Source organism: Cynocephalus volans, chromosome 4 (assembly GCF_027409185.1).
Source record: "Cynocephalus volans isolate mCynVol1 chromosome 4, mCynVol1.pri, whole genome shotgun sequence".
NCBI lineage: Eukaryota > Metazoa > Chordata > Mammalia > Dermoptera > Cynocephalidae > Cynocephalus > Cynocephalus volans.
Window position 1 is genome coordinate 122,953,911 of NC_084463.1, and position 72,089 is coordinate 123,025,999.

Sequence of the window (72,089 nt, forward strand, 5' to 3'; positions counted from 1 at the left end):
ATGCCACTGCTGGGTTTATACCCAGAGGAATGAAAATCATCATATCAAAGGGACACTTGTACTTTCATGCTTATTGCAGCTCTATTTACAATAGCCAAGAGTTAGAATCAACCAAAATGTCCATCATCAAATGACTAGATAAGGAAAATGTGGTATATTTATATGATGGTATACTGTTCTTCCACAAAAGGAATGAAGTACTGCCATTTGCAGAAATATGGGTGACCGTAGAGAAAATTATGTTAAGTGAAATAACCCAGTCACCAAAAGAGAAATACTTCACTTATATGTGGGAGCTAATAATAAATAAATAAATAAATAAATAAATAGATTAATTAACAAATAAGAAAGAAAAAAACATATAACAATCACAATAACACACTGAAGTTTTAAGAGAAGAAAACAGAACTGAGGTTACCAGAAGTGGGAAAGGGGGAGCAAGAGGGGACAAAGGGAGGAATTGGTTAAGTGTCATGAAAATCTATTACAATGTATAATGAAGAATATACTAATTATCCTCATTTGATTATCACATACTGTGTACAGTTATTGATATTCAATGCTGTACCTCACAGATATGTATCATCAACTATGTTTCAATAACAATAATAAAAATAAAAGTACAGATTTTAGTGTTTGTGGTGATTGTTATGGCGGTTTCTCACTTCTAGGTACATATTTCTTAGATAGTGTTAATTCTCCAAACTGTCTTTCCTGCCTCCACCTGCAACCAAAATAAAATATGATGGTTTAAATAATAGGGAAGTTTATTTCTCCCTCATGCAACTTTCCAGCACTGAGTGGTTCAAGTCCAGGAGGAAGTTCTGCCATTTTCTTTATCCAATAAAATCCAAGCCTCCTCTAGTTGTCATCACTTCCAGCCACTGTATAGGGACAGAAAGTATGGGGTCATGGCTTAGGCTTTAATGAATGATTTATAAACTACTAATTCTGAACAAAAATATTATCTGGGCTCATCAGATCTGATCTGGGAAATTGGAACTGACTCCCTCAGGAAGAACTGGCCAGTTAGTAGCCGAGGCAGAAAAAGATTTCATGAAGTAATGTTGAGCCTAGGTGAAGGCAAGTCTAGTATAATAAATTATAAGCAGAAGAAAATAGTTGGTAGTGGAATAGAAAGAAGCTGCATACAAAATTAGTTGAGTCATATAATTAGAGAATCATAAACATATAGTTCTTGTCATTGAGATCTTAAAGAGCTGCAAAATTTTCAGAGCCACCTAATAGGCATGCCATATCTCCTGTTCTTGAATTTTTATGAATGTATATTAAAATCTTTCTAACTTCTGTTAGCACATCTTCCTTCCCTGACTAGGAAAAAGGTGGTTTCTATTCCTTACCATTTGCTGAACCTAAATAAAAAACCCAAACCAATGAGTTTTGTCTGGCCTTAGAAACTAATGCCACCTTAAGTGACATTACAAGTGGCACCATTATAGGCCCACAAGGGCATATTAACGTGGCAGCCTAAGGCGGCACCAGGAGGAAGTAGGGTGGGAGTGTCTGCGGGAACCTTGCCTTAGCCCTTATTGGCCAAATACGTGCTTCTGCGCTCGTGAACACTGTGTGGTTGCAATAACTAGGCATTAAGACAGGATGCATGCCCTTGACCTTTAAGCTGATAGGATTATGTTAAAACCTCCCCTCCCTATCTGCCTATAAAAGCAAGTGCTTGTGTGATAATAAACGGAACTGCTCGACCACGCCATGTCTGAGTGTCCTTTAAACTGTGCTGGTTGTGGCCGGTGGTGTGCTCACCTCTCTTCATGGCTCTCTTCCCCCGTCTCCTTCCAAAGGGGACAGGAGGGAAAGAGGAATCTGGGCCATTTGCTCACCCACCAAAGAACGAGGCTAGGGCTGTTTGGGTCGGCTGGCGGCGGACCCGACACAGTTTTTGAAGTCAAAATCACATTTATACAGAAGTCGCAGCCTGAGAAGTATCATGTCCATTGTGTTGGTCATACCAACTTTTAAGAAAAATTTTACGTATGAGGATCCTGTCAGTGGCTAGAAATACTTTTGTCATACTCATTGTCCCATCAGTGCAATTTGTCTTATTTAACAAAGTAACCACAAGAAATACTTGGGGCTATTCAATAACTGCACCTGCAAGCAAAGCTCCAGAGATGTATTTCCTTTCAATATCCGAATTTATGTCAACTTCTACCCAAGATTTTTTTATTGCAAGTTTTGCTATACTACAATTTTATATGTCAAAAATTACTTGTATTATAGCTGTGCTTATATTGAAAAAAATACTTATTCACCAACACAAATTATTCTTCCTTAATTGTCATATTACTACTGTTCAGTATAAGGTGTCTTTAATTAACATAACTGCAATTAAAATAGTAATAAAAATATATTACATTGTCAAGATTGTAATCTTTTTTATGTTTAGCAACAACAATAGTACTGTTTCTTTCTTTTTTTTTTTTTTTTTTTGTCGTTTTTTCGTGACCGGCACTCAGCCAGTGAGTGCACCGGTCAGTCCTATATAGGATCCGAACCCGCGGCGGGAGCGTCGCTGCGCTGCCAGCGCAGCACTCTACCAAGTGCGCCACGGGCTCGGCCCAATAGTACTGTTTCTATGAGAATGCAGTACTCAAATATTTAGGTCCTCAAAATTTTCTCAGTACATTTAAATGGACTAGTGTTTTGATAGCTTTGGCTTACAATTATAATGGGTATTATTAACTCCAATAAAAATTAAAGACTCCAAAACAATGTTTATGAAATAATTTTCAAAAACAGATTTTTTTTTTTATGTGTAATAAAGAATCAAACATTTGGTAATAATTTCTTCTTAGTGAGAATCAAATCTTGTAGCCAACTCTTATGTTTAGGCTAAGTATACCTCAGGGCAATTTAAACCATCAAAATCAAGAACAGTAATGAAATACATCAGCAATGCATTATAGGAATCACATCAGTGGTTGTTGTGTATTGTGGGAGGGATAATTGATTTGGAAAGAGAATAGGGATTGTTTTAGCATGAAGGAAATGTTCTCTCTTTTTAGGGCAGTGGTTACATGGTTCTTGTGAAATCTCATTAGACTGTACCCTTAATATGTATTTTTATTGTATGTAAATTATACATTGAAAAAATGTATTTAAAATAAAAGTGAGGACTGAAAAGCTGAAAAAACAATCTTTAATTATTCTGACTACACATCTGACAGTTCATTCTGCTTTTGCAGTCTGTTGTAGTTTTTCATTAAAAATACAGGTTTTAAAACATTTGCCACTTTGTTACTCGCTTATAAGAAAAAAGTGTGAAAGTTTGGGTAAAAAGTATTTTCAAGAATATTAGGTCACTGCTTTTTCTCTTGATTTTTTAAAAATTAGCCTTCTAGAGTTTTCGATCTTTTAACACCATATTCACATTTATAACATTTTACCAAGTACTTACTAAATACTAAGGGGATTTATAACATATTTTGCATAAAATATGCATTTTTTTCTGTGAACACACAGTGATCAGATATATATTTCAGACACCTCTGTGATCTAACATAGGAAACTTAATTATAATTACTTTATCAGAGATAAAATAGAGTCCTGAATCAGTAATTAATTATTACTTTTATAATTAATTATGAAAGTACAGCTATTAAGATTATAAAGTATTACGTGGTCAGTGGAATTTTACTTTTCTCTCAGGTGTCAATGCTCTCCAGCCAATAACTGCAAGGACCCTCAGCAGATGAATGATGGGCAGAAGCCCCGACCACTGCCATGTGAACAACATGGATGGACCTAGAGAGAATTATATTAAGTGAAACAAATCAGGCACGCAAAGAGAAATACCACATGTTCTCACTTATTTGTGGGGGCTAAAAATAAATAATTAAATACACAAATAACCTGGGGGGGGGGGAAGAAGACACAACAATTGTAATTCCTTGAAGTTGATACGACAAGCGAACAGAAAGGACATTGTTGGGAGGGAGAGGGGAGAGGGAGGAGGGAGGGAGGTTTCAGTAATGGGCTGCAATAATCAACCACATTGTATATTGACAAAATAAAATTAAATTAAAAAAAATAAAAAAACAAAGCCCATCAGTATGTTGGCATTTCCGTACCCTCTCAGCCCACTGACTACTTCAGAAATCATTTTCCCCAAAGCAACCCCCTCTCTAGCTCCAGAACTTCCAGTCCCTCTGTTCTTCTCTTTCCTCCTGATCTTTCCCACCCACCTCAAATAGAGAAACCAAAGTTTCAATTTTTTTTTCCAACAATTAGAAAAGTTGAGAGAGGGAGGGAGGGAGGGAGGGAGGGAAGGAGAGAGAGGGAGAGAGAGAGAGAGAGAGAGAGAGAGAGAGAGAGAGAGAGAGAGAGAGAGAGAGAGAGAGAGAGAGAGAGAGAGAGAGAGAGAGAGAGAGAGAGAGAGAGAGAGAGAGAGAGAGAGAGAGAGAGAGAGAGAGAGAGAGAGAGAGAGAGAGAGAGAGAGAGAGAGAGAACAAAACCCAAATGGAAAATGAAGACAATTTTCTTCTTGTTTATTCAGGGCAAAAATTTCTCTTAACTCAAAATCTGTTCCATAGTATATAAAAAAGTAAACACAGGGGGCCGACCCGTGGCGCACTAGGGAAAGTGCAGCACAGCGAGTGCAGCGGCGCTTTCCCACCACGGGTTCGGATCCTATACAGGGATGGCGGGTGCGCTCACTGGCTGAGCGTGGTGCGGTGACACCACGCCAAGGGTTGCGATCCCCTTACTGGTCCCCCCCCCCAATAAAAGTAAACAGCAGCATTATTTTCAGATATACAACTTTATGATTCTGCATCAATAGAAAATAGAGAAATGACCTGAATTGACTAATTCTGTTTATAAAGGAAACAACTGACAGAGTATGTGACTAAAAAGGATCAGAAGGCTTGAGGGTCTTAGCATTAAGTGTTTGCTCAATTTACAGTAACATCCAGTAAAGTACCAAATATGCACTAAAAATAAAACAATATTTTTGGGAATACAATAAAGTAAGCTTGGTTTTTCGGTGAGCAAAAGTTAATATTCCAATAGTCGGAAACTTAATAACGAATTATATCTCCAGCACAAAATCTCAATAACAAGTCTCAAATTAGAAAATAAAGTGTACTAGGTAGGCAAAAATTTTTTTTCTTTAACCCATGATAATCTTTCACTGACCACTGATGGTCAAGATGTCATTAGCAAATAATAGAAATAAGGATTCAGCAAGCTTTTTGGTAGAAACCATATTTGACACCTATCCAGTCCCTTCTCTAATCTGATGCTTCAATTTGAACTATTTACAGCTTTCTTTTTGATCCTATATAAGCCATACCCCATATTTTTAAGCACAAAATATTTTCAAATATTAAATAATAAAGAAGTGACCCAACCCTTTCTTTTTCTGTTTGATTTTGAGACGTTTACAGATCCTAAAGTTAAAATGTTCTCTCTATTGCAATAGTCTTTTCAAACAAATTCTCTCATTACACATGTGAATTTGTTCTATTGGAATAGAACATAAAATAGAGAATATGCCTGTTAATGTTTAAAACAAACATCATGAGTGGTTTTCCCCCCAAGTTTCAAATCAGTAAAACATTTATAATATAAGTGGTATAAGCAAAATTTTTAAATGATAATCTTTTATTGCAGATATAAGAGCAAAAAGTACTAAGTAATATATATGCTTGATTAAAACTGAAGTCAAGTGGGCACTTAAAAATAGATATTTTGGAAGAAGCAAGTAGCATTTATTTGGGAAAAAAACCTCACCTGATTCTTTTGTTTCTAGTGAAGTCAAGCTGAGATATTACTTTTGCCATCTTTTTTAGTCTACTGATGAAAATTATGAAACCCAGAGAGATTATTTTGTCAAAAGACACATGGCTAGCTTTAAGTGTCAGAGCTTTGATTCCCTTTTTTAAGTCTTCTACCTTACTATTTGCTGAAGTCTTTTTACTGACATACGATTTACCTAAGTATTCAAATCCAAATGCGAGAATCACCATATTTTCTGAACAAAAATTTCGAACATTTAGTTTGAAAAAGGTACATAATATTTAAAAGCCTAAGTAGTTATCCTAGAAAATATGGGTTGCACCCAATTTTCTTCTTGTTTCTTTTTTTTTAATTGAAAAATAATTGATTAAACCTATCTGTGAGGTACAGAGTTGAATATCAATAACTGCATACAATGTGTGATGACCAAATCAGGATTTAATACTTATCTTCTTTTCCTATTTTTCTGTTTTTTGTCTATTACATTGCTCATAAGGGGAAGTTGAGTTGCAGAGTTAAGCTACTCACAAAGAATTATTATGAAAAGTATAGAGTTATTATAAAAGTATAAAGATTATAAAAGTATAATAAGTATACTTATTATAAAAGTAAGAGATATGCAGTAAAGTATGCATATACAGGCATGTGTCTCTTAACAATGAGGATAAGTTCTGAGAAATGCGTCGTTAGGCTATTTTATTGTTGTGTGAACATCACAGAGTGTACTTACACAAATCTAAATTATATAACCTACTACACACCTAGGTTATGTGATATAGCCATTAGAATCTTAAGGACTACCAATATACATGGTGCATCATTGTCTGAGACATTGCTGTGAGGCACATACTCACACACGCCCCATACATACATATATGGTTAAAGAAAAAATTATCCTGACACTTGCTAAAATAGTGAGGAAGACTTTATTCAAGACTACTGCAATAAGAATGTAAGAATATTGCAAAAGCGGAGAGAAATTGAGCTCAACTCCAAATACAGCAAAGACAGTTGGGGATTTATAGCTTACAAGCAGTGTGAGGGGGGTCAGTGGATGGAAAATTACTAACAGGAGACATTAAGTGTAGGGGATTCATGATAAACTAACTTAACAGGATTCTCAATGAAGGCAGTTTAAAGACTTATAAGTCTAAGGTGGGAAATGACAAACTTGCTCAGATTATCAAGGGTGTGGAATTCTCAATAAATCCTGACTTAGCAGTATTCCTGTGAAGACTGGGCTTGTCAAGGACAGAAAAAGAAGCCCAAGGTCATAAGCTAGTCAAGAAGAGAGCTCAGAGAACTAGTATGGTCAAGGATAGAGTCTGTCAATATACGAGGGTAGCTCAAGAGGTTGATGGAAAGATTCGCATTACTTTTAATTCTATTTTTCCATGAACTTTTTGAAGTACCCTGGTGTATGCATACATACATACAGACACACACAGACACACACACACCCTTACTGCTCATCATAGTGATTTGTTTAGTGATCGATAAATAAATTTCAGTTATTCCTAAGAGAATAAATTGTAAAATCCATCAGAGTGAGTCCCAGAACTTTTGCAGGAAATACTGGAGATAAAAAGACAGTTTCTTTCTACAGAGGTTGCTAAATTATGAAGACTGTGATTCAGGAACTTTCATCAGGTATTCAACCTTTTCATGAAGAGGGCCTTTTTGCTACTAAACTAATGAAGAGGAAAGACAAAAGATAAGGACACATCGACTAAATCAGCAGGATATCTTTTTAACCTCCTGCAGCAGGATATCTTTTTAACCTCCTGCTTGAAGCTTTCCACACTTGAAGCTTTCCATGCTTGAAGTCCATACATTGTCTTTCCAATAATGAGAAAAAGAATGTTCCCTTTTTCACTTAAGGTGATGTGACCTGGGTTTATTTGCTGCAACTGAAAATCTCTGCCGAGTTCAGTCAGGCTAAAATCAGTGATTAAAGAAGCAAGAGAATCACAGTGGTTTTCCTTTAATGATGCAATCAAACCTGCACTATGAGCTCCTTTAGGGGAGGATTTGTTTTCTATTCAGACCCTGTAGCACACAGTACAGTACTGGCCAGATATTTTACCCTCTGCTGTCCTATTACATGTTTCTCCATAGAACTTCTTCCATTCTGAGGCTTTGCCATTAGTTACCTCTAATTTGGGTGTGACAGACTCTACTTTTAATAGATGCCTTGCAGTTCCTCTTTACACCAACAATTTTTAAATTCTTTTTCACCATCGTTGTCATAGAAATATTTACTGCTTGAAAATTTCTGGAAGGAGTTTGGTTTCTGAGAAGCCACTTCTGTTCTCCTAATTTCATTAGGGATATTTCCAAAGAAATTGCTTATTTTCAAGTGTTCATAAATTCCACGCTGCTATATCTTATATTGCATGTTTTAGACTAAGTCTATTTATCATCTGCTGTGATTTGTTCACTTGTCCCAAGAGTAAAATTGCATACTGAGTGCTTCCTGCCACACACCCGTAGTCTACAAAGTGCCTAATGTCATGCCTTAACTTGGTAGGCACTTAATCAAAACGCTTAATTTTATACATCCAAGCAGCACCTATATAATTTGAGGACCGATATTTCTGTTCATTATGTATAAACAGATATATAAATTCTAAGAAACTCCTCTTTGACAATGTTTGTAATTACAGTAACATTTATATAGTTCTTTCCAATTTTCAAAGCGTGTTTTCATACATGGTCTTATTATTTTCTTTTCTTCATATAAACCTCACAAATACAGTCACTGGGCTCAAGGAGGTTAAATGGCTCATGTGAAGCCTCCGGGCAGATGAACAGTTATGCAAAGCCAGTCTTACCAAGTTGGCTCATGAGCTCTTTGCACCACATTCTGTGGCTCCCCAAGTTCTTCAACAGAATGCTGTTTGTTTGGGGATTTTTAAAAAAGTGCTTCACTGCTTAGTTACTTATTTAGGAATAATACTGAAAAAAATTTGTCTCCCAAACTTTTAGGGGGAGAGATTCTTTTGATAATGAACCTTCTTCCTTATGCATCACTCTACTTTCATTCAAATGTGAATCAGTCTCAGGGAGACCACACTTACAGATGAGCAACAACCTTAGATAACTTCTTTATTTTATACCATTTATTGTATAATGCTAGAAAGGTAATTCATCTCAGAAAAAAACAGACATTTATCATGTTTGAATTTAAACACAGAGACTATATCCAATTGGGTTTTCAACCTCTCACCTACTCACCTATCTTATCATCAGTGACATCACTGAAGATGTTCTTTGTTGGTGGTGTTCTCATTTGGAAACTTTCCTCTTTCTGAAATAACAATTTGTGTATTATTCCTTCTGAAATCTTTGCTTTATTATTTTTGATAAGATTTTTGTTGCTGTTCAAAAAAGCAAGTTGACTTTGCTGGTAAGAATGGTATACGATGGGTAATCTCAGCTTTAGGTAGAAACACAGATTTTTAGAAAATCTTCTGTTGCTGCAGCTTCCTGTCTCCATTTGTGGGCCCCTTCTTTACATCAAGTAATGCACTAATATAAATGTGAACTGCAGAGAAAGGGGCAAATTTGTAATCGCAGGAATACAAATCAGCTCTTTGAAAGTACATTCTCTGGGGATCCTGCCTATCTCTACCCATTTCAATTAACATAATTAAAGCTCTCTTTTTAAGAAGCTTTTAATATGGAAAAAATTTTATAACATTAAAAAAATCAGAATCTAAAATTGGATATGAGATATGATCACAACTTTTCAAACACATGTACAGACAGGAAATTATAATAACTATATCACTCTGCTAACAATTATTTTATGTCAATATTATGAACATTAAAATTATTATTTGTTTTAAATTGTTTTTTCAAACTATTTATTTATCTATCAAATCCAAAAAGTTATTACTTCTCTCGCCATTTGTATGCTAGCTTAATTGCTCATAGAATTTTAGGTACAAAGTAATTTCTGCTTTAAAATCTGATTAGATTAAACCATTGTTTTCCATTTTGCAGTACTGCATTTTGGTGAGTAATTTTAATATGATGATTTTTGAAACTAAACTTGGATTTTAAAAATTTTAATGTATATTTGCTCTAAAATGATATATCTTTACAGGTCATTTACTCCCATTATACTACTCGGCAGTCAATGTGACTTTTAATACTGAAGATTTGGATATTACTAGACTTTAAAAGTTTTAAAATATTTGTAGTTCTTTGATTATTTTATTTCTTTAATTCTTTCAGTTCTCTGTAAAATGTACTATGATGGGTGCTGCAGTTTTGGGATCTCTCTTCCTATATTCTAACTTTTCTATTATAGATCCTGGGTTTTTTTCACTGATTTCTATGGGGAACAAAATCTTGTTCTGGTTCTTTTTTTATATTAAACATTTGTATTAGACTCTTCCCTAGATGAGTTCCTTCTACTACTAAATTTATCTACTTAAATGTTTTTTATTAACACTCATATTACTAATCCCCATAGTCTATAATTGGCTATTTTTCATGAAAAACTTCTTTTTGCTTCATGGATTTGATAGCTTCACATTCCTGAGTCTATTAGTTGAATGTATTTTAAAGATTCATATTTGCCTTATTAACACAGATATTCATGGTTTGGTCCATTGATTTCACTATTTCTCGTGTATGGTGCTATCCACAAATATCTGATATTCTTGGCTCATCAATATCCTTTTAGTTTAAGTTGCCAGTCGCCTCTCTGTGGATGTTGTTTCTGCTTATAATAAACTGCTTCTTGTAGTGGGGAAGGTGTTCAAATTAGTATTGGCATTTGAAGAAGAAAACTAATTTAGTTTCACTACAAGTAGAGTCCATGTCCTTTTCCCTTTGGGGTAGATGTCTACTTTAAGGCATGGCCCTGTATTTCTCTTCATGTTTCTGTGAAATACAGTATTTAAAAAAGTGATGTAATAAACTGGCCATCCTTTGAGATTTGATAATTATTTGAAAATTCAGCATTATGTTTATTGGGCTTAATACTGTTCTCATTTGTTTTATTGTAGTCCAGCTTAAAATTTTAGCCCTTTGATTTTAATAAAGAATGAATAAAACATTGGTTAAAAAATGTAGGCAAGAAACATAGAAATATTCTGAAAGAGTTAATTTATCTTTCAATTTGCAGGCTTGAGTTTCATGATTTTAAAGTTCACTTCTTCCTTTTGTGAAGATCAGAAATGGCACCCTGTATTAGTCAGGGTTCTCCAGAGAAACAAAGCCAATAGGATATGGAAGATTTATATATATATATATATATATATATATATATATATATATATATATATATATATATATATAATATATATCCATATATATATAGTCATATATGTGTAAATGGTAGAAATTGACTCACACATTTATAGAAGCTGAAAGATCCAATGATCTGTCACCTACAAGCTGGAGAACCATGAAAACTGGGTTGTAATGGGTTGTAATTCAGTCTAAGACTGAAGGCCCGAGAATCAGGGGGCTGATGGTATAAGACCCAGTTCAAGACTTAAGGCCCAAGATCCAGATGTCTGAGGGCAGAAGATGGATGTTACAGTTCAAGCAGACTGCAAAATTTTCTTTTGTCCACAGTTTTGTTCTGTCTAGGTCCTTAATAGATTGGATGATGTCCACCCACATTGGTGGGAGTATTCTTCACTCAGTATACCAAATCAAATGTTATTCTCTTCCAGAAACAGCCTCACAGACATATACAGAAATAATGTTTTGCTGGCCATCTGGGCATCTCTTAGCCAGTCTAGCTGACAAATAACATTGACCATCACACACTCCTTCCTTTGGGCAGATGTGATTCCATGCCAAGGTCCACAGCTTGGTGAATAAAGTGAGCTGGAACTTAGCTCCACTTGTTTACTTGCCTAGATACTCTTCTGTAGGGCAAAATCTGCACATAGGCATCCCTAACCACTAAATCATTATTTAGGAACAATGACAAGTTTTAAAGACCAAGATGGATAAATAAATCTCTTAAAAATTTCTTTGGATGTTTTTGTTGAAAACACCGTGCAAGTTAAAAATGTATTTGACATGATTATTTATTTTCAAGCCTTTTTATCATACAATAAAAAATATAGAAAGGATGATGAAGCTCTTATAATAAGAAAGAATATAAGTTTTGTTAAAGATTAATTACCAGCTTTTAGCTTTCTCCTTTTATGTTTTAAGTGTTGAAACCTACGATAAACTTGCAAGAAAACTAAAGTGAATTTGTTAGCACTCTTTATCTCAATCACAAGTTGTTCGTATTTTGCCCTCCTTCTGAAAACACTGTTTTAAATGAGCTCCATTATTGCAATGCCTAAGTACTGAATTATAGAGAAATGGGAACCAAAGTCTTATCGCTTCTAGAATAGAAGCAGATGGACTGTCAACATATGATGAGCTAAGCCTCCAATGCAAAACTGAACATAAAGGTGCCATCAACACCAAAACCTCAAACCCAATGTACTGAAAAGTACAGCTGTGCAACAGAAAGACAAGAGTGGGCAGAAAGGGAAGCAGTTTACTCTGCAGCCTCAGCTGTACAAGGTGACATTTGATCTGAGTATCTGTCTTCAGCTCATTGAAAGGCCCCACAGGATCCCAAGAAAAGATGAAAATGATTTCAAAAAGGCAGCAGGTGTTGAGTGTGCTTCTAGGTTGGCACAGTCTTCATCAAGTTTTATGTAATGTCATATGGCAACAGTCACAAGATTTGCTTCCAAATTAGCAATTACTTGAGACAAAGCAAAGTAGCTCGTACTGCAGTTCTCTCAGTGTTCAGTATTTTAATATGACCTGCAATTGGATGTGGACATGCTGAAGGAACAAGGTAACAAAGCATATTGCATTTATAATATTACTGCACAATTTTTTTCTGAGCCTATCACTCAAATGTGTAAAACAAATTATGTCAAAAACTTATGTTTTAACACATACCATATACATGATTTGGTGAGTGAAATCTAAGTGTGGAAATAATCCCATCCTGGGACTCAAAATTGTATAAAGAACTACAATTTTGCAAAATCACTGCCCTTCACTAACTCAAATATAAACAGCTAGACAAAGAGAGATTACCTGAATAAAAACTGACCCTCCCCCCAAAAATATGCAATAGAAAATGACACATGGGGTTCCAGATATTGACATTTTTGCACATAGATTTGTGTTATTTGGTCACTTCCTAATTGAAGGAACATGTACCCTGAAACTCAATCTATTTTGTCAGGATTATGCAGAAAGTTAAAAACTGGGTTATTAAGCTGCTAGTTTAGGTTAAGAAGGTGACTTTTGAAATTAGAATAGAGTTAATATGCCAAACAGGCTTAAAGTTTCCTTCTAAAATTTCTCTCCTAAAATTAGTAGCTACAATGCCTTAGTCAAATTAAGTTATATTTAAGCTAAAAATGCATTTCTTTAAAATGTTGAATGTTTCAGGCTAAGTGAAGATTAAAAACTTTTTTTCTGTTTAATTTAGAGTTTGTACAAAATCCTACCTAAAAGAGTCACTGCACATTCTTTGTAAAACAAAATACTCTACACTAGGATGTCTTAACCTGAAGTTCATAAATAAAAGCCAGGGAGTCCATGGACTTAAGTGGCAAACTTTACGCCTTTATTTTTCTTAAACTTTAACTTCTAGTTTAATATTTTCTTATGAAGGTATCTAAAAACCTCAGCTGTATTAGAATTGCCTGTGAGTTTCCCAAACAGAAATAACAGAAATTTTTCTGTTACCTTTGCTTGTTGAAGACATTTCTAAATCTTTAACATTTATCACACTTTGAAATGACAACTGTTAGACATACTACTAGCTCTTATTATTTAATGCATCAGAGCACACAAATATTACTGCATAAAAATTTTATTTTTAAAAACTAAGTGAAATCCATATGACCAGTTTTTATTGTATTTATTTTATTAATTAAAAAAATAATTAGGATTAATTATATGGACAAAGTGGTCCATAGCACAAAACAAAGTGTATAAATACTGACCTTAAGGATTCCTCATTCTTTTTGCTGTTGAGTCCACATTATTGGAGTTACCTTGATTCCTGTTTCTTTTATACCTATATTCAATATGTCTGGTCTGCTTTACTTTCAGTATATATTTCAAATCGAACTATTTATCAATACCTCTGCTGTTACTATCCTAGATCAAGCCACCATTATGCCATACCTAAACTATTGAGATAGCTAACTACAAGTTTTGTTTTATTATAGTCTCACCATAAACATTCTTCACCAAATGGTCACAGTAATTTTTAAAATACGTGTGCATGCAATGAAGTTCCAGTCTTGCATAAAATCCTCCATTGGATTCCCATTACATTTAAAAGAAATTTTAATATTTCTCTCTATGTCCTAAAGGGCCTTACGTAACCTGACCTTGCCTAACTCTGTGAATTTATGTCCTTATCCTTTCTGTTTCAACTGTTTTGGCCTTCTATTGGGTCTTAAAGATTCCAAACTCTTTTGTGACTCCAGACATGGGCACTTTTCTCAATCTAGATTCGGCACTAAACTGTTCTAGGTATTTGGCTGATTAATTCCATTCAGGTTTCAAAGATCACCTGCCTTATCTAAACTATTATCTCTATACTGATAACATTTATGTTTGCTTCTGAGGACACTACAAATCTAAGATCACCTTAATTCAATTTCAGAGATTAAACAGTTTTTTTGTAGAGGTTTTAGGCTGTTCGATATATAGGATCATGTCATCTGCAAACAGGGACAGTCTGACTTCATCTTTTCCAATCTGGATGCCCTTTATTTCCTTCTCTTCTCTGATTGCTCTGGCTAGTACTTCCAACACTATGTTGAATAGGAGTGGTGAGAGTGGGCATCCTTGTCTAGTGCCTGTTCTTAAAGGAAAAGCTTTCAGCTTTTCCCCATTCAGGATGATATTGGCAGTGGGTTTGGCATATATGGCTTTAATTATGTTGAGATACTTTCCCTCTATACCTAACTTATAGAGGGTCTTTGTCATGAATGAGTGCTGAACTTTATCAAATGCTTTTTCAGCATCTATAGAGATGATCATATGGTCCTTGTGTTTGAGTTTATTAATATGGTGTATCACATTTATTGATTTGCGTATGTTGAACCAACCTTGCATCCCTGGGATGAATCCCACTTGATCGTGATGAATAATTTTTCGTATGTGTTGCTGTATTCTGTTTGCTAGTATTTTAGTGAGGATTTTTGCATCTATATTCATCAAGGATATCGGCCTGTAGTTTTCTTTTTTGGTTACATCTTTACCTGGTTTTGGTATCAGGATGATGTTTGCTTCATAGAATGAGTTTGGGAGATTTGCGTCCGTTTCAATCTTTTGGAATAGTTTGTAAAGAATCGGTGTCAATTCCTCTTTGAATGTTTGGTAAAATTCTGCTGTGAATCCATCTGGTCCTGGGCTTTTCTTTGTTGGGAGCCTTCTGATAACAGCTTCAATCTCCTTTATTGTTATTGGTCTGTTCAAATTTTCTACGTCTTCACGGTTCAGTTTTGGGAGCTTGTGTGTGTCCAGAAATTTATCCATTTCCTCCAGATTTTCAAATTTGTTGGCGTATAGTTGTTTATAGTAGTCTCGAATGATTCCTTGTATTTCAGATGAATCAGTTGTAATATCGCCTTTTTCATTTCTAATTTTTGTTATTTGAGTCTTCTCTCTTCTTTTTTTTGTTAGCCATGCTAATGGTTTGTCAATTTTATTTATCTTTTCAAAAAACCAACTTTTTGATTCGTTGATCTTTTGAATTGTTTTTTGGTTTTCAATTTCATTCAGTTCTGCTCTGATCTTAATGATTTCTTTCCGTCTGCTAACTTTAGGATTGGATTGTTCTTGTTTTTCTAGTTCTTTAAGGTGAAGTGTTAGGTTGTTCACTTGCCATCTTTCCATTCTTCTGAAGTGAGCATTTAATGCAATAAATTTTCCCCTCAATACTGCTTTTGCAGTATCCCACAGGTTTTGGTATGATGTATCATTGTTTTCATTAGTTTTAATAAACTTTTTGATTTCCTGCTTGATTTCTTCTTGGACCCATATGTCATTAAGTAGAATGCTGTTTAATTTCCATGTGTTTGTATAGTTTCCAGAGTTTCGTTTGTTATTAATTTCTAGTTTTAATCCATTGTGGTCTGAGAAGATACATGGGATAATTGCAATTTTTTTGAATTTATTGAGACTTGATTTGTGACCTAATATGTGATCTATCCTGGAGAATGATCCATGTGCTGATGAGAAGAATGAATATTCTGAGGTTGTTGGGTGGAATGTTCTGTAGATATCTGCCAATTCCAATTGGTCTAGAGTCTTGTTTAGATCTTGTGTTTCTCTACTGATTCTTTGCCTAGATGATCTGTCTAATATTGACAGTGGAGTGTTCAGGTCCCCTGCTATTATGGTATTAGTGTCTATTTCCTTCTTTAGGTCTAATAGAGTTTGTTTTATAAATCTGGCTGCTCCAACATTGGGTGCGTACATATTTATGATTGTTATGTCTTCTTGATGGATCAGTCCTTTTATCATTAAGTAGTGTCCCTCATTGTCTCTTTTTATGGTTTTTAGTTTAAAGTCTATTTTGTCAGATATAAGAATAGCCACTCCAGCTCGTTTTTCTTTTCTGTTTGCATGGTAAATCTTTTTCCATCCTTTCACTCTTAGTCTGTGTGAATCTTTATGGGTGAGGTGGGTCTCTTGTAGGCAGCATATAGTTGGGTCCTGCTTTTTGATCCAGTCAGCCAGTCTGTGTCTTTTAATTGGGGAATTTAAGCCTTTAACATTAAGAGTTGTTATTGAAAGGTGTTGATTTATTCCTAGCATTTTATTGGTTGTTTGGTTGTCTTAGGTGTCTTTTGTTCCTTGCTTTCTGATTTACTGTTTGGTTTCTTTGTTTGTTGGTTCCTTAGGTTGTAGATAGTGTTTTTGATAGCTTGTTTTCTCTTCACGAATGCCATTTTTATTGTACTAGCGGGTTTAGATTTTTCTTAGGTTTTTATGGCAGTGGTAGTTATTTTTCAGGAACCAAACCCAGTACTCCCTTGAGGATTTCTTGTAAGGGTGGTCTTGTGGTAGTGAACTCCCGCAGTTTTTGTTTGTCTGAGAAATATACTATTTGCCCCTCATTTCGGAAGGATAGCCTTGCAGGGTAGAGTATTCTTGGCTGGCAATCTTTGTCTTTTAGTATTTTGAAAATATCATCCCATTCCTTTCTAGCTTTTAGGGTTTGTGATGAAAAGTCTGATGTTAACCTGATTGGGGCTCCCTTATAAAAAAACTCTTGGAATTGATAAATGATTTCAGCACAGTAGCAGGATACAAAATCAACACACAAAAATCAGTAGCATTTCTTTTCTCCAATAGTGAACATGCAGAAGGAGAAATCAAGAAAGCCTGCCCATTTACAATAGCCACCAAAAAAATAAAATACTTAGGAATTGAGTTAACCAAGGAGGTGAAAAATCTCTATAATGAGAACTACAAACCACTGCTGAGAGAAATTAGAGAGGATACAAGAAGATGGAAAGATATTCCATGCTCTTGGATTGGAAGAATCAACATAGTGAAAATGTCCATACTACCCAAAGTGATATACAAATTCAATGCAATCCCCATCAAAATTCCAAAGACATTTTTCTCAGAAATGGAAAAAACTATTCAGACATTTATATGGAACAATAAAAGACCACGAATAACCAAAGCAATGCTCAGCAAAAAAAATAAAGCTGGAGGCATAACACTACCTGACTTTAAGCTATACTACAAAGCTATAATAACCAAAACAGTATGGTACTGGCATAAAAACAGACACACTGACCAATGGAATAGAATAGAGAATCCAGAAATCAACCCACACACTTACTGCCATCTGATCTTTGACAAAGGCACCAAGCCTATTCACTGGGGAAGGGACTGCCTCTTCAGCAAGTGGTGCTGGGATAACTGGATATCGATATGCAGGAGAATGAAACTACATCCATACCTCTCACCGTATACTAAAATCAACTCAAAATGGATTAAGGATTTAAATATACACCCTGAGACAATAAAACTTCTTAAAGAAAACATAGGGGAAACACTTCAGGAAATAGGACTGGGCACAGACTTCATGAATACGACCCCAAAAGCACGGGCAACCAAAGGAAAAATAAACAAATGGGATTATATCAAACTAAAAAGCTTCTGCACAGCAAAAGAAACAATTAAAAGAGTTAAAAGACAACCAACAGAGTGGGAGAAAATATTTGCAAAATATACATCTGACAAAGGATTAATACCCAGAATATATAAGGAACTCAAACAACTTTACAAGAAGAAAACAAGCAACCCAATTAAAAAATGGGCCAAAGAGCTAAGTAGGCATTTCTCTAAGGAAGATATCCAAATGGCCAACAGACATATGAAAAAATGCTCAACATCACTCAGCATCTGGGAAATGCAAATCAAAACCACATTGAGATACCATCTAACCCCAGTTAGGATGGCTAAAATCCAAAAGACTCTGAACGATAAATGCTGGCGAGGCTGCGGAGAAAAAGGAACTCTCATACATTGTTGGTGGGACTGCAAAATGGTGCAGCCTCTATGGAAAATGGTATGGAGGTTCCTTAAACAATTGCACATAGATCTACCATACGACCCAGCCATCCCACTGTTGGGAATATACCCAGAGGAATGGAAATCATCAAGTCGAAGGTATACCTGTTCCCCAATGTTCATCGCAGCACTCTTTACAATAGCCAAGAGTTGGAACCAGCCCAAATGCCCATCATCAGATGAGTGGATACGGAAAATGTGGTACTTCTACACAATGGAATACTACTCAGCTATAAAAACGAATGAAATACTGCCATTTGCAACAACATGGATGGACCTTGAGAGAATTATATTAAGTGAAACAAGTCAGGCACAGAGAGAGAAATACCACATGTTCTCACTTATTGGAGGGAGCTAAAAATTAATATATAAATTCACACACACATACACACATACACACACAAACCGGGGGGGGGGGGGAAGAAGATATAACAACCACAATTATTTGAAGTTGATACAACAAACAAACAGAAAGGACATGGTTGGGGGGGAGAGGGGGAGGGAGAAGGGAGGGAGGTTTTGGTGATGGGGAGCATTAATCAGCTACAATGTATATCGACAAAATAAAATTTAAAAAAAATAAAATAAAATAAAAAAAAAAAAAAAGAAAGGACCTAAAAAAAAAAAAAAAAAAGAGATTAAACAGTTTATGTTTAGTTGAAGGTCCTGAGAGGATCTGTGTTCTCATGGTTTATGGTTGCTCCCAGAGTAAATCCTTTAGAGGCGCAATACGACGAATGTTAGTTTCACCAGGAATCCCCCTTCTAGCTGGACTCCAAACTCTAGTCCCTCTTGAATAGGCCCCACATGGATATCAAAAGCATATCTCAACCTCTTCTGTCGGGCCTTAAAAACTAACGCCACCTTAAGTGACATTACAAGCGGTGCCATTATAGGCCCACAAGGGCATATTAATGTGGCAGCCTAAGACGGCGCCAGGAGGAAGCAGGGTGGGGGTGTCTGTGGGAACCTTGCCTTAGCCCTTATTGGCCAAATACGTGCTTCTGCACTGGTGAACAATGCATGGTTGCAATAGCTAGGCATTGAGACAGGATGCATGCCCTTGACCTTTAAGCTGATTGGATTATGTTAAAACCTCCCCTCCCTATCTGCCTATAAAAGCAAGTGCTTGTGTGATAATAAATGGAACTGCTCGACAGAACCCCCACCGCGTCTGAATGTCCTTTAACCGGGCTGTTTTTGGGGGGCCATTTTTGGGGGGCCGGCAGTGTGCTCACCTCTCTTCACGGCTCTCTTCCCCCGTCTCCTTCCAAAGGGGACAGGAGGGAAAGAGGAATCCCGGGCCGTTCGCTTGCCCACCGAAAGGAACGAGGCTAAGGGCTGTTCGGGTCGGCCGGCAGTGGACCCGACACTCTTCAGCCCCTCTACCATGAGCTAATGTAAAGGAAATTTTATTACCGCTTGCTTGTGACAGGGAACATAATTAGCGCCATTTTAAGTACATCAGCCATTTTAAGTAAGGCAGCTTCTAAGGGGTCATGTAGAGGATAAGCATAGTCAAGGTGGGCCCAGGCACGGTAGATTCCAGGAAGGGAGTAACCACCGAAAGTAAACCCAGTTCCAGGAAGGACTGACCAGTTCCTTATCTAGGGGCCACCGGGTCTGACCCAGAGGGGAAGACGATTAAGCAATACACTGTTCCTTGTTAGTGTGCCAACCAGCCAAAAAGCTACCAATGAATTTAAAGTTCGCCTCAGATGACCAATGAGCTATGTACAACTTATCCTATTGCCAAAGTCTGTCTAAAAACTGTATAAAAAGTGCCTGTGTTAAGGGCTCGGGGCCACTTCTGTCCTGAAGACGGAGCGACCCCAGCATGCTGGAATAAAAAAACCTCTTGCTTGATTGCAACGATCTCTGTCTCCTGGTCTTTGTGAGATGAGCCTTCCCAACAAGTAAGATTTGCACTTTCGAGCCAGTCTTACACTAACATTCCCAGGAAAAAAATTTTTTGACCAAAATATTTAGTCTTGATTGAGATAGAGAAGAGCCTAGAATGATGAGAAGGGGAGGGGCTAGGGAATCCAGTTACAAAAATAATGTATTAATATAGACACTTTCTGTAAAAAGCTTAGAGAGGAAAATTAACCATGACATTAATAAAGAATAGATGTATTTAGATGCAATTCTTTTGAAACAATACACTGACTATTAATAAAGAAATCAAAGCAGATATCTAGGTATTAAGTCTGCATGGCCTGGAGCTTAGTATGGTGAAACCATTAACAGAGAAGATTCTTTCTTATTTTTCTTTTGGCAGGCAAATATCTATTTGTGTGTGTATATGTGTGGGGGGGAGGTGAGTGTGTGTGTGTGTGTATATATAAATATATATACATCATATATATTAAGGCCTCAACAAAGTAGATTACAATCAGAACTAGGAGTCTTTCCACCCTTCAAAGTGTTTGGAGTCTAGTGAAAAAGAGTGAGAGGCAAGCAGACAATTAAAATACAGAATATTAAATGGTAAAAAAGAGTGAATCTAAAATGTTATAGGGAACAAAAACTAGAGGCAATACTTTCAACTTGCAAATGTCACAGAAGGTTTTGAACAGAAAGTTGTTAAGAAAGAAGAGTGAATAGCAGTTGGCAGAGGGACATGTTTAAGGTTGGAGAGAAGAGAATGTTTCAGGCCTAGGAAATGATATGTTGGTGAGATCACGGCATGTTTTTTTGACTAGAAGTAATTCAGTGTTCTGGAGCTATGATCTGAGGGAGATAAGGCTAAAGAAGAAAGCAAGGCAACAATGATACTTGGATATTATTTTGATAGCAACTATGTTTTGAGATATGCATGTACCTAATTAGAGGTTTAAATATCTATGCCCTATAATGTTTGAAAACATTTTAGAAATATTATGTTTATGTTGAAGTTTATGTATTTCAGTTTGAAAACTGAATAGAACCTTAAAATGAATTGAAACAAATTCCTGGGTATATGCCTCATGCCTTAAAACATAAGCATGGGAGTTAGATTTTGACAAACTTGTTCAAATATTAGCTCTGCTACTTTGCTCAAATATAAGAACTGAACATTAATTATATGCAGTGGGCAAAATCATTTAGTTTTCCAGAGCTTCAGTTTCCTCATTTGCAAGATGGGATCAATTTCAAGTAGAGAAAGAGTTAACAAAGTAAAGATGATGTCTTACAAAAACATAAACCAGAAGAGGCCTGACAACTAGGAGGCACTTTAAAAAAAATGCTGTTATCCTATCTTTGCCTCAGATATTTGTAAGAAAGTATACGAAAATGACTTAAAAATGCAACAAGAAAAACACTCTTTTTTAGATGCAGCCCACTGCAGTTGATGGGTGCGAGGCACTACATTCTAGACACTGAATCTATCTTCTATCATTTCAGAATATGTAAATGTTTCCTCTTGAAATTCCCCACATGACATACAAATTCAGCAATGTGTTTCCTTACTTAAATTTTCTCATGATTTATGTCTTTGAAAGTGCAATATTTTATCTTTCATTTTTCTTCTTTTTATGCTATGACCTTTTATAATACCCTCTTAAACACCCTAAAGAGATTACAATCACTGTGCCCCAAATGTTCAACACTACACAGCAAGTCATCGTTCCCACTTCATTCCCATAATCAAAAATAGTCTCTGCACCTCTAATTATTTAGAAAATTATTTAGCTGTTTTCCAAGTCCCTTTTCAGTTTGTTCAACTGCTTGAGGTAACTGAAATTATGCATAATTACAATTCTAACTACTTGCAGGTATTTGCAAAGACCAGTCTTTGTTTTACTTCCTGACAAAGGCCTTTGTTTTTGCAGCAAATATCAATAACTTAATTATACCATTGTGAAATTGAAACAGAGCGGTAAAACAACAAAATATTCTCTTCCATGGTTTATTGCCACTGGTTTTACAATGATGTAATAGCTAGTCAAATGAATTACAAACCAAATTTTCATTTCTTCCTATATATTTGTCTTCAATCTTCACATGTCTTATATAACAAGATCATATAAAAGTGATTTTCAAAATGTTTTTCTATTTATTTTACTTTCATCCTAGTATCTCAATTTACAGGCACACTTCAGAGACATTGCACATTTGGTTCCAGACTGCTACAGTAACGCATGCTACACAAATTTTTCTACGTTCCAGTATATGCAAAAATTATGTTTACACTTTATTGTAGTCTATTAAGCATGCAATAGCAGTATGTTTAAGAAAAGTATACATAACTCAATTGAAAAATGCTACACTGCTAAAAAAAATGCTATCATTTGAACTTTCAGCAAATCATAATCTTTTCGTCGGTGGAGAGTCTTGCTTCAATATTGATGGCTGCTGACTGATCATGGTGGTAGTTGCTGAAGGTTGGGATGGTTGTGGCAATTTGTTAAAATAAGACAACAACAAGGTAGCTGTATTAGTTGACTCTTCCTTTCACAAAAAATTTCTCTTTAGCATATATGCTGTTTGTTAGCATTTTACCCACTGTAGAACTTCTTACAAAATTGGAGTCAGTCCTCTTAAGCCCTATCACTGCCTTATCAACTATTTCTCTAATATTCTAAATCTTATGTTGTCATTTCAACAATACTTAGCATCTTCATCAGGAGTAGATTTCATCTCAAGAAACCACTTTCTTTGCTCATCCATCAGAAGCAACTTCTAATCCATGAAAGTAATGTCATGAGATTGCAGCAGTTTAGTCATATCTCTAAGCTCCACTTCTAATTTTAGTTCTCTTGTTATTTCTACCACATCTGCAAGTTGCTTCCTCCACTGAAGTCTTGAACTCCTCAAAATCATCCATGAGGGTTGAAATCAACTTCTAAACTCCAGTTAATGTTGGTATTTTGACATTCTTTCACAAGTCATGAATGGTCTTAATGGCATCCAGAATGGTAAATCTTTTCCAGAAGGTTTTTAATTTACTTTGCTAAGATCCATCGGAGGAATCACGATGTATGGCAGTGATAGCCTCATAAAATGCATTTCTTTCTTCCTTTCTCTATTTTTTATTGGTTATGAATATTCATGAGATACAAAGCTGATTGTCACCCCTCGGGCCCATGATGTGAGGGCCAGATTCATACTGGCAGCATACCCATTACCACAAATTGCATTTGGACCCCATGTCCCCAACCCGACTATCCCCAACCTCCCTCTTGCTCGTACTTTCCCACCTACCCCACTTTGTAGCCCAAGGAATGTTCTCTCCCTCTGTAAGTCCAACACACTACTGTGATCTTTATTTCCTTCATTCTTTCTCTCTTAGCTCCCACATATGAGTGAGCACATGCAGTATTTATCCCTCTGTGCTTTGCTTATTTCACTCAACATATGTTTCTCCAGGCTCATCCATGTTGTTGCAAAGGGGAGTATTTCATTCTTTTTATGGCACAGTAGTATTGCATGGTGTGTGTGTGTGTGTGTGTGTGTGCCTGTGTGTGTGTGTGCGTGTGCATGTGTACACACCACCATTTCCTTATCCAATCATCCATCGATGGACATTTAGTTTGGTCCTATGTCTTGGCTATTGTAAACAGAGCTGTGATGAACACGGGAATGCAGGTATCTCTTCTACATGATGATTTCCATTCCTCTGGGTTATATACCCAGAAGTGGGATTCCTGGATCATATGGAAGATATATCTGTAGTGTTTGAGAAACTTTCATACTGTTTTCCATAGTGGTTGTACTAATTTAGAGACCCACCAACAGTGTAGGAGTGTTCCCCTCTCTTCACACCCTCGCCAGTATTTGTTATTCACCGTGTTTTGATTATAGCCAGTCTAAATGGGGTGAGGTGGTATCTCAATGTAGTTTTAATTTGCATTTCCCTGATGACTAGAGATGATGAGCATTTTTCCAAGTACCTCTTGGCTATTTGTATGTCTTCCTTTAAAAAATGTCTATTCAGCTCCTTTGCCCATTTTTTAATTGGGTTATTTGTTTTTTTAATGTATGATTGCTTAAATTCCTTGTATATTCTGGATATTAATCCCTTGTCAGATGTATAGTTAGAAAAAATTTTCTTCCACTATGTAGGTTGTCATTTCACTCTGTTGATTGTTTCCTTTGCTGTGCAGAAGATTTTTAGTTTGATATAGTCTCTCTCTTTTTTTTTTTTTCTTTTAGTTCTTGTGCTTTGGGGATCATGTTCATAAAGTCTGTGCCCAGACCTAGTTGCTGAAGTGTTTCACCTATATTTTCCCTTAGTAATCTTACAGTTTAAGGTCTTATACTTAAGTCTTTCAACCATTTTGAGTTGATTTTAGTGTATGGTGAGAAGTACATATCTAAATTCTTCTTCTGCATATGGATATCCCACTTTCCCAGCACCACTTGTTGAAGAGGCAGTCTTTTCCCCAATGCAGATTTTTGTTGCCTTTGTCCAATATCAGATGGCTGTAACCCTGAGGGGTGATTTCTGGGTTCTCAGTTCTACTCCACTGATGTGAATGTCTATTTTTATACCAGTACCATGATGTTTTGGTTACAACAGCTTTGTGGTATAATTTGAAATCAGGTACTGTTATGCCTCTGACTTTATTTTTTTTGCTCAGGATTGCTTTGGCTATTCAGGGTCTTTTGTACTTCAATATGAAGGGTAAGATAGTTTTTTCCATTTCATGAAGAATGTCCTTGGTATTTTGATGGGGATTGCACTGAATCTGTAGATCACTTTGCGTAGTATAGACATTTTCACAATGTTAATTCTTCCAATCCAAGAGCATGGAATATCTTTCCATCTTTTTTTGTCTTCTTTAATTTCCTTCAGAAGTGATTTGTAGTTGTCATTGTAGAGGTCTTTTACCTCCTTGGTTAAATCGATCCCTAGGTTTTTTTTTTTGTTTTTTTTTTGTGACAATTGTAAATGGGCTTACTTTCTTTATTTCTCTTTCTGTTAGTTTGTTATTTGAGTATACAAATGAAACTGATTTGGGGGCATTTATTTTGTATCCTGAAACATTACTAAAGTTATTAAACAGCTCTAGGAGTATTTTGCTAGAAACTTTAGGCTTTTCTATATATATATAGTACCAAGTCATCTGCAAATAGGGAAAGTTTGACTTCGTCTTTTCCAGTCTTGATTCCCTTTCTTTCTTTCTCTTGCCTGATTGCTCTGGCTAGTACCTCCAGTACTATGTTAAATAGAAATGGTTAGAGTGAGCTTCCTTGTGTTGCTCCTGGTCTTAAGGGAAAGGCCCTCAGTTTTTCCCCATTCAGAATGATACTGGTGGTGGGCTTGTCATAAATGGCTTTTATTGTGTTGAGATATTTTCCTTTTATACCTAATTTGTTGAGAGTCTTTATCATGAAGGGATGTTGAATTTTGTCAAATGCTTTTTCAGTATCTATTGAGATAATCATATGTTCTTTGGCTTTGAGTTTTTGATGTGCTGTATCACATTTATTGACTTTTGTATGTTGAACAATCCTTGCATCCCTAGGATGAATACCACCTGATCATAATGTATATATTTTTAAATATGTTGCTGTATTCCGATTGCTGATATTTTGTTGAGGGTTTTTGTATACAAGTTCATCAAGGATATCAGCCTGTAATTTTCTTTTTTTGTTGTGCCTTTATCTTGTTTTTGTACCAGAGTTATGTTTGGCCTCATAGAATGAGTTTGGGAGAGAAGCTTCTGTTTCAATTCTTTGGAATAGTTTGAGGAGAATTGGTATTAACTCCTCTTTAAAAGTTTGACAGAATTCAGCCATAAAGTCATCCAGATGCAGACTTTTCTTTGTTGGAAGATTGCTAATTACCACTTCAGTCTCGGTGCTTGTTATTGGTCTTTTCAGGTTTTCTATCTCTTCTTGGTTCATTATTGATAGTTTGTATGTGTCTAGAAACTTATCCATATCTTCCAGATTTTCATATTTGCTGTCATACAGTTATTTATAATAGCCTGTACTGATTCTTTGTATTTCTGTGGTGCCGGTTGTAATGTCTCCCTTTTCATTTCTGATTTTTGTTATTTGGGTCTTCTCTCTCTCTCTCTCTCTTTTTTTTTTTTTTGTTGTTGTTGTTAACCTAGCTAATTGTTTCTCTATTTTATTTCTCTTCTCAAAAAAGCAACTTTTTGTTTTGTTGATCTTCTCTATTGTTTTTTGGGTCTCTATTTCATTTAATTCTGCTCTGATCTAAAGTATTTCTTTCCATCTACTACCTTTAGGTTTGGATTGTTGCTGTTTTTCAAGTTCTTTGAGGTGTAGTGTTAGATGAGTTATTTGAAGTCTTTCCATTCTTTTGATGTAAGCATTTATTTCAGTAAATCTGCCTCTTAGTAGTGATTTTGCAGTATCCCACAGGTTTTGGTATGATGTATCTTTACTTTCATTAGTTTCTAGAAATTTTTTGATTTCCTGTTTAATTTCTTCTTGTACCCATAGGTCATTCAGGTGCCTATTATTTAGTTTCCCTTTATTTGTATAGTTTCCAGAGTTTTGTTTATTATTAATTTCCAATTTTGGTCCATTGTGGTCTGAAAAGTACTTGGAATGATTTCAATTTTTTAAAATTTGCTGAGACTATATTTGTGACCTAATATGTGGTCTATCCTGGAGAATGTTCTATGAGCTGATGAGAAGAAAATATATATTCTTTAGTTGTTGGGTGAAATATTCTGTATATATTTGCCAGGCCCAGTTGGTCTAACATGAACTTTAAAGCCTGTGTCTCTTTGTTGATTTGTCACCTGGAAGATCTGTCCCATACTGAGAAAGGGGTGTTCAGGTCACCCATTATTTCAATGTTTTAGGGCCTATTTCTTTCTTTAGGTCTAAGGGTGTTTGCTTTATATAGCTGGGTGCTCCAGTATTGGGTGCATATATATTTATGATTGTTATGTCTTCTAGCTGGATTGATCCTTTTATCATTATAAAGTGGCCTTCTTTGTCTCTTTTTATGTTTTCTGGTTTATAGTCTATTTTATCCAATATAAGAATAGCCACTCCTGCTTATTTTTGGTTTCCATTTGCATGTATATCTTTTTCCATCCCTTCACTTTTAACCTGTGTGTCTCTATCTGTGAGATGGGTCTCCTGAAGACAGCATGTACTTGGGTGTAGCTTTCTAATCCACTCAGTCTATTCGTACTTTTGAATGGGGAGTTTAATCCATTCACATTTAGGGTGGTTATTGACAGATATTGTTTAATGCCTATCATTTAATTGCTTTTTGTTTAGATGTTTTAAATATCTTTTGATCCTTACTTCCCCTTTTATTTTTCTTCTTCAATGTTAGTTGGATATTTGAGGTGGCTTGATTTAGCTTCTTGCTCTTTCTCAGCGGCATTTTTGTTTTAACAGCAGGTTTTGCTTTCTTGGGTATCCATGGTAGTGACATTCATTATTCAGATTCCAGATGAAGGACTCCCTTGAGAATTTCTTGCAGGGCTGATTGTTTGGTGAACTCCCACAATTTTTGTTTGTCTGAGAAATACACTATTTTTCCCTCATTTCTGAAGGATAGCCTTGCTGGGTAAAGAATTCTTGACTGGTAATTTTTTTCTTTAATGTTTTGAATGTATCATCCCACTTTCTTCTGGCCTGTAGGGTTTCAGTTGAGAAGTCTGCTGTTAGTCTGATAGGGGTTCCCTTAAAGGTGACTTGGCACTTTTCTCTTGGTGCTTTTAGAATTCTCTTTGTCTTTGAGCTTTACAAATTTGCCTATAATGTGTCTTGGAGGCAATCTTTTTGGATTGAATCCGTTTAGGGACCTTTGAGCTTCTTGGATCTGAAGGTCTGCATCACTCCCTACCCCTGGGAAGTTTTCTTTTATTATTTCCTTGAATAGGCTTTCAATACCTTTTCCATTCTCCTCCCCTTCTGGAATACCCACAATTCAGATGTTAGAGTGCTTGTGATTGTCTGCTTTCTCTCTTAGACTTTCCCCATTACTGTTTCCTTTTTTTTTTTTTGTTTGCCCAGGCTATTTCAAAAAAGACCATCTTTGAGATCTGAAATTCTTTCTTCTGCTTGCTCTAGCCTGCTGCTTAAGCTCTCTGTTGTGCTTTTTGTTTCAATAAGTGAATCTTTCATTTCTAGGAGTTCTAATACATTTTTTTTTTTTAAAGATGACCAGTAAGGGGATCTTAACCTTTGACTTGGTGGTGTCAGCACCACACTCTCCCAAGAGAGCAATGGGCCCGCCCTGGTACATTCACTTTTAAGGTATAAATCTCTTTGTAAATTTCCTCCTTCATATTCTGAATATTTTTTTCTTGTTTCCTTGTGTTCTCTAATTGAGTCTTCTTTTATTTATTCAAATTTTCTAAAGATCATTGCTTGGAACTTTTTTTCTGACATTTCAAGGATACCCTGTTCTATGGGGTCTGATCATCTGTATTCCTTTGGTGGTGTCATATCTTCTTGTTTGTTTGTAGTTCTAGTATTTTTTCATTGATGTTTGGTCATCTGATAGAGGACTTTCTTCTTCTGTTACTCTGGGGTTGGCTATGAGGATAAAGACTCCCTCCTCTATTTGCAGGCTCTACTAGTGACTCTTCTTATATCAGTGTAGTCAAGTGAGTGGCAGGTTGCCTGTAGAGGGGCCCTGGCTGCTACTGCGGTGGTGAACTGTCCTTGTGAGGAGAGAAGGTGTGGCAGTATCTTTATTACACTACCTTGGCTCCTGTTCTAGATTTCCATGGCTGTAGACTGAGCCCCTGGTACTGTGCTGGTTTCAGCTCACCTTGGTGCCTGCTGGGCTGTATGCACTTCTCTTCCCTGACCCCAGGGCCTTAGACTGGACCTGGTGCCACAATGGTCTGGTTTTGGCTCACCTTGGCGGCTGCTGGGCCATATGCACTTCCCTCCAGGCCTTAGACTGAGCCCTAGTGCTGGTGCCACAAGGGTCTGGTCTTGGTTCACCTTGGTGGCTGCCGAGCTGTTTGCTTTTCCCTTCCTCCTGGAGCCTTAGACTGGACCCGGTGCCACAAGGGTCTGGTCTCGGCTCACTTCAGAGGTTGCTGGCTGAAATGCATTTCTTAAGTAATAAGACATGAAATTCAAAATTACTTTTTAATCCTTGGGGTTCAGAATGAATGTTGTGTTAGCAGGCATGAAGACAACATTAATCTCCTTATACATCTCCACCAGAGCTCTTAAGCGATCTGGTGCAATGTCAATGACAAGTAATATTTTGAAGGAAATCTTTTTCTTGAGCAGTAGGTCTCAACAGTGAGTTTAAAATATTCAGTAAACTATGCTGTAAACAAATGTGCTGTCATCTAGGCTTTGTCGTTCCACTGGTAGAGCATAGGAAGAGTAGATTTTGCATAATTCTTAAGCGCCCTACAGTTTTTGGACTGGTAGGTGAGCACTGACTTCAGATTAAAGTCACTAGCTGTGTTGGTCCCTAATAAGAGAGTCAGGCTGTCCTTTGAAGCTTTGAAGCCAGGCATTGGCTTCTCCCCTCTAGGAATGGAAGTCCTAGATGACATCTTCGAAATAAAGGCTGTTTCCCCTACATTGAAAATGTGTTGTTGAGTGTAACCACCTTCACTGACAATCTTAGCTAGATCCTCTGGGTAACTTGTCGAAGCTTCTACATTAGCACTTTCTGCTTCATCTTGCACTTTTATATTATACAGCTGCTTCTTTTCTTAAATCTCATGAACCACCTTCTACTAGCTTCAGCCTTTTCTTCTGCAGCTTCCTCACTTCTCTCAATATTCATAGAATTAAAGAGAGTTAGGGCCTTGCCCTGGATTAAGCTCTGGCTTAAAAGAATGCTGTGGCTGGTTTGATGTTCTATCCAGACCACTGTAACTTTCTCCACATCAGCAGTAAGGCTGTTTAGCTGTCCTATCATTCATGTCTTCACTGGAGTAGCACTTTTAATTTCCTTCAAGAACTTTTTCTTTGAATTCACAACTTGGCTAACTGTTTGGAGCAAGAGGCCTAACTTACAGTGTGTCTCAGCTTTTGACGTGCCTTCTTCACAAAGATTAGTCTTTTATAGCTTTTGATTTAAAGTGGGAGAAGTGGACATAATAGATACAACAATAATGAAAAAGCTTGAAATACTCTGATAAATACCAAAATATGACACAGAGACAAAAAGTAAGCACACTCTGATGGAAAAACCATGCCAATAGACTTGCTGGATGCAGGATTGACACAAACCTTCAATTTGAAAAAAAAAACCTGACATCTGTGAAGCACAACAAAACAAACTGAAATAAAACTAGGTATGTCTGTATAAAAATTAGAAAAGGTAGATTAAGACCAAGATCACAGCACTTTCTGATATTAAAATACACATTTTTGGATGCACCCTTATTTTTCAGGGAGAAACACTGAAAAATTTTATCAAATTTCCAATTCAGAAAATATCCAAAATATTTTTAAAGTCGTTAAATTTTTACAGATACAGGTCTTTAGTTACAATAATCAAAAGGTGCTTGGAAAGGACACTTCAATACATTGGTAGTGAGAATGAAGTCTCGTTCAATCTTTTTTTGAATTCTGACATTGTATTAGAAGTTCTATAAATGCATGTAATTTCTCAGATCCGTAATTTCTAGTAGTTTGTCCTAACAAATTTATGAAGAATGCAGGTAAAGTTTTAGACAGAAGGTTATTGAACATGGCATTCTTAGAATAGTGAAAAGTAGCAAATTGGTTTTAAAAATCAGGCATAAGGTGGAATATTAAGAAACCACTGAAATTAAGAGAACATTTCAATTTTTACCACAAGATTCAGCAAACAATTTCTTCTATTCCTATATATTCTCTATTTTTTTCAGTTTCTATGGATAAACCATTAATTTTCTATCTTAGGTCTGCCTCTGTCTCCTGTTCAGTAGTTCAATTCCCTGCCCACTTGCCCAGTGACACACAATTGATGAGTAGCAGAGCTAAGAGTCCCACAATCGATTTTTGGACTCCAAAACTCGTGGTCATTTCTTTAAATGTACATATTTAAAAACATGCTATAACTGTTAAAAGTTTGTTTCCCTTCAGTATTTCTTCAAATTGAAATAGGTAAATATCAATGTTCAGTAAATCAATTTAGACTCAATTTCTTGCTCTCTCTCCAAAGTCATCACTGAAAGAATTATCTCTTCTATCTTCTGGATATCAATATTTTTTATCAATATGCAAACATAAAACATAAACATCTGTTAATTCCACATACTTATTTAGCTACGATCGAATTTCTGTGATCCATTTTAAGAATTGTCTGCACTCCAGTATCTCTCCTCCCACCTCTATTTAATTCACACCAATTTAGATTTGATCCCCATAGCTCTAACCAAACTCTTGTCAAAGTCAGCAATGCCCTCCAAATCACTAAAACCAATAGTCACTTCTGTTTTATTCTTATTTCGATTAATCAACATCATTATACATTTGAGCATTCTCTCCTTCTTGAAACACCGTAGTCACTTGGTCTTTGGAAATTAATATCCTACCTCTAAATAAAAGGGTGCTTTGTGGATAAGGAGCTTTTCTCTTTACTTTCTAACTTCACACTCTAAAGTAATACTATTCAATACAAATATCTAGCCAATCACAAATGTGGGCCACAACATAGTTTTAAACTCTTATAATGAATAAATAGAACAGGTGATTTTAATCTTAGTAATGTGTTTTAGTTAACACAATATACTTAAAAAAGCCTTAAGCATACAATCAATATAAAATTATTAATTAGGTATTTTACACTCTTTTTTTTATGCTGTGATCAAATCCAGTTTGTTTTATAGTTACAGTATATCTCAATTTAGACTAGTGTCATTCCTAATGTTCAAAAACTACCATATTGTTCAGTGCTCTAGATAACTTCATTTATGGCTTTAAATGCCATATTTCTGCTGAAGACTCTGAAATTAACATACTGGGACAACTTATCTGAAATCCTGTTTCCTAAAAAGCCTATTTGATTTCTCCACTGGAAATGTCACAGCCATTTTAAACTCATGCACAAAATCATTTTCAGCCCTTGCTCCTGCAGTCTGTCATTTGTATTTCCCACTTCACATACACACATATTTAGAGTCACATCTGAATGCTGTTCTACACCCAGCATTCAATTTGACAGTTACCCTTGTGAGAACTACTTTTAAAATGTGTATAAAATCTGATCATTTGTCTCCACTGTTACATCCTAGTCCAGGCTGCTATCAAAACCTCTCACCTAGAATATTGTTATAGCCTCGTAACTGATCTTCGTGATTCTTTCTTTGCATTTCCTGAATCTATTCTCCTGAGTGTATTCTCAGAAGCCAGAATAATTCTTTTGGAATTTCAAACATATCACACTATCCTGTGATCAAAAGCCTTCAGTGCCTTATCTTTAAAGCTAAACTCTCTACTTTTCTATAAATTACCACTTAATTTTTTTTACACTCTACCTCTCTGATTTGATACTCAATTTTATCTATTGATTATATCATATACGAAATATGTGCTACTATTACGATTGAAACAATGCAGTAAAAATTTAATGATAATAAAATTTTAATAATTTTTATTATTTAATAGCAAGTGGTTTGAACTACTTAAATTATCTAATAATAGATTATTTGCTACTCACCAAGAAAGTTGGCCGGCAGGAAAATTGTCAGATAAAATTCATAGAGCATGAACTCCTAAGGCACATGATCAGACTTGACTAAATATGCGTTTCAATTTTAACTATAAATTGAGGGCCCCTTCTTCTGGGTCAGGATTCAGCACATGAGAGGAAGCTCAGTCATGGCTATGTGAATCTCTCTTTTAATGATTAAGTTCTGTTCTCTATTCTGATACCTATTAGATATCCTGTTAAATGTTATTTACCAAATGGGGTTTATATCCCAAGACATAGAAAGATGCTCTTGTAATTTGCATCATATAACAATTTTCAGTTTCAGGGATGAGCGCATACACATCCATCAGAAAGCTATCTTGTAAATCACTTTTCCTGTTTTTCCTTAATATAATGCATAATGAAAGTAATTTTTTGGATTATAGTTACAAAAAGATAAGAAAGAATGAAGATGATTATTTTCCACTTGTTTTTAACTACTATACCATTAAATATTGCCCCAGAATTCATGGTGAACTTTAAAATAAAATTTTGTATAGTAATAACATGGTCCTTTCTAAGTTACACTACAGCGAAATAAAACATAATGAGCATAATGCTTGTTTCTTTCAGAATAGAGTCAATTAGGTGTTATCAAAGTAATTATAAAAAAGCATTAATTTGACAATTAAATATGCTTATAGTGTTGTCCAAAGTAAGCTATGATATCGCAGGTAAGAAAGAAGGGGACATTTTTAGAATGGAATGTTCATTAAACCCTAAGATATCCACATTTTACATGAACATAAGATGAGTAATCCATTATGAACATATAGTTATTATCACTGTTGAATAATACAGTTCAGAGAAGAAATGAGGTATATTAATTAGTTATTTCACTGAACATTTAGTGAGTACCTACTGTAAGCCCAGTTCAAGTTCCTAAGTATGCAGCAGAAAATAAGGCCGAGTCTTACATTCTAGAGGTGTGATAGACACTAAGTACAAAAACAAATATTTATACAACAATTTTAGATTTTCTGGAGATAAATGAGGCAAAAGTTAAGGAGATGGTAGCTAGTTGGGAGGAGTTGCTATTTTATATAGGGTATAAGGAAAGTCTCCCTGAGAATGAAAATTAAGCAGAGACCTAAATGAAGTAGTCTGGGAATCTAACACACTTGATGAATTGTTTAGAAAGCTGAGATTGCATAATACCTGTCTAGGTTATCAGGATAAGAGTTTAGATATTTTATACTCTCCATGAAAGCATGGTGTGTGTGTGTGTGTGTGTGTGTGTAGAAAAATGTATTGGCATTGGTATCAATGACGTAAAAGCAATAGGAGGAAATCTTGGTAGTACTAGATTGTATTAATGTTATTAATTACATTCACATGCTCATGGGAAGGTGCACTGAGTATTAATGGCTAAGGAGATGCGAGCATTTTAAAATACGTGCTATAGAATAACGTAGAAAATGTGAGATAATTTTCTCAAAAAGATTGTAACACAATTACATTATTTGATTAAGACCTTTTACTATCAAATTCATTTTTTTGTTAGTGTATGGGCTTCAACTGGCAGATTGCAGCCACTTCAGTTCCTTTGAAATGCAGGTTGTCACAAGGTTCTTGGGTACACAGGGCACTGAAATTATGCCATAACAATGGGGGGACCTGTAACTCAAGAAAAGCATTTGACAGCTGCTGTGGCTGAGTCCAAATATTTTCACAAATTTCCCTTTCCAAAACAAACAGAAACACACTGTGTCCGATAGATTTAATTAGCAGGTTGTTCTCTAATTCGGTCTGGTAACAACCTGCCACTGTTTTCCTTAAAATAACTTTCTAAAAGAGTAAAAATTGTATTGCTTAGCCATTTTCAATTCCACTGAGACTAAATTTGGCATTTCATTGGGACTGACTGCTTTTTTTCTAAATTATATTGACTAATCATTATATAGATGATGATAAAAATGTATGCAAACATACTGAACATGATTAAATATACAAATGCATACACAAGCTTATATACAGCATATAAGCAATATAAATACACACTTACCCCCCCCCCACATATGAGTATATGGCCTTAAATAGAGTCATTCTACATTAATCTTGTTTTTTCATCAACCCTGAAGGAATCAGAGTTTGTACATAAAGTCTCATCAGCTTGGTCCACTCAATCTGGATAATCAAATGGCTTATTTCATTCTAGGAGATAGCCCTGCAAAGTGATTAGAGCCAGGGGCCCTGGAACCTGGGTCAGATCCTACCTCTGCCACTCATGGGTTGTGTGGCCATGAACTGATTACTTTACCCTGCTGAATGTCAGAATCCTCATCTATAAAATGTCAATGTTAACAACACTGGCTCCATAGTGTTGCTGGGGTGATTACATAGACCTGACTTTAAGGGCTTCTCCTGGCTCCTGGTAAGAGTTCAATGAATGTTGCCTCCTTCTGTATATGTTCACTGAGCTCAGAGGAACTATACTGAGCACAAGCAAGTGTGCACCCAAATCCAAAAAAACAGCAAAAGTGGCTATTTGATGTTTAATTAAAAAAAAATACCCTTAAATAATTATAGCAAGTAGGAATGAGTTTGTAAGTAACAGAAAGCCCAATTCATTTTGAAGCCATATAATTGCTTTTTTCCCCTAACTATCATTCAAGAGATATGCTGTTGTTAGCCTAAATTCAGCTGCACAGTGGTGTTATCGGGGAACATGGCTTGAACCCCACTGGTTTCAAGATGGCTGCTACAGATTTAGCCATCCTGAAAATGTTCAAGGGAGAAAAGGTATGGGAGTGGAAGCAATCACTTCTGTTACTCACCTTTTCATCAGGAAATCAATAAATTTTCTACAACTTCCCATTAAAATTTCTCTAATAAGTTACTGGTATTGTCTGTGTCATGTGTTTTTTCCCAACTGCAAGGAGTACTGAAATACCAAGCTGGGACCTCTCTGTCTCCAAGAAATTCAAAGTTATATTAGCAGGAAAGAAAGTGGGAAATAGACGCTGGGTAATATTTTAGTGTCTGCCTTAATAGCCATCTAGGGAAACATTAGAATTTGGTTAGACTTCCATATATTCACTTTATGGTTTAGTATTTATTGTTTTAATATTGAATTGCCTTTGGGGAAATGGTACTACAAACTTTTCATTGCTTTGTTTCTCTGAAGTTTTAATGTAGTGTTAATATGAGGAGATTTTATTTTGCAACTAAAATTTTTATGTGCTTTTTACTTTTGTGTTTTTTGTTTTGTTTTGTTTTGTTTTTCCTTGAAAAGAAACAGTACTTGGGCAATTGTGCCACTAGAGAAATTGTCCCTAATCATTCAGTTCACTTATTACACTCTAGATACACTAGCTTCCCTTATTTTTCTCAAATATGCCAAGCACATCCATATCTCATGGGTTTCACATTTGTTCCTCCTTCGGTTTTAGAAAGCTCTGCAAACCAAAACCTCTAGCCATTACTGCTATCTTCTCATGCCTGATTCCTCCTCTTGATTTGATTCTAATGTCCCCTCCTCAAGGACACACCCTTTGACCAGATGCCCTTTCTACCATCTCATTAACTCTATTATATTTTATTCATTTTTTTCTAAATTTTCTTCTTGTGAAACTGTCTTATTTATTTATGCACTAACCAGCTTATTATCACATTCTTCCAAACTTAACGTAAGTTCCTTGAGGTGAGGGATATTTGCCTGGTTCATCACTGAGTTTTTTGAACCTACAACAGGGCTTACTATATAGTAGATAATTAATGAATAGTTATTAAACAAATGAAAAAGATTCTTAGCATAGGGTTCTTGGTCAGCATGTGACTAGTGCAAGAGGAGTTATATACATACTAAATATTTCATTATATCTAGAGAAAATGGATTAATCTTTCCATTCCAACAGTAAGGATGTACTTGAGAGTGTGACTTCTTACACTTACCAGCACTTGAATGGGCATAGCAATTCATTTATATCAACCGATAGCTAAAAGAACCTCTTCATTGACACAAACTTCCAATATTCAGTCATTTACTTATGGTCAAACCATGCTGCCTGGGCAACATTAGACTTGCCTTGGCCTGCGTCTGTTCTGAGGCATTAAATATTAATTTAAAAATGTAATTTTCCCCAATTAAAAAACTGGAAACATATCTAAACAGTCACTTCACCAAAGAAGATATATAGATGGCAAATAAGCATATGAAAAGATGCCCAACATCATATATCATCTGGGAAATGTAAATTAAAGCACAATGAAACACTACTCATACCTACTTAAATACATACCTATTAAAATGGCAAAAATCCAGAACACTGACAACAACAAATGGTGGTGAGGATGCGGAGCAACAGGAACTCTCACTCATTGATGTTGAGAATGCAAAAGGGTACAGCCACTTCAGAATACAGTTTGACAGTTTCTGACAAAACTAAACAGACTTTTACTAAATGATTCAGCAGTCATGCTCCATAGTGTTTACAAAAATGAGCTGAAAACTTATATCCATACAAAAACCTACACATGAATGTTTATAGCAACTTTATACATAATTGTCAAAACATGGAAGCATTCAAGATGGAATTTAGTAGGTGTATGGATGAGCAAACTGTTGTACATGCATAGAATGGATTATTATTCACTGTTAAAAAGAAGTGAGCAATCAGGCCATGAAAAGACTTGCAGGAACCCTAAATGCATATTGCTAACTGAGAGAAGCCAACATGAAAAGGCTAAATAGGTGAGAACCAACTTCCAATCAAGAGAGTGGAATAAAGGGAAACCAGTGTCACTCCCACAATCAATCAATTTACAACTATTAAAAAGCAAACACTGCCAAGCTGGGGTCTCAAGGGAACAGGAGGAGAGACCTACGGAGTTCATGAAGGTGGGAGAACCCACGATGAGAGAAAGGACTGCTCTGACTGTTTCAAGCCCCAGCCACTTCAAGCCTGGCCTTGGTTAGCACACGGAGCAAGAACTGGCAAAAGATGCTGCTGTGCCCTTTGTATGAAGTTGCTTGGAAGCTGCAGCAGAAAAGAGGGCCTTGGTGGCCCCCAGGTCATCTAGACCACTAACAGGGTTCCCATGAGCCCACATAGGAGTGAGAGGCCACAGTCAATTGAGAAAAGGACCCACTCAGAGACGTGTGAGTTATTGCAAGGGACTGTCACATTGGCCCATCCCATGGAAAGTGTTTCGAGTGTGGGGGATGGGAGATACAGGCCCACTGGGGGAACATTGGGGCACAGCATGGACAGCTAATCTGCCCTCCAATCAGCACAGGACCACTCAGTGGAGACTGGTCAGGAATACAGAGCTGCAGGGAGTACATTTTGCTGAAAAGACTCAGTCTCAGACCAGAGTTTCCACACAACCCAAGTGTACCAGACTTCACAAGACATGGAAGTGCTCATAAGGTCAACAATTAAAGCCTGAGCTGCACAAAAAGCCTTGTCTGGGGAATCAGCAGCAAAGCAGCAATTAACCTCAATAACAGGGCTCAAACACTGGTCCACACAGGAAGTTCCCCCATTTTAGAAGTAACCATAGGACAAAAAATTAGTTCCAGGAAAGAGTTTAAGTGGTAGGAATAGTGAATAATCCAACACAGACCTGAAAGAAAATACAAAAAATCCACAGATCAGACACAAAATTCTGATATTAACTAGTAAAGTTCTAATATCACCAAAGAACATCTATAAAACCTTGAAGAAATGGAATCCACCAAGGCTCCCATGCCAGGGTGGGGAGAGGGCTGAGGGCCTCGGCCATGCTCCCCAATGTTCTCATCCAGCCCAGTGACAACCACTGAGTCACCACTGGAAGCACCCTGGGCTCCCAGCTGGAGCAGTCGGGGGCCGAGGGCCTCAGCTATGCCCCCTGATATCTGCATCAAGCCCAGTGATGACCACTGAGCTGCTGCGGGAAGCTCTCTGGGCTCCTGAGCTGGGGGGAGAGAGGGCCTCAGCCATGTCCCCACCCCATGTCCACATCCAGCATAGTGACAACCACCAGGCCACCACTGGACGCCCCCGGGGCTCTTCTGCCAGAATGAGGGGGTTGCCACGGGCCTCAACCATGCTCCCCTCCCACCCCCTCATTCTCCCATCCTATCCCGTGGCCCCCTCCCCCTCTCCACCTCCACCCCAACTTCTCTACAACATCTTAGACAGTAAAAATAATAATAATAATAATAATAATAATAATAAATAAATAAATTTAAAATAAAAGAAAATATGAGAAGACTAAATCATATGCAATCCCAAGTATTTGACATCTGGAAAAGAAAAAAAACTAAGGAGAGAGTAAAAAGATCAGTGGTTGCCAGAACCATGGGCAAAGGGGGTGGAGAGAGAATAAACAAGTGGAGCACAGGTGATTTTTATAGTAGAAGAGCTAGTCTGTATGATTCTGTAATGGTGGATACATGTCATGCATTTGTCAAAACCCATAAAATGTACAACACCAAGAGTAAAGCCTAAAGTAAACTATAGATTTTAGTTTTTAATAGGAGAAACTGGGGAAAGGAGGTTTCAGGGTAAATGGAAATACTCTGTATTTTCCGCCAATTTTTTCTGAAAACCTAGAACTGTTAAAAGAGTAATGTCTATTTCAAAAATTGTAACTCTCACAGAGTAATATTTAAATAAAGAGCACCTCTGTAGTCTGTGGTAACAACTTGTAATAATAAAACTTGTAAAAATGACTTGCTTTGTGATTTCTACAGACAAAGACTCTCTCCTTTGAGCAAAACTTTACTCAGCTCTTCTGAGTCCTTTCTGACTAGCCCTGGCCTTGGGCTTTCCTCTTTGTCCTTGTATAATTCAATTTCAGCAAGAATTCTGCTATATTGGTTTAATAAAAATCTGCCCCCCTTGGTATCTGACCACCCTTGATAACTCATCACCCTGACCCGCCTTTAGCAAGAATTTTCTTGAGACTGTCTAACAAGAATTTCCCTTATCCCTGATGCTTTTTCTTGGTAATTTTCCAACCACTGACCCCTATCCTGCTCCTTAGCTATAAATTCCCACCTGATTCACTGTTCTCGGAATTGAGCCCAATCTCTCTCTCCTACTGGAAGACCCCACTGTAGTGGTCCCTATACCTATCATGATAGTCCCCACTTGAACAGAGGATTCCTTACCATCTTTAACAAGTGTCATAAGTGATTTTTTAACATTATCAAAAAATTTATTTATTTTCATTCCCTCTAATTCTATTTAATTCAAGGTTATGAGATTCTGTATTCTCCAAAATTCTCTGGAATGACTTTTATGATTGTTAACCAAACAAGATATCAACCTTCTTAGATACCAGCATGTTTTGGGAAACTTTAATGACAAAAAGTAATTGTAATACTAATTGACCATTTTAAAACTAAAAAGTATTTAGTTTTTTTTCCTCAGAAAGACTGAAATTTTGGCTTTGTGGTAAGGTAAAATTCTCACTTACAGTAATAGCATTTAAAAATTGAAATGTGTCATTTTGTTATTTATGAAATAGAGAATAACGTATCACCTGTTTGAGTAGGAAAACAAATTCCAGCCCTAGCAGGACACTAAAATGAAGATACCTTAATATCTGTTAAGCCTTCCATATTATATGGAGCAATCCATGACATAGTTAATGGTTCTTGTTTGTTTGTTTGTTTGTTTTGCTCACAACCTAAGATGACTCAAGCCTTGAATATTAAAGAGAATAAAAAGTATTAATTAATGTAACATTTATTAGAGTTAACAAAACGTTGTCATCTTCTCTGTATGGACTTTAATAATCACCATGATGTTACCTAGCCTTTATCACTGTTAGTCAGTGGAGTAGTTTCACAATGGCTTTACTTTCTTTTATTTATTTTTCATAACAAATATCTATAGTGCAGTAAAGGTTACGGATCATGAAACTAGCCGTGTCATTTACAAAGCTTGCGTGACTCATTGATTTCTGGTCTCCTGTCTCACCCTTATAACTAGCTAAAAGGTTATCTTCTTACTGATGAAAGTCTTCTAGGAGGCAATAGGATATATTGATGAAATGTCTGAAGGCAAAAAATGCAATTGCAATTCACTTCAAAATTCTAATTGAGAATCTGCATTTAGACTTCACAGTTGAGAGGTAGTTCCATTTGCTTTCTACTGTTTCTAAGCCAGTGTTTTAAATCCGGCTGACTGCTGGAGGAAGCTGCAGTGACAGATCCTGAATTTCTTTCCAGGTGATCTGACGGCACAATTAATTGCAAGAATAGAGGTTCTTTCCAAACTTGCCTTATCTTAACTGAAACCTGACTCTCCCCAGGGCCATACACATTTGCAGCTTTCCCCTGTGGAGGATAAAGTAAATTGCTGCATATGTGTGGTCTTCTCCACAGCCTTTAGTAGACATTACTTCATGCAGAAAGACAATAACCCTCTGAGGCTGGCATTACTATCCCCATTTTATAGTTGAAGAACCTGAGATTCTAGAACTCAAAATAACCTGCACAATGTTATTTGCCACACATTGCAGATAGAACTTTATATGTTTTGCAAACTGGGTCTTGGAGAAGTAAAGCAAAGCACCCAATGCCATATGGTTAATATGTGACATGCTGGGATGAGAAAACACATCTGTCAGTATCACTCCAAAGCCCGTTTTTATTACATCATGCTGCCTCATTAGCACAGACTTCTCTGACATGAACCTGTGAGTATCACTGTCAGCTCTCTTCTAACCTGTTCTGCAAAGTTCTACATCTGAATCATTGCTATGTAGTCACAGTGGTCTTCAGTGTTGTGTGACTATCTTTCCTTATGACTTCAGTCAGCTTCCATTCCCAGTCACTTCAACTGTGACTGCAAACTTTAATTTCCTTTAAATCCACAAACCCTCCATCAAACAACTACCAAGTGTCATACAAAAGGCCCCTGACTGGGTTAAATTAAGTTTGGCTCAAAAGTTTCTTTAGACACAGTCAACTGTAACCTAACTTGGTGTGCCAACAGACTGCAACCTCCTCTTGTAACAAGTAGCCAATTCTCAGCTAATTACAGGCAGCCAATTATTCAACTGTGTTCAAATAAGACAAATGCCCGGCTGTAACTAACACAGCTATTTCTGTACCTCACGTCTGTTTTCTGTATGTCACTTTCCTTTTTCTGTCTGTAAATCTTTGCCAACCACGCAGCAGCCCCAGAGTTGCTCTGAACCTAGTCTGGTTCTGGCAGCTGCCTGATTCGTGAATTGTTCTTTGCTCAAACTCTGTAAAATTTAATTTGTATAAAGTTTTTCTTTTAACAATTGCTTGCTTAAACACATAACAGATAAACTTGCCCCCCGTTTTATGGAGAAAACTTAAGTTTTTAGGCAAAAGATTCCCCAGAATGCTGTCTCGCATCATCTCCCACTTGTTTATTTGAATCTATGTGTCTCTTCACAGCTATCCTTTCTATCTCAGTAGAAGGAATGTCCTCTGTCCTCCTGTCCAAAGCTAATCTCTATACCTGAGTTTTAGGATTTCAGTCCTTCAGGACCTTGAGCCATCAACATTTACACACACACACACACACACACACACACACACACACACACACACACTCTCACACTCCTTTTTAGCCTCTACTAAATCTATGTACATGTAGTTATGAGAAACAATTTTGCCTGCAAGTAGCAGAAAACACTTCTGTTAGTGACTTAAGCAAATAGGGGTTAATTTTTTCACATAGTGGTAAATCTGGAACTGAAAGTCATTTGTATAAGAGCTTAGCAATGCGGGGGGCAATGTATTCTTAATTCTGTCAGTCATGCACTCTCGTGTCAATGAGTCGCTGCAGTTCCCTGCACCACACCTTTCTGTTAGGCTCCCTGTCAACCTCCACTCTGGTTTTATCAGCTAAAATTTATTGGTCAGATCAGCTTTGCAAAGCTACCCAACATGCTTTAGAGAATGGTAGGGTGAATATCTAGTTTTTCAAGGCTAGTGAAGATAGAAAAGGAAGAGAGTTGGGAAATGGTGCTATGCAGCGAAACTACACTGTTTATCAAAGCACATGTACGAAGGGACTTCGTGAAAAGATTCGCATTATCTTTCAATTCTATTTTTTCCATGAACTTTTTGAAGTACCCTTGTATATATTTCAGTGTCTCCTGTCTTTAAAAGAGGAAGACTATGCAAAAGAAGACTGTGCTTAATACAGACTTTCAATTAGTTCCTCTGTGCCCAGCCTGTGTCTTGTTCCTCCCCCTGTGCTACTTGGACTGCCTCAGGTTTGTGCCACTTCAGGGGTTCACTGGCAACCTTTTCCCAATTTCTGGATCCATTTCTGTGAGCAGTATGAGACTGTGACCTCCTCTTCCCTGATAAAGGAGTCACTATTCCCCATCCACTTCTTATGTAAAAACATGCATTGGAACTATTGTGTATGCTGATCAATCTTTCCGTATTTGCTTTGCAATTATTTCTTTACATATATTGCATTTCTCTACCATCACTGTAACACTAGACTAGGAGAGTCATTTAAGTGTGTTAAATTTGCCTTCTTTAACTAAGAGTTTCATATTATTATATTGAGTTATTTTTTAATGTCTGTATTCATCATTAGGTTCTGAATTATTGAGGGCAGAATTGATTTACCTATTTTATTTCAGTTTCCTAGTACAATCACAGTTCCTGAATACTCAGTTATTGTTGAATGTGAATGGATAAATTAAAGTCTTAAAGCTCACAGGGATTTGAAATTCAAGTATCAGACTAGGATTAAAGAATTGCCCCTTTGCCACCTGTGTGAAGCAGAAAGATTTCTTTCATATCTCTGATCTTCAGTTTCTTCATCTCTAAATTGAAAATAATACTATCCATCCTGTGTACTAGATATTCTATGCTAAGATAAAGTCAAATAATGGATATAAACTTTATGAATTACAAAATGTTGCAGTAATTATTTGACACATTCTTCTTTTGAGAATCATTATATAGAGGCACTAAAAATTAATTAGCATTCACCAAATATTTATTAAATATTTGTTATATGCCAGGTACTACTTTGGGTACCAGAGATATAGCAGTGACCACAAGACAAGTCCCTGTTCACATAGAACATACATTCTGGTGGGTGATACAAGGTAGGTGTATTAGTTTTCCACTTGATGCTGTAGTAAATTACCATAAATTTACTGAATTAATATTTTAAAAAAAACTGTCTTACACATTCTTTCAGTTAAATGTCTTACATATGTCACTGACTACAATCAAGGCACTGGTAGCATCCTTTCTGGAGGCTTTACAGGAGAATCTGTGTCCTTGTCTTTCCGGCTTCCAGAAGCCACTTGCATCCCTTGGCCCATGGCCCCTTCCTCCATCTTCAAAGGAATAATATCGGGTTGAGTCCTTCTCACAGTGACATTCTCTCATTCTGACACCAACTATCCTGCCTCCTTCTTTCACTTTTAAAAACCTATGATTACATAAGGGACCACCCAGATCATCCAAGATAATCTGCCTATTTTGGAGTCAGCTGATTAGCAAACTTAATTCCATACACAACCTTAATTTCCCTTTTCTATGTAAGGCAACATTTTCACATTTTCCAGTGATTAGGATGTGGACATTTTTGGGAAACCATCATTCTGCTCACTACAGTATGTCTGTCCCTTAACCCATTATGCCTCTTTTCAATAAAAACTATCAAATATCATTTAGTATTTCATGATGAATTTGTGCTATAACACAAATTATATAAAATCATATGATAAAAATACAGACAAAAACTTGGATTAAACTTTATTTATAATTAAGATTAACCATGCTGCCTTACCCACAAAGCCCTGATTTTGTAAACCACTTTGACTCAATTAAACTTTAGTAACACTTTTAAATTATTGCAATCATTTTCTTCCTTAAGTTCTTATAGTTATATTCTAGAGTAGAACCAGAGTGGAATTTTGCTGCTCTCCTCCTTTTTTTTTTTTTTTTTTTGGACAAATTAATAATGAGGAGCCTAGAATTCTTTACCATAAACTACTGTGATGAAATGGAAAATAATAAAAATATAATTTACTAGCACTGCAGACATTTTGGTAGAATGTCCATTTTTACCTTTTTGTTTATTTCTAGAAAGCAGTAGGTCAGGATCTAAACAAAGCAGCCCTTGGTACCAGCTCCTGCTGCTCACTCATGAGGCAGGTACACAACCTGCCTAAGGTGTGTGGGCTTCCCCTAGACATTGACAAAAAGCTCACCTGTTTAGGAAGAGCAGAAGAAATACCAATTTAAGCAAATAAATCACAAGCCACACCAAACTCTAGTTACTTTTTAAAAAAACATTCTGTGTGAAAATTTGAGGAAGATTAAGACCTGATAAGGAGAAGAGTTGGGAAAACAGATACCACATCACACTATTATATAATACATCTGTGCAAATAAGAGTATTTATAAAATGTTTTCGAAGAGTAAAACATTTTTAAAGCCATATATCTAGAAAAGATCTAAAGAAATAGAATACTGAAGCATAAAATATTCAAGAGTAAAATTCTTTTTAACTAATGGTATGGGAAATTTCAAACCTTAATACATTTTGAGTTACATTGCTGTATATAGAACTGAGTCTGTTTTGCAAGGATTCATATGGGATAAACTTCCTTAGAAATGGATTTTTAAAAGTCTCAAATCTCAGTGGAGAAATGAAGTCAGAGAATAATGTATCTGCTCAGTGAACCACAAATGCTCATGGGCTACAGAGGCTCCATAGAAAGGGACAAATTTATTCTTCACCATAAATGCAGTCTGATGTCACTGCAAGGATAAGGATTTTGAAGTTAGACAAACTCGAGTTAAATCCAAGCAGTTGTTCTTGTGTAATCCTGAGTAGGTCAGTGACTCTCTCTGAATCTCAATGTTCTTGTGTCTGAAAGAATTAACGAAGATCAAATTCACAAAGTGTTCAGCACGTGACCTATTTTATATTAAATCTCATCATATTAAGCCTATTTATTCATTAATTTGTGATCTATATTCTGAACACCGGAGAACATTGTTCCTTTCCTGAGGAATATCTTGGAGAATAAAAAACAAGCAAGTAGGCAATGCATTATAGTGCATAGTGATAAATGTTTTAATGGAATAAAAATATGGTTCTATGGAGACACATGTGAGTGTCACCCAGCCCTGACTGGGGTGCATATAATGGCATCTAGAAAGGGCAACACCTCATCTTAGATGCCAAAGATTAGTAACAGTAATTCATGTGAGAAATCAGGAAAGTGCTGCAGACTACAGAAACAGACTCTGCATCAGGCATGGTGCAATAATTCAGAGCCTATCTCTACAGAAGAGAGCTGGCCATTGAGAAAGGAGGAGGCTACCGAGGATTATTTTTTTCTATTCCTCCTTTGTAAAGATCAAGCAAGTTTAGGAGAAATACACATCTTATTTAGTCTTTTACCATTTTTCTACATAATGGAGTTAGGAAAAGTTAAGAATCAAATACTTATCAAGACACCAACCAATCAGAGCAGGAACTGTGTTACTAATTCAGCAGGATCCTGGGGAGGGGGATGGAAAGTAGGAAGTGAGTTGAAGTGGTGGCTATTTTGAACTCAAATGTAAGCACATGCTATTTAATAAGCAGCATGTCCATGCCATGTGTACTGTCTGAAACTTAGCTCAGGATTAGGTTAAATGATTGGTGCATAAAGTTGTCATCATTTAAATTGATTTTTACCTTGAACTTATTTTGTAGTAGGCTAACATCCTCCTCTGTGTGCTCCAGGACACCTACACTCCTGCTATCAACAATTGGGTTAAATGTTGAAACAAACCACATTATTTAATTTCACAGAAATATCTGATTAAGAGATTGGTGATTCTGGCACCAGTAAAGACTGTGTCATCAATTTAAAATGACCCACAATTCAAAGATAATGCCATTAGTAAAGGACTTTCAGTCCTTGAAACAACACAAGTACAGGGAGCAGAAAGTCAATCATTTAAAAATGCTCTGCAAGTCAACTTCCGCTATTGCCAGGAGCCAAACTATCCAGTATTATCATGATCTATACTTGGAAAATAATAAAAAAAATTTGAGACCTGGTAAGATAAAATGTACCTTAATAACTTTAAAATAGCATGAATTACTTTTGAAATAAAAAAATACAAATGAATAGAGGCAAGAAATTTTATTATTAAAGAAATTTCGTAAGTTGAATAAAAAGAATTAAGAATACTAGAGATTACTACCTCCCAAATCCTCTAAATACTCGAATGATGAAAATAGTTTTTTATCCTAAAAGTTTTATTTAAGTAGGCTACTTAGAATTACAGAAGATTAAAATTTGGTTTTGAATTCACTAACTGAAATGTGTCAGTTTAGTTAAAACTTAAAGCTAGAAATTACAAAATATTTGGGCTAGACATAGGCAAGGACACGTTTTCCAAATAAAAAAATAGTACTAGTGGAAAAAATAATGTTTACTTTTTAGTCAAAATTTCTTCAAAATCCACTCCCAGTCTTTGTTACAGTTACTACTGATGTAATAAACTCAAGCTTTTACACAAGATTGTGATATTTTTGTTACAGTGTAGCCCACAGGATTTGAGCATTTCATAAAATATGATGAAATGTAGGTAAGCATGTCTTAGTTCACATCTGTTGCTTATAACAGAATACTTGAAACTGGGTAATTATTAAGAAATAGAATTTATTTCTTACAGTTTTGGAAGCTGGAAGTCCAAGGTTCAGGGGGCACATCTTGTTAAGGCCTTCCTCTGAGTGGGAGCTCTCTATAGGTTCCTGTGGTCATGTAGGGTGTCACATGGCAAAGAAAGCAAGAGCAAGACAGCTAATCTCACCTGCTCTCCTTATAAAGCCATTGGAACCATGCCCATAATAACTCACTACTTCATAAATGGAGAAATCTATTCACAAGGGCATAATCCTCTAGATCCAATCCCTTTTGAAGGACAGACCTTTCAAATATCATAATTGGATTTCCCACCCTCTTAGCAATGTTAATAGTGGAGATTGAGTTTCCAAAACATGAACTTTGGGGGGACATATTTGACCCATAGCAAGTCACAAATCTCTCATTTATTTAGAAAAACTTTTTATGTGCAAGACACTTGGCCAGGTGCTCTGACAATAGGCAAGCCATGTTCTCTGTCCTTAGGAGCTGATAGTTGTGGGCAGAAAACATGGCTTATACATATAGAAGAGTTTTGTTTCAAATTACTAAATAATTAAATCAGGAAAAAGACTGAGGAAGTCAAAAATAAGTTCAGCAAAAATAAAAGCATTTTTTTTTTTTCCTGAGGGATCAAGGCAAGTTTTATTGGAGGAGTTGGCACCCTGAAGAGTGGAAGGTCATATAATTGCTCAAAGGAATCTCAATAAGTCATTGCTTAAACTAATTGTAATTCAAAGATAATTTTTTCCCAAGCTCTTTTCTTAGTGGGGTGCTGTAATTTGACTGGTAAGGCTGAAAGAAAACATATTCCTTTATTATTTTATTCATTCATTTACTCATTCCACAAATAATCATTGAGGATTATCATGCACTGAGCATTGTTGTTTTTGTTCATGATGGAAGGGTGCCCAGTGCAGATAAGATCTCTGCTCTCATAGAGATTATATTCCATTGGAAGAATCAAGTAATAAAAGAAAAAATAACACTATAAGATGGCAAATGTAAACTTACTTACAATCTGAAAAGATGAAGAAAATGAAATCGAGTGATATGGCTAGCAGTAATGAGACAGAAGCAGAGAAGAGAGACTAGGATGGTATTCAAGAAACAAATGGAGCCAGTCAAATGAAATCCGAGTAAAGAATTTTTTTTCAGTTGAGAGACATGACAGTGCAGAGACTTGACTTAGGAAGAAGCATGGTGTTTGACAATCAGAAATAAGGTCAATGTGGCTAGAGTAGAAGGACATGGGTAGAGAGCGACAAGAGATGAAGTCTGAGAGAGGGGGTGTAGGTAGCCATGTCAGATAGGCCCCGATTGGACAGAAAAGGGATTGAAGTTTTACACTACAAGTGATGGATTGCCCTTGTAGGATCTTACAGAAGAAAGAGATGACATAATGCTCATCCTAGTATTGTTGTCTTGATCAAATACTAACATATCTATCTAAGACAGAGGGTGGTAATGATGCTATGCGTTTACTTTTGGGAATTACTAAAAGTATACACTGCTCTATCTCAGTGCTGTATTAAGCTTTAATACACTGTTTACATTTTTTTAATTTTGGTATTTTAGATTTTTATTGAGCAGAGAAATTTGGCATAAATCAACAAATATACCTTAAGATAATGAATCCTCCTTCATATTCAATACTTATTTTCTAGGAAATTGTTTAGAACACACCAAACATGAATTTAATATGGAATAAAAGCTAGTTCTGTAGAGATAAACCCATATAAACAAATAATAATTTCTATTTTTTTCTTATGTTAAATGACTCTCTAACATTGGATAAAACATAAGAATTTCATATCTTGGGGCCTTTTTTCTTATCAGGTATAGAAAACCTATTTTATTTCTAAGTTTTTATTGTAACAGTATTTTAATAGATGTCTCCTTTCTTTGGTAACATTTTTAGAGCATTTCCTACAGATGAGGAACTATTTTGTGCATTTTACACACCCGATCTCATTTAATTCTTACAAGAAAAGAATGTTCCAAGAAATGGAACATTATTTCTTCACTTAATAGATACAAGCTTGAAAATTAGAAAAGCACATACCAGATAAAGGTGACATAGTTACTAAGGAACAAAATTGAGATACAAACTTAGGGCTCTTTGAGGGCTGAGTGTTCTATGAATTCCCAAGCTTCAGGAAAATGTTTTCCAGCTTCTAAACCCTACAAATCTCAAGAAGACAAAGAAGCATATTGATATTTATTTCCCTCATCAGCAAATAGAGACCAAAATTTTCAGAGTGGAAAAGGATTTGTATTGAAGGGACAGTGAACTACATGAGATGAATCCAATAAAGGTTATCTTCACATCCTCCTTAATTCTTGTACTTAGTAATGTCAATAGAAAACTACTGACAAGCATTCAGAGTATTTTAAGCTATAACATGATTTTCATACATCCTGCATAAAACAGACAAACAAACAAAAAACATGGAAGAAATGAATATTGTAACTGAAGAGGGAATGAAGCCCATAAATAAAATAACATGTGAGAAACGATTAGAGGAACTAGTTGCTTTTTTGGTCTGGATTGGAGAGGACTAATGGAGCCTGCTAGCTGCTTTTGACTATTGGAAGGGCAGGAAAGCAAATGGGACTTTCAAAGGTAGATTCAATAGATGACAATTGCAGGCACGATAAAGAAGTGTTTCCTAACAATTAAAATGGTCTGAGGATGAGGCGGGGTTCCACATCCAAACGGTATGAACTGTCAAGATAGGTAAGATTACCACCTGACGGTGGTAGTGTGGTAGGGACTCACTTATTAACTGAGAGTTGGAAGGATGATCCTTCTTAGCTGAGAACTTATAACAGTCGGAAAGCATCTTTCTGATTAAACTTTAGGAACATATCTTTCCTTTGGAATTCATACGTTCATGACTTTTCTTTCCCTGACTGCCTCAAAACCTAAAGAGTCACCAACTGAGCATCCTCTTTGCTTTGGTGATAGAGAAAAATGCTCTGACTTCAAAAGCATCTTAACCATTGACAGAGGAGAAAACCTGTGACAGTCCATGTATTCAATGGTGTTTACTTATTGCCAATCCAAATGCTAATCCACCCCTAACTAAAATCAGATAAGGCTGAAGTAGGGAGAGAAGCTCCACTTCAGAACTTTAACCAGCCCACTTCAGTTTCAGCAACCATCTCGGCACAAGAAATCTCCACTTTCTACAGGACATTTTCTCTCTTACCTTCTGTTTCTAGGCCATAATACAACGTTGTCGTTGTTAGCCATATAAATTAAGAAATTTATGAACAAAACAAAGTGTAAAATTATAGCAATGAAAGAAGAATGAATGCAATCAGAATAGAGAAATTTATTTTTGTATTTGTTTAAGAGTTATCTAGTAGCCATTAAATGCAATGTACTCTAGGAGGCATATGCACAGAGTTGATATAAACACAAATTAAGTCCTGACTTCAGGGAAATATAATATATGGTACAAAATATCAAGCCTACTAGAGGTTATGAAATATCTACATAGATGATTAGAATGTATGGTAGAGAGTGTGATGAAATTATATATGAAGGATCTAAATGTATTACTATAGGAGTTCTGAAAAGAGCACAACTAATTATGGCTTAAGGGGCAGAAGTGGGTTGGAGAAGTAGGACTAAAGATAAGGTTTAGGGCCAGCCTGTGACTCACTCGGGAGAGTGCGGTGCTGATAAAGATAAGGTTTAGACACATGAAGATGAGGAAAAGAAGGCAAACAATTACAGATAAGAAATAGGACAGACTTTAGAAAATTCAGGAAAGAATCAATCATTTAGGCTGGAAAGTTAAACTTCAGGGAGCAGTGAAATGAGACTGTAAAGTATTTGGTGGACTGGATCAATGCTTTGAATTCACTTATTTGGAAAATAACTGGGAGTCAGACGTTCTTTAGAAAGATCATTCTTCATAGTTATCTGAAAGATGGATGGATGGCCTGACAATCTTACAGCAAATAATGGGATTTCATTTTTTTTTTATGATTGAATAGTATTCCATTGTGTATATATACCACATTTTCTTTATCCACTCATCTGTTGATGAATACCTAGGTTGATTCCATATCTTGGCTAATAAAAAGATATCTTTCAGTATACTAATTTCCTTTCCTTTGGAGAAATACCCATTAGTGGGATTGCTGGATCATATGGCAGTTCTATTGTTAGTTTGGAGGGGAATATCCATACTGTTTTCCATAGCTGTACTAATTAACATTCCCACCAACAGTGTATAAGAGTTCCCTTTTCTCTGCATGGTCACCAGCATTTGCCATTTTTTTTTTTTTTTTTTTTTGTCTTTTTGATAATAGCCACTTTAACTGGGGTGAGAATAATATCTCATTATGGTTTTGATTGGCATTTCTCTGATAATTAGTGATGTTGAGCATTTTTTCATATACCTGTTGGCCATGCATATGTCTTCTTTTGAGAATTGTCTATGCAGGTTATTTGCCCATTTTTTAATCAGATTATTTGTTTTTCTGCTGTTGAGTTGTTTTAAGTTTCTTGGAAGATACTATGTCAAGTGAAATAAGCCAGGCACTTATAAGTGGGAACTAAAAAACAAAGAAAGAAAGACCATAATAAAACATTGAACTTTAAGAAAGAGAGAACAGACCCATAGTAACTAGAGGTGGGAAAGGGGGAAGAGGAGGGGGATAGAGAGTAATTGGGTAAGGGATACAAGAAGTATTATGACTTATACTGATGAACATGCTAATTATACTGATTTGATCATCACATACTGTACATAAATACTGATAGTCAACTCTGTACCCCATAAATACTTATAATCAAAAATAAATAAATAAAAAGGGAAAAAAATCATATTAGTATTTTAAAAATCATTCTGGTTACAGTATCAAGGACAGATTAGATGATGGCCCAGGATATCTACCTGTGTAGACCAGGACTATTACTTCAAGAAGACATTAAAGGAAACTGGACAGAGAGATAAAATAAAAACCAGGAGAGCCTTATTTCACCAAAAAAAGGGAAGAGAGTATTTCAAGGAGGATAAGGAACATTCACTAGGAGACCTAAAATAAAAAATACTGGAAACATCAAATGTTAATGAAGATAATGAGCAATTAGAATTCTTAAATATTGTTTGTGGGAGTGTAATATGGTACAACTACTTTATTTTGCCAGTTTCTTAAAGACTTAAGCATGCATTTACACCATGACCTAGGAATTCCGTTCCTAAATATTTTTATAAGAAAAGTGAAATCATGCATTCACAGAAACTCTGGTGGCTTTAATCACAATGGCCCTGACTGGACATAGCTCAAGTGTACATCTGCAGAAGAATGGGTTTAAAAATTGTAGACTATTTGTACAATGAATTACCTACTACTCAGCAATAAACAGGATAAACCGATACATGAACAACATAGATGAATCTCAAAAACATCATGCTTGTCACCTCTTCCCCAGGGTGACAGAGACTCAAAGTATTACTCAAAGCCCATTTCTTCTGAGCAGTGAGAAGCCACAAAGGGGTTAATTTTCCACGAACCCTCAAGAGAGAGGCATTCCTCCTTGGAAAAATAACACCAGACTGGGGTCTTCTCCCAGTATTTATTTTCCAGGGCAGAAAGTTACAGAAAAGGAACATAGGTGGTTACAAAAAGAACAGTAGGATAATTGTCACAGCAACACTCATTAATTTGTAGAAAGTTAAGTTGATCCACCAACAAAAGCTTGTTCTTAGCAAACACTTTCTTTTCCTACAGGAATTTCCCAGTATATTTACACAACAATCAAGCAACTTTCTTGACATATCAATCAGTAGGTTAAACTGCACTAAGGACATCTACCCTTTGAGCTAGCAATTTTGCTGTGTTACAATTCTTTATCTACAACAGAGATTTTAGCCTGGGGAAAGTTCCCTGTCTTTCTCAAGCTTAACATTTCTATGTGTAATTTTAATAAGTTAGGCTATACCTGAAATTACAGGGTCTTGGAAGCTAGGTGCTGTGAAATACACTTGCTTTATAAATGTTACTCCACATATGCTGAGTAAAAAAAAGCCAGACACAAATAGTGCGATTGTCTGATTCCATTTATATGAAGTTCCGGAATAGACAGAGCTAACCTGTGGTGGTAGAAATCAGATTGGTAGGCTCTTCTGTGGTGGCAGAGTTGAGGGGTTGACAGGAAGGGGGCAGGCATCATTTTTCTGGAGCAATGGAAATGTTCTGTATTTTGATAGAATTGTGTATTGTACATGTGCATGTTTTTGTCAAAACTGATTAAACACTATACTTAATAAAAAAAAGAAATCAATTTCAAATCTTACAGGGGAAAATAATAAAGGTCTATAGAAACTATAAGACATTTTAAAAATGGTCATTGTTTGACTATGGTGGATGACTGATGTGTTTGTGAAAGATCCTATTCTGAATAGAACAAAGCATTCTCTTGAAAGACTAGCCTCTTTTCTCTCTAATTCTATTCTCCTTTTTCTACTTCTGTTATTATGTGGCTCCAACTTTTGAAAGGAATATTTTACTACCTCTCCTCACACTAGGTAATCTTTCAGAACCAGCATATTTAGAAGGTGATTTCTATTATGCTTTCTTTCAGTCTAAAGAGTGACACTCAGACAAAGGTCTTCTCTCAGCACACTCCCATTGCTTCTGCTGGACATACAGGCTATGCTGCAAATGTGTCTCCTGTCACAGATTTGCATTCAGAAGAACCTGTCAGGGGCACTAACTGAGGTGAGGGAGAAAGGCTTCCTGTTACATTTATGCTCGTTTAGAATGTAGACAGATATATTGAGCAAAGAGAGCTGTGGCATTTTTTGAACAAAAGAAATAGCGTAAAGCCACTGTTGTCCTTAATCAGTATGTCTCATTCTTTTGCATGCACTGTTTTAAATAAACAATTTCATTTTAAAATATTTAATTCCTGACAATATTCCTTCAGGGAAATGTTGAAAAATATAAATCTCAAGTCAAGGACGAAATATTGTGCAATTTCTAATTACCAAGCATCATGAAAAGAGTAGAGCTGATTGAATGTAACAAGAGTCTCATGGCATAGTATATTAGGAACACCTGCTGTAAGATAATGTGACATCTAAAGAGCCTAGCACAATCACCCTGTCAAGGGTATTAATGTTTGCTTAGGGTAAAGCCAACAAAATTCACTTTTTTATTCATAAAATAAAAAAGTTGCTGTCAGTTGAAACGTAACTGTCTAGAATGGGTCTCGTTGCTTTTTTGTTTTTGTTTTTGTTTTCTTGTTTTGCTTCTTTCATTTCCTTCCAGCACCATTACCATCCAGTTCATTTTTCAAATAGCTTACTGTTAATTTGCAAAGAATGCAACAGATATATTAAAGTAGTTATCATTTGCTGACCTGGACTTTAAAGAATACTGGCAGGTGTTTGTTTTTCATTAAAGAACGATACATTCCAAACGACAGCCATCCAAATCTCTTTAGTGAATATCTTGTAAATAAAATTTTAAATGCTATTGTTGCTTTTGTTTATTATCGCACGTGGCTCCTGTCTTCCCGAATGCATCTTGCTTTGACAACATGACTGCACTTGTTTTCACAGTATGGTGTATGGTTTCAACCATTAAGATCCTGTTTTTACAGGTGGTAAAACAGAAGTGCTGGCAGTTTGTGACTTCTTCAACATCACAAAACAGAACTAAAGCCACGGCCCTTTCTTGACCCTATTAGACAATTCATATATTTAAATAGAAGGACAGTATGAGACAGAGAAGGGTCAGTAGAAGGGGAGGAGTATATAGCTTGTATTATCTACCATCATCTCGATTTTTGTAGGCTTATTTGCCAGGTCTGGGTATGAGAAAATTTAGCACTTTGAGCTTCCAAATCTTGCACATAATCATTGTGCAAACTAAAAGGCATAGCCAGTACTTGAACCAAACTCACTCCTAAAACTATTCCAACTGCATTTTGAAGGTAGGTTCTTCATTAGCACAGTTTATTTGTATTCATCTGTCAGAGAGACTGTATAAAAACTGTAACTGTTGCTTAGATATCTGGACTTTACATGTACAGAAAAGTAGAGATAATTGAATCTAATATCCACAACTATCAGTTTATACTCGTAATCCCTAAGCCCAGAATGACAATGGTGGCCAGAAATGGAACAAGCATGAGTTTTGCATTTGGACTGATGTAGATCTGAAGTGGGCCTCTGTCCCTCACTAGGTGTAAAATCTTGATAAGCCATTAATTTTATTCACCTCAGTTTCCCAATCTGAAAATAGATAAAAATCCTCCTACTTGGAGGAATTAATGCAATGATTAAAGATAATGTTATTTTCTAGTACATATATGTGTTCAATAAATAGTAACTATTATTATTTCATCTATTTCAGATCTGTTCACAGGTAAAAGAAGGACTGTCACAGTTCTTATATGTCCGATCCATGTTGAAATAGGGTAATAGGACGCCTAACATATTCTTGGGAAAGTATGTATCATATGATTGATTTTAGAAGATACCTATATTGTTAACATATGTCCCATTTCTAATTCCCTCTCTTTTTTCAATCTCACATTAATGAAACCTAGGTTCTGAATTTAAATAATACATATAATATTTAATTTATGCAATTGAATATATTTTTAATGGCATTTTATTATGAGATGACATCAATAGAATCTTTCTAAATTGGGAAAATCAGTGGCAACTAAATTCTATCTATCACAAGGTCAAGGTGTTCACAGAGCCAGTAGAAATCAAAGTTCATTAAAAAGTTTCATAACAATGAATTACTTCTTTCTCAGTTGAAAAGAAATAACTAAGCACTAATATTTGTTGAAGATAAAAACATACTGTGTGTATGTTTTTAAACCCAGTAGCTATATTTGTAAGAAGTTCATCATTTCTACCATATTTAAGAATGGTGAGGCAGAGAGTACAAAGAACTTTCACTTGCAAGGATCTTTTATTCTGCTAGCTTTTTGCACCTTAACTTATTTATTTGAAGGAAGTGATGAGTCGACTGTAAAAATTCTCTGTAAAATTTTCATATTTCATAAAAGAAAGCTAAATGTTAAGTACATTGAGTGGGGGGAGGTAAGTTTTTATACTTGGAAAAGGGAGACAACAGAACAACTTTGTTCTCACAAAAATCAAACTATAATATCCTATAGAATAAAAGCATAACCAAAATACCAAATGGTAGGAGACAGTGTTATTTTATTGAACTCTAACTTGTTCAGCCATGAACATTATTTCTATCATGTAATGCCCAAACTTTAGTGTTTGAATTAAAGATGTTCAGTTTGGGATCAGATGAACTGAAAAGACCTTTTTACAATATCCATTTATACGCCAAATTGAACTATTTTTAGGCATTTGATCAAGCAGAGACTGAGCAAAAAAAAGAAGAGAAATTCTCTATTATTTAATATTTCTTGATGACCTAATGACTTTAAAGTGAGCTATTGTTATCTACTTAGACCAATTTGAAGAAAATAGAGGACATTTAAACTATGCTATGCTGAGCTAAGCAACAGCTTGGAAAATTATTAAAGAGTTTTCTGAATTCCTTTAAATTTATTCTAAGTATTCATCAGTTTATGTAATGCTTATTAGATTCTGCCTCAGCATAAACTAAATTATTTGGATCCAAATCAAGAATTTGAATAGCAAGTTCATAAATTACAGATAATAGAATCACTGAGCCATGGGAACCTTAAGAGATTATCTAGCCCAATCCGCTCCAACTGAGAGACAAGAAAATTAAGAGTGTTAAAAATTTCAAAGCACTTTCCATACATCATCACATTTATTCTCTCAGCAGCTTTGTGAGGTAGAGTCATAGATAGCAGTAATGCAGTTTTAAAAATGTAGGAAACAACACACAGAGACCATCTCCTTTTTTGTCACAGGAGGCAATAAAAGATCTGGGGTACTGTTAAGGATACTGGGAATTGAAGGTAGGCACAGAAAATTTAGGGATATCTGCAGTGATAAATAAGAGTCTGGAAAGGACCAAAAAACTCACAGGACAATTCCAGAAGTAGACTCAGAGGAAATGTAAAATAGCTGCAGCATCGTAAGCCCTTGGGTTTCTGAAGGTGCCATTTAGCTTCTCAAGGTAAGGGAGCAGAATGAAACGAATGGGCTAATGGACAACTTAATCTTTCCAAATCAGTCAGAGCAGAACAGAGCACACTCCCTACCAGAAAGAAGGGGAAAATGTTTGCTACTATAGTTCCAGGCAAGCCTGGGCAAGCTGAGAATGCAGTTATTATAAGGACTTGGGAGCATGATGAACACGGGTGTGAAGCCTGGCTCTACCTTTATCTTTCGGCTTTGGACTTGAAGAAAGTGAGTTATTTCTCTAGGGCTCAGTTTTCCCATAGTTCTGCCTTCAGAAAGTTTAGAGTTTAAATGAGATAATTCATGTTAAAATGCAATGGCAGCAAGCTTTGAAAATAATAATAGCTCAAAAATAAATGATAAGCTATTATATTATTACTATTATCATTTAAAGTGTACCCCACTTATCTAGAAGTTTCTGTCAAGTGAGCCAGGCCTATAGGCAATACGCTGGCATCTGAAGATGGAGTTAGTGGTGGAATCTGTTTGGAATATATTCCTTATAGCTTAAATGTCCAATCCAAAGTTATTGGAAACAGAACGGAAATCCAGGTTCCTTCCTTTCAAGTCATTTGTTTCCCTTTAATAAGCCAATATAGCTTTGCCAACTCTTTTAAATTAAAAAAGAAGAAAAGCATTTCCTTTAGTATTCTCCAAGGGGTATTTAAATTAACCCACAAATATCCATCAGACTATTCATAACTGTCATTTTTAATTTCATGGAAACTCTATCACTACTTGGGTTGAAGTTGCTAATCCAATTAAAATCGAGATGCTCTAGTATAACGATTTTAATGCTTTACCTTCTGGGATATGTAAACATCCATGGCAGGTGTTACTCAGTGCACTCAAGATTATCAAAAGTGATAAATTCTGAATATTTAATTAGAGAGTTCTTTTTTTTCCCCTTTCTGTGAAGAAAACAATGCATTTGACTGAAGCATGAAAGAAAAATTAAGTTTGTAAATGAATTTACCAATCAAAAAAATTTTTTTTTAATTATTAAATGTGAGAAAGATACCCTACTATCCGATAACACAATATTTTTGGTTTTTCATTGTATATGTCCTGGCACTTACGCTCTTCACTTACGTAGTTTCTTACCTCATCTTATCAGAAAACTCATGGTAAGCCTCTAATAACTTAGCTTTTCTGTTCTAGAATTTCAAATAAGTAAAACTTTATAATATGGACTTGTTTGTTTTGATTTCTTTCACTTAGCATATCTTGTGATATATCCGTGCTGTTATATGAATCATGGGTTTTCCCCTTGTTCCTGAGTAGCACCCTGTCATGTAAGTATGATCAATTTGGCATCTAGTAACGTTTTGGTAGAAATTTAGTTTTTTTGCAGTTTTTGGTTTTTACAAATACAGCTGCTATGAACATTCAGATACATTTTTTTTAGAAATATATTCACATTTTTCTTGAATAGATTCCTAGGAGTAAAAATATTTGGTCATAGAGCTGCTTATGTTTCAGGTCACAAAGTTATTACTCCGTATATTCTTTGATAAACCAGAAATTTGCTTTGACTTAGGTTAGCTAAAACTTTAAAAGCCTTGGGGGTCTGAAATGGGGCAAGAGTTAAGTCTCCACATTCTGAAACTGCTACCACAAAGTGTTTTTAACCTAAATCCAGACTTACTGAAGAATAAATAAGCTATATATTAACTTAGGAACACTGAAACTATTTCTTGTAACCCTTTCTCATACATCTGTACATAGGATATAACCAAGTACCAATCACCAACTTTTTTTTATCAATATACAATGTAGTTGATTTTCATGTCCCTTTGCCAAATCGTCCCTTCCCCATCTCTCTCCCCCCTCCATCAACATCATATCTGTTTGCCTGTCTTAACAAGTCCAAGGAATTGTGATTGTTGTGTCTTCTTCTCCACCTTCCCATTTGTTTATTTATTTACTTATTTTTAGCTCCCACAAATAAGTGAGAACATGTGGTATTTCTCTTTCTGTGCCTGACTTGTTTCACTTAATATAATTTTTTCTAAGCCCTTCCATGTTGCTGCGAATGGCAGTATTTCATTCTTTTTTCTAGCAGAGTAGAATTCCATTGTGCAGATATACCACAGTTTCCTATCCACTCATCTGATAATGGACATTTGGGCTGGTTCATAGGATTGGGCACAGCCTTCATGAGTATGACCCCAAAAGCATGGGAAACCAAAGGAAAAATAAACAAATGGGATTATATCAAACTAAAAAGCTTCTGCAAATCACTGACCTATTTAACGTAACCAGTAAAAAAAAAAACTAATGTACTGATTGAGGGGCTGTCCCTACTCTTTCCTTTTGTTCTCTCCTTTTCTGTGATTATAAAAATTATTAAAACCTGGTCTACAAATTAGAATGCATAATTCAGAGCCTCTTGAATATGTCTTCCCTGGATGCACATATTGGTCACATGTATCGACCAATATCAGTCACACATATTGGGTCAAATAAACTTTCTAATATTTTACCAATGCCTCAGGTTCTTTTCCCAGGTCAACATCTTCTAGAAGTTTTATAGTTTTAACTTTTACATTTAGGCCTGTGATGTATTTCAGTTTTACCTTTTGGAAGATGTTAAATAGTCAAAAAAATATTATGGATATTTGGTTGTTTTAGCATTGTCTCAGCATTACTTACGGAAAAGGATTTTGTTTTCTTCATTGATTGCATTGGTTCATTTGTTGAAAATCAATTGATTATATGTACATAGGTCTATTGCTTGCATCTTTATTCTCTTCTACAGCCAATTTGATCTTTTCTTTGAATTTAAGCTGGGAAGGGTGGCTGTAGTTTCAAATATCTTTGGCTAATCTCTGGATTCAGTTCAACAGGGTCCTAGAATCCAATCAAGACTAGGTTTGTCGCTTCCATAGCAAACTTCTAGGAAATGGGGGGTGGGAAGGACATAGAGTTACTTAATGGAAAGATGTGACATTATATTTGCAGTTCTTTCATTCTATAGCCAGCCTTCACTATCCTTTAAGTTTCGACAATTTCTCCTCACCCTTGAAAAGTCTCTCAGTCCTCAGCAAGTCTGCAGGAATCCAAACCAGGCATCAGTAGGCAAGGCTTAGAGCAAATATGGAGTAGGCATGGCTTGTTTCTTCTCTCTGAAGGGCTCATTTCTCTTTGAGATTCAGCTCAATTTCTTGTTTCCATCACTCTTGTCTAGCCACACAGTATAGTTTGGCTTATATTTTGTCAGTTTTCAATGCCATTTTATGGTAGTTAAGAGTCTCTCCTGTCCTTTTAATTCCCAAATGAGAGAGGAAGTCTCCTTGGTGAAACAATTAAAATTTTGGAGTAAAAAGCTTAAGGATTTAGGTCCATTTTTTAAAAAAGGAATTTCTATGTAAAATTTTCCAATTGTGACCTGTTCATTTCTCTCCTCCTTAGCATAATTATTTTTCTCAGTCATTAATATTTTCTTTAAGCCTTAGAAACATCTAATATTAAGTCTTCAAAATATTCTAGGATCAAATTACATTATTCTAACTTTTTTTCATGAACAGGATGAAAATTTGAAGAACACAGGTTTGTCTGACTTCAAGAATGATATGATAACAAAGAAAAAGAATCACTGGTTATTTATCCTCTCTCTGTACCTGATCTGTTATTACCCAGTGCATTGTCTTAAAAGGACTCTCAAAAATATCCAATAAATTATTTTTAACAGAAGTCAAGACACATTGAAGGTAGAATTTTGCTTGCTGGTTCTCAATGAAAAAAGAGCAGGATAACCATCTCCATCACTCCCCAACAAGACCATTATTACCCAACTCATAGTCTGGGGAATTACGTCTCTTTCTGCTTCTACCTCTTAAGTACAACTACGAACCTTGAAAACAGTATTAGAGATAACCAAAGGAGAACTCTGATACTAGGTGAGAGGAAGGCAAACTGTTTAGAGACTCCAGGAATAAAGGAACAGCATAGCAGTAGGGTGTCTGGCAGCACCCTCCCATGACAGAAGAAGAGTTCTTCCATCCCTGACCTAGCAAGAGAAAGCAACGCAGATGGACCATTTCTATTACAGATAAAACAGGTGCCTATCTGACAACATCAGGCAAGTCCCACAGAAACAGTGAGAGGGATTGTATTAGTCCATTTCTGTTGCTTATACCAAAATACATGGAACTGGGTGATTTATAAAGGAAACAAAATTTATTGCTTACAGCTTCAGAGGCTAGGAAGTCCAAAGTCCATGGAACATATCTGGTGAAGGCTTTTTTTGGTGGTGACTTCTGTAGTGGCAGGGTATCACACTGCAAAAATGGTGGAGCAGAAAGAGCAAGAAAGAGAGATTCTCCTCTCTCTTCTTTTATTGCCCTCTGATCCATGTCCCTGACCATCATTTTTAATTCATTCACTACAGCATGGTCCTACAATATAATCACCTCTTCAAGGCACCACTTCTCAATTACCATAATAGGATTTCCAACCCTCACCAGTTATAGTGGCGGTTAAGCTTCCAATAAATGAACCTTGGGGGACACAATTCAATCCACAGCATTCCACCCCTAGCTCCCAAAGTTCATATCCTTCTCACAGGTAAATACCTTCATTCCATCCCCAAAGTCTTAACTTGTTTCAACTCAAAATTCCAAAGTTCAAAGTCTCACCTGCAAATTCAAAACAAGTTACTACTGCCAAGATACAATGGTGAAACAAACGTAGGGTACATATTCCCATTTAAAAGAGAAATAGGCCAAAAGAAAGGGGTTACAGGTTTCAAACAAGTCTGAAACCCAGCAGGATAGGCATTAAATCTCAAAGCTGGCAAGTCATGTACCTTGACTCCATGTTCAATGTCCTCTGCACACTGCTGTGGGGTTTGAGTCCTCAAATCCTCAGACTGCCCTTCTCTTATGTCTTTCCTGCTCTCAGGCAATACTTAAGCTCTCCCAGGTTGGTGTTCCACTCTGATAGCTCCACAAGTCTGGGGTTTCCATGGCAGTCCCGCTCTCATGGCTCCACTAGGCATGGCACTGCTGGGGTTTCTCTGCTGCAACTCCAACCTCATGTTTATGCTTGGCATTGCTGTAGTGAAGTTTCTATGCAGTGACTCTGCCCCTGCAACAGATCTCTTCCTGGGCCCCCAGACTTTTCCATACATCCTTTGAAATTGAGGTGGAGGCTGCCAAGCCTCTACCAGCTCTGGCATTCTGTGAGCCTGCAAAAATAACATCATGTGGATGCTGCCAAGGCTTCCAGCTTGTATTTTCCAAAGCTGGGGCCAATTTAGCCATGGCAATAGCAGCTAAAGCAGCTGGGGTGCTCATACCAGAAGCAGCTACCTGAGGTGGTACTGGGCGGTGAGTCCATGGAGGGCGCCTCAGGCCTATTCCCCTAATCCGTTTTGTTTCCCTATGCCTTTGGGCCTGAAATGGAAAAGTTGGTCCCAAAGACTTCTGCAATGCCTTCAGGGCCTTTTTCCCCTTCTCTTGATAATCCATTCCCTTTGCACAAATCTTTTTAGCAACATTGCATTTTTCTTCTGAAAATGCTCTCTGCTTCTTTACCACAGGGACAGGCTGCAAATTTTCCAAATCTTTACGTTCTGCTTCCCTTTTAAATTCTGGCTTTACATTATGCCTTTTCTGCCATTACTAAACATGGGCTGTTGCAAGTAGCCTGAATGCTTTGCTGCTTAGAAATTTCTTCTGCCAAATATTCTGGTTCACAACTCCTAAGTTCCAACTTCCACAAAGTCCTAAGGCATGGATACAATGCAGACAAGTTCCTTGCCAGTTCACAGCAAGGGTGATCTTTGCCTCAGTTTCCAATAAGTCCTTTCTCATTTACATCTGAGACCTCCTTAGAATGGTCTTTCTAGTCCATATTTCTATCAGCATTCTGCTCATCACCGTTTATCCAGTCTCTAAAACATCCCAAACTTTCCCTGGTTTTCTTGTCTTCTAAACTTTTATCAGCATCTAGGCTTTTTCTAGCCTGTTCCTCCAAATTCCTCAGGCCTTTCCTCAACACCCAGTTCCAAAGCTACTTCCACATTTTTGAGTACTTTTATAAGCCACTCCCCAATTCTGTGGTATCAATTTTCTGTATTAGTCCATTTCTCTTGCTTATAACCAAACTTGGTGATTTATAAAGAAATCAAAATGTATTTGCTTACAGTGTCAGAGGCTAGGAAGTCCAAAGTCCAGGGAACACATCTGGTGAAGGCTTCCTTTGGTGGTGACTTCTGTGATGGCAGGGTATCACATTGTGAAAATGGTGGAGCAGAGAGCAGAGAGCGGAAGAGAGAGAGAGAGTCTCCTCTCTCTTCTTTTAAAGCCCTCCAACCCATGCCCCTGACAGCCATTTTTAATCCATCCACGAGTACATGGTCCTACAATCCATTCACCTCTTCAAGGTAACTGATAAAAACTGTTATCTTTAGTGTTGAGAAAATATAGGAAAATGGTCAGGGCTCCTCAGATGTTCAGAATTTTGCTGAGCATTTGCTGTGAACAGGTTGTGTGTGGGTGGAGTTAGTGCACCTGTGTGGCACCACCACCTTGGCTGGAGTTTTACTGCCTTGGGTAGATGCCACTTTACTCAGCCATGCTTTCCAACCTACGGCTTCCAAGGACCTGTTTGCCAGTTACCTAGCTCACAGACCTGTGTGTAAGTGGTCTGGTGACCCAGCCTGGTGTGTGAAGGGTCTAGTGACCCAGCCTGGCATGTGAGGGGTTTATGACCCAGCCTGGTGTTTGAAGGGTTTGTGACCCAGTCTGGACAATGGGCTTGAGGGGTCTGTGAGCTCCAGACCCAGCCCTAGTTTGACAATTGGTCCAGTCGGCAGGCTTATGGGCAGGTAAAAGAGCTTGACAATTGGTGACATCAGCAGGATTCCAACATTAGCCTAGCGCTACAACTGGTGTGGTCATGTAGCTTTACATTTAGTATACAAAGAATTCTTAAAACTAAACAATAAGAAAAAAAGTAAACAAAAATGATTAAAAAGTGGGCCAATATTTTTAAGACACCTCACCAAAGAAAATATACAGATGGCAAATAGAACACGAAAAGATGCTCAATATCATAGGTCATCAGAAAAATGGAAATTAAAACAACAATGAGATATAACTACACCCCTATTGGAATGGCAAAATTCCAGAAAACTGATAACACCACAGTCTGGCAAGAATGTGAAGCAACAGGAACTCCCATTCATTGCTCATGAGAATACAAAATGGTACATCCACCCTGGAAGAGAGTTTGGCAATTTTTTGCAAAGCTAAGCATACTTTTACCAAAGCATCCAGCAATCATACTCTTAGGTATTTATCCAAATTGGTTAAAAACTTATATTCACACAAAGATTTTGGAAGCATTCAAGATGTCCTTCAGTAGGTGAACGGATAAATAAATTTCAGTACATTCAGACAATGGAATATTATTCAGTGCTAAGCAACAGAAAGCAGACTAATACAGTGCTCTCATTTTTAAATAGCACGCTATCCTGCTTCTCTTAAACTAGACAACTGTAACAGTGTAAGAAGAACAAAGCCTGTGAGCAGAGTGAAAATTTAAAAAATGGAATGATTGTTCTTGGCAACTGACTAAGAAATCACATTTTCATTTGATGATTTGTTTTAACTTTGAAACATGTTTAGCAATAGGCCTCTGTTGGTATGGACAGTATAAAAGAAGTTAGTTCCTCTTAATGAGGTTAACTCAAAGTTTGACCTTATTACGTCAGACACAAAGGAAGACCAGTAATCAAGGAAGTAGAATGGCCGAGAGTAAGCTGCAGAAATTTTCATGAAAACATAATCTTCTTCATGCCATTATTTTCTCTTTCCTCTCTAGGTCAAATATGAAGAATGTCCACATTGAGCTAGCATCTGCAGATGTTTCCTCCTGCTGACACCTATCCCAGTATAATTTTATGGTGAATGTCCAGCCTCGTCTTACACATCCTTTTCTACTTCCTTGGAATTGAGAGAAGTTTGCCTAATCTGACTATTATGTAGGAGGACTCATCCATACAGGAAAAGGAAAATATTAGAACTGTTCTGTACCTTTATTATAACATTGGTCATAAAGTTGTATACATTTGTGAAAACTTATTGTTTTGCTAACAATCACTTTTCAATGAAAATATAAGATAAATATAATTTGATATTGTGGGAAAAATAAAATAATTTAGTCAGGCTCCCTTGACATTTCTTATAAACAAGTTGTGTGGGGGGAGTTAGTGTGCATGTGCACCCATGTATCTTTCTAGGTAATTCCTATTGTGTGTTCTGCAGTTTGTGAAGCAGGCTGGCGGCAGAGAGCTCGTGTCTAACAATAGAGCATGTTTACTCTGCTGGCAGCTGCTCAGTTTCAGTTTTTCTTTGGACTTTGCCGGTAGCAGTGGAGTTTCTGAGTTTCTCTGTGGACCGCATAGTGTTGTGTGTGCTGAATAAAGACTGTTCCTACTTCAACCAAGGCTCCAAGGACCTTTTTGCCAGTTACCTAGCTCATAGACCTGCGTGTGAAGGGTCTGTGAACAGGCTCGAGGGGTCTGTGAGCACCAGAGACCCAGCCCTAGCTCTACAGGTATTAAAGTCAAATTAGGGAAACTCATTACAATTTGTAGATCTGCCAGCAATGCCAAGTGTTGAATAATTTATCAGTTGTTTATCACATTTAACATCCCATGTTAGTATTGTTTGTTTTAATTTTGCAAAAGGATTATATTTTTCCAACCAGGAGATCCAGAAGTTTAATTGCAATTTTATGACTGTGGAGCTTTTGTTACTTAAATTAGCAAAAATGCTTTAGCTAACGCTATTCTCTGTGCTCAAATTGAGGGACCTCACAGCATTTAAAAAACAAAACAAAACAAAAAAACTCCATTTATCATAGAAAAACTTCTTAGTCCATTTAGTTGATACAGCAAGTAATGAAGAAAATGAAACTTTCCAGCATTGCAGTCAATAAATAGATATGTGCCTTGCTTCTAATTGCTTGATTTACAAATTTTGAAAAGAATGGAAAAGATTTAAACAATGTTGCCCTTAACCTGAACCAGAATATAGTAAAATCTAAAGTAAATTAATTCTCAGCAAGTAGACAGGTCTCCATAAATGGGGGTAAAAAAGGAAGAAAAAGAATTAGCAAAATAAGTACATAAATACATGTAGACTATATTAAAACACAATTAAACGGGATTCAAGAAATCTTATATTGTACTAAATAGAAACAATGTTATATCAACTAGGCTATCTGTGCTAATTTTAAATGTCATATGATCTGGCTATTTAAATAAACTGTCACCAATTAATTTTAAAAAGTAAGTTATTAATTTATCTATTAATTAATTTCTTGAATTCTTACTATATGCCAGCAACAATGTAAATGCTGCAAACAACTATAAGAAATGAGACATATCTCTTACATCATGTCGTTTGCAGCCTATTTTGTCAGCAATATTATTTCATATACAATTACAGCAGGTAAGAACTCATAACTATAACTTAGAATCTGTGTCTGTCACGATGTAACACTCTTGCCTTGACCAGAATATAAGCTTTACCAATATTTTTTGTATAAATGAAAATAGAATAGATTTTTAAATTTTTAATATATACTTGATATTAATTTTAAAAATAAATAGGTTTTGAACTTATATTTACCAACATAGCTACCTAAATTTTAGAAGATAAAAATGCCTCAGTGAATTTTCTAAACTGCCAATTTTCTTAAAATATAAAAAAGCAATGCTTTTCTTATTTCTATATTTTTCTGTTGTATTTTGGAAAAGAGTTCACAAATTCACTTCCACATGCCTTCTAACAGCTAGTTAGCATCCCTATTATTTTTCTGAACTCCTTGATTTAACACTTAAGAAAAAAAAAATTATAACCTCAATGTTTTACAATGACTTCAAGTCTACCATAATTCAGTGGACTCGGTTAAAGTCGGGTATATGAGTTTATAAGTCAAAGAAAACAAAATATAAGTTAGAATAAATATGAGCATTTACAGTTACTTTGCCCCTTGCAATTCTGCAGAGAAAGGATTGCATCTTTACAAAAATGAGAAAATGGAGATCATGATACATCAATTTATCTATCGATGTCTTAAACATCAATCATGCACATGAAGACAATTTTCCCTTACACCTTCAGAGCATATGTCTCACATCCCTAAGGTTTTAAGATTGTGTTCTCAGTAGATGTGTACCAGATTACATATGCCTTACATTTTGCAATTTGAAGGGGGGACAGAGGAATGGGAATGCCACATATTTTTTATATCCAGCCATGTTTTTAATGAGATTCACATAATGGGACACTCAGTGTTTATTGAACCTCACTATATTACATTCAAGTATTTTTTACTACACCTAAATCCCAGGAAATCCAAGTGATACTCTATAATTTAGCAGTTAATAACCTTAGGTTTAGAATTAGAAAAACTTGGCTTTAAGTCCTAGCTTGGTCTCTTAAAAACTTAGGGTTAATATTTCTGATTTTCTAAAACAAAAATAAAATTAATAAAAATTTTAAAAAACTCTTTCTTCCCTTCTCTTTCTTCCTTATTCTCCTTTCTATCTTACTCTCTCTTCTTCCTTTAATATCTTCCTTATTAGTTTTTTATTTTGGTGGCAGCAAATTTCTCATACAAAAAGCTGCATTTCTCAGCTTTCTTCCCATATTAAGGTGAGCATGTGACATGTTTTTGGTTAATGAGATTTAAGAGTTGTTGGATGGGGCTTCTGGGAAGCTCTTCTTAAAGCAGAAGATCTAGAGGAGTTAGTTAAAGGGAGAAGAATTACTTAAGTAAAATACTTTTACTTTTGTCTTTCCTTTCTTCCTCTCTGCAAAGAAAACTAGGTGCTAAAATTGGAGCAACTGACTTTCGATTATGAACCAGAGAGTACATGCCAAAGATAATCGAACAGATAAAAACATAAAAGTCCAGAATCCCGATGGCATCATGAAATTACCACCTCAGTTCAAGATGCCTACTTCCCAACTTCCATGTGAGAAAAATAAAATCTCCATTTCACTTAAGCCACTGTTTTCCAGATTTGTTATTTGCAGTTAAATGTAATTACTAACTAATATTCTAATTATGTTACTATTGGTAGATACTACATTCATTCTGAACATTCCTTTATTAATTCATAAAATAGGTGTAACAGAAGTAATTATCTTCACAGGTATGATGGAAGGCTTAAATAGAAATTATGTATAAAGTGTTCAACATAATGCTTAGCAAAGAATTTCGATTCAATAGATTGCAGTTATTAAAGTTATGTACGATTTTAAAGGCAAGACTTACCTGTCCTCATTTTTTATGTTGTATTTGAGAAAAAATATAAGCAATCAAATGCTTGCCTTTATTTTAAGATGCAGATAAATATGTGTCCTCACATCTTTTTTGAATACAACCAATTTAGGAATCATAGAAGTTATCAGGCACAGTTTTCCAAAATTGCTCTGAATCTGTGTTTTTGAAAAGTCTCCTAAGGGACATTCCCATTTACCTCAAAATATATAGAGGAACAATTCTGTTAAAGTTGGATGTATTAAAGCTTTTATGAAGGTACAAATTTTTAAAAAGTACAGTCAGATATTCCACACCTTATAAATGAATAAATTTAGACTGATGAATTTTTACAAGGCTCTAAAAAGGCAGAGTGATACTAATTTAGACAGACAAATTGTTTCAGATAAACAGCGACTTAAACACAATTACCATAGCAAATCTGCTATGATTTTATAAAGGCTCTCTTTGGTAAAATGGATCCAGCTAAAGAAATCAAAACACAAAGCATTAAATCTTAGTTCTTCTTTAAAGTTGTGTGTTATTTCTTCATTTTAAGAAATTTCTCCTTAACAGAGACTAATTTCTCCTGATTTAATATATAGTTAATTTTCTTTTGCCTAATTATATTCCTTTTATTTACATTTCCAAGAAATCATGGAACTTTAAAGAAATAGAAAGTTTATTACAATGCTAATATTTAACACTTCAAAAAATCCCTCGGTGCAAAAAACGAAATTAACCGCCTGATTCACTCAATTTACCACATTCCTTTTCTCTTTCAAACCATGCCATTTTTTTTTTTCAGATTCACTCAAGAAATTAATTATCTATGATTCATTGTGAAAGGAAATTTTTTTCTTGGTTTATTAACTTGCTGCCATGTGTAAATTTTGTAGTTTTCATTTTCCTACTGTCAATTATTTTCAAAAAGCTATTTTAAAATTGCCCACCAGGCATATACTGTTCAAATATGTATTTTCCACATCAAATCCTTCTGAAAATCTTCCTATCTGTCACAAATTGCTTATAATCTAAAATATGTCTTTATAATTTTTATAATATAAAATGAAGATATCAGGTTACAGAATAAAGTAGTCCTAAATAACAGCTGACTTAGAGTTCTAAAATATGAGTGCATTGTAAAAAAAGATTAGATAATAGTTTATTATAACTGAAAACATGGGATGGGAAAACTTATCCTCTCTTTAGGGTAAATAGAGGTGAATATTTTTTATTTGTTGCTTTACTTAAAATATTTAGTGAGTGTTAAAATGCATACACAACACTGTGATTTAAGGAAAATGAGCCTGCAAATTACTTAAAATTAGGGTCTCTGCTCAATTCCTTGTTGTCTCCTCTAGTCTCTAACATAGAATAAGGAAAGAGAAAAAGGAAACAGAGTAGGTAGTGTAAGCAGAGAGAAGGAAATGAAGGAAAGGAAGGAAAGAAGAGAGACAGTGTCCCAAGGTGGTTGGAAGTATAACCTGTGGCAGAAAATAAGCCTTATTCCAAGGCTGGCTCTTGTACTTAAGACAAGTGTGTTCTTCATCCTTATTTTCCTTGTGTGAATAATGGGAAAAATTGTATCCTCTTCATACAGTCCTTGTGAGAATTAAATAAGACCATCTCTACAAAGTACCTGGTGCAAAGTAAACACTCAGTACACGATAGTTGCTATATCTGGCAGAATGTAACACAGGAGTCATAAGTCTTGAAGAAGGTTGTTTTTCCCAAATCCTTATTGATAACTTTAATAAATAAATCAAGATCAAGCCAATCTTTTCTGACAAAATGATGCATTAAGTGAGCTTACAATTTAAAATCCAAAAGAATTCACCCACATTAGAGAGCCAAATAATGAACTCCAAAAGAGCAAGTAAAAGTGCAAATATAGAATAAAGAAGAATGGGTTAAAGGAATTTCTAAAAAGAGGAAGAAAAGAAATAATACATTACTAAATTAGGCCACAGTAGGCAAAGCTAATTATAATTAGAAAGAAATGCTAGATTTGTACACTTAAGGATTTGGAATTTAGCCTTTCTTTCTGTTCTACATTGAGCAACTTCTCCTTAGAACCCTGAGTCCTGTCTCAGCCCCCTGAATTCAAAAGAATAAAATAAAACTGGAAAACATTTGAGGATAAATGATAGAGATGGAATCAAATTCTTATGAGAATATGACAGAAGTATTTTAAGCTCTTTGACTTGCCAAAAACACTGTGAAGTGATATGATCAGTAATACTATATTTTTCTCTCAATGGTAAGGTGAGTTGCCAAAGCAAAACTCTCACCAGACAAAGTCAGACAGGTAAGGAAGACTAGGCAAGAATACTGCAGCAGAGGCAAGAGTTGAGAACTCTGTCTGAACTCAACTCTGCTAAAACAAAGGGTGAGGTAGGGAACAGGGATATATATTTAGTCTCCATCCCCAGTTTCTCAGACAGAGTTTTAAAACCCTTGTAGATGGGGGAGCTAGGTTAATCTTTTGCCCTAATATTTAGTCTTTAACACTGGTTTCTGACACAGAGTTTCTAAGACCTTTGTAATTTCCTGAGTGATAGAGTCTGACATAGAGCTCCTAAATCCCTTGGAATATCCTCTGTGATAGGAGCATCTTTTTTTCTAATGAGATAACTCTTAGTGGGCTCCTGGATGGGGACTGGTTGCCAGGGCAACCAACCATGTGATTAGAGGATTGGAACTTTCAGTCCCACACCCTGACCTCCAGTAAGGGGAAAGGAGCTAAAGCTTGACTTGGTTTTCAATGGCCAATGTTACATTCATCAAGCCGATGTAATGAAGCCTCCATAAAAACTTAAAAGGACAAGATTCAGAGAGCTTCCAGATTGCTGGATATGTGGAGGTGCCCAGAAGAGGGAATGGAAGTTTCATGCCCTTTCCCATATGCCTTGCCCTATGCATCTTTTCCATCTGGCTGTTCATTTGTATTATTTTAAATATCCTTTATTAATATAATAAACCCATAAATGTAAGTAAGGTGTTTCCCTGGGCTCTGTGAGCAGCTGTAGCAAATTAGTAGAACCTGAGGAAGGGATCATGAGAATCCCAATTTATAGTTGGTCAAATGGAAGTACGTG